Source organism: Oryzias latipes, chromosome 23, assembly GCF_002234675.1.
Source record: "Oryzias latipes chromosome 23, ASM223467v1".
Lineage (NCBI taxonomy): Eukaryota > Metazoa > Chordata > Actinopteri > Beloniformes > Adrianichthyidae > Oryzias > Oryzias latipes.
The window spans coordinates 22,832,178-22,889,788 of NC_019881.2; the positions used below are offsets into that span (position 1 = coordinate 22,832,178).

The 57,611-nt window shown below is 43.0% G+C and overlaps 1 protein-coding gene and 1 long non-coding RNA gene across 2 annotated transcripts; one reads left to right on the forward strand and one right to left on the reverse strand.

Annotated features, from left to right (window-relative positions):
- The first annotated feature begins 231 nt into the window (after nt 1-231).
- On the forward strand, nt 232-3,559 carry LOC110017644. The gene is made up of 3 exons (XR_002293108.2): nt 232-1,600; nt 2,682-2,804; nt 2,898-3,559. It is a non-coding gene; the product is annotated as an uncharacterized LOC110017644 (long non-coding RNA).
- A 22,214-nt stretch (nt 3,560-25,773) lies between these two features.
- Nucleotides 25,774-39,076, reverse strand: LOC101157337 (tetraspanin-8). Its single transcript, XM_004083243.4, has 9 exons — nt 38,887-39,076; nt 38,021-38,077; nt 32,899-33,018; nt 32,701-32,775; nt 30,923-31,006; nt 30,677-30,787; nt 30,556-30,588; nt 30,383-30,466; nt 25,774-27,977 (listed from the first exon to the last, which is right to left on the reverse strand). The coding sequence occupies exons 1-9, from the start codon at nt 39,070-39,072 to the stop codon at nt 27,888-27,890; spliced, it is 840 nt and encodes a 279-aa protein (XP_004083291.1). The 5' UTR covers nt 39,073-39,076; the 3' UTR covers nt 25,774-27,887.
- Nucleotides 39,077-57,611: the final 18,535 nt, after the last annotated feature.

Consider the following 57,611-nt stretch of genomic DNA (forward strand, 5'->3'; position numbering starts at 1 on the left):
GCTTAGCAACCGTGAGTCCCAAACAGTAATGAACCAGGCTTGGACATTCTCCTGACTTATTTGTTCCAACTTTTAATCTTGGAGGTGTAATGACAAAAATGAGTAATTATTTCCAACTCCGGGTCCTGCATCACAGTCCACTGTTGTTGTCAGAAAATATCCGGGTTCAATCGCAATGCATCTTGGGATATGTGTCGTGACAAGCTAGGCGAGCCAGACCCAGACGCTGGAACCTGGAAGGAAAACAGGGGTGGTTATAAGGTTTATTTATGTCCGGTTGAGTTGTGGCGAAGCGGGAGGCTGGATGATGGCTCGTTGCGAGACTGGAGGTTCAACAGTGGCTCGTGGCGTGACAGGATGGATCCGTGAGGAACTGTTATTCAGGAAGGCTGGAGACTCAGGTGACCACTTGTGGTAATGATGTCCTGAGAACGAGGCTTAGAACGGGGTTAAACGAGAGCAAAGATACATGGACTAAGTAAACTTAGCAACCAGGCTATGCACCATCAGGGGCAATGAACTGGAGAAGAATACTGGTTCTGGATCTCTTTAAGAAGGTCTGGAGGCATGATGAGGTGAGTGGACACAGCTGAGTCGAAATCAGGAACCAAGCAGAGAGGGGAGGGGGAAGAGAGCTGCCAGAGGCACCATGACTATATGGACAGCATTGAAGGAAACATCAGACGAAATCAGAAGGAAGAAGACCATATTCGTTGGCCGCGTTTGAAGGAGTAGTTGATTTGGACAGCATTTGTGGTGGCGCTGTGACGTAAGCGGCCTTCAACTGCAGCCCAGGAGGAACGCAGTCCTCCGGTTTGGACACAGCCAATGTCATCTTATTTAAAAGCAGATCAGGAACCTTTCCTGCAGCTTGTCAACCATCATTTTAATCTAAATCTGCCTCGGTTCCTCGTTGTCGTCCAGCGGGCAAATCAGGAGTTTGTTAGTTTGTTATTTTGCAGCAACATTTTGCTCAACTTTTTCATGTTTTTTGCAGAAAAATGTAATCAAAAATCTGTTTCTAAACGTTGACACCCAAAGTTGCTTCTCCGTCAGCTACAGACGACCAAACAAACATCCAACTAATCACCATAAATTATCATAACTGCAGAGGAGGTGGACCTGACAGATCAATTCAGCACAAAAGCTGACCCAGCAACCCCCAGCTTGCAGCATCCAAGCCGTTGCCATAACAACTCGCTACAATAACAGCGCTGATTCAGAGCCCTGGTGGAACCTCTGACCCAAACTTTTCCCAGCAGCAGAAATCCTTCAGCATCCCACCGTGGACACTTTGAGAGCCACGAGGCAGACGGCGAGCGAGGAGCGAGCCTCCAGAAGACGTTCATCCCTGGGAAACGCTCTGCTCTGGCCGCGAGGAGCTGCAGGATTTCTGCTTTAAACCGTCCTCAGAGGGGCTCCGTCACACTCCCAACACTTTCAAATTACCTCTCCTGGAAAAGAAAAAAGAGTGTTTAAAGAAAGAAAAGCCTCACCTTGGAGGCACTAACCGAGTCAGGCTTCATTACTCCCCCCGTCTGCCCCTCTGCTTTTCTTCATTCCGTCTTTCTGTGAAGCGTGAAACCTCGTCACTCTGCAGGTACAGCTCACTCCAGCTTTCCATACAAACATTTCTATTCCTCGCGCTGATGTGCAAATGGAAAACTGCATGAAAGGGGAAAAGCAAAACCTCGAGGACAAACAAAATCAAAACACTGGAGCTACTGTTTGACACAAAAAGATTTATTCAGTGCAGAAAATCTAAACTCAGCGGCAGAGAAACGCAAACACATAAAGAAGGAATCTGCTGTCAACAGAAGGAGCCGTCACATCGCGGCTGACGCACAGGAGAGACGATCCACAGCAGAGGAGAACTGTCAAACATAAATGTTTACTCTACACAAACCATACTCTCCTGCTGCCATGGCAACCAGCTGTCTGTTTACCAGTGAACACATGACAAAGATGGGCAAATTATTTTTAAGCCGTGGAGTTCTCATGATCGCTGCGAGGAGAAGTTCTGATTCTATCTGAGACCAAAAGCAAACAAACAAACCAAAGACTTTTCTTAAATCCTGTTGAAGGAAGAACGAAGAAAACAAACCTTTTGATCTTATTTGGTGCATTTGTCTTTTTGCTCCATGCTGAGGTATTTATTTGTGCCTTAGATTTTCCTTGACTTAAAATGTTTGCAAAAGAGGCAGAGTTAGTTTAAGACCTGACAGACTTAGTGTCTGTTGTTACATTTATTGGTTGGTGTTTTGGTTCAGTCCGTGGTCCCAACTGCCCATAGGGGAGGATACTGGTGGGTAAAAACAATGATCCAACCTGTACAGGTCACACAGATGACCCGCATGATATATCAAAGTGGTAGACTCCATGCTTTTTTACGGGCATGCTGCAGGAGACAGGTCATAGTGAACACTTATACCACAAGTAAGAGGGCAGTAGGTGAGAGGATTCGCATGGATTTTTCATGCTTTCAACCCAAAAAACCTGTGGACTATACAAGGATCCCGTTAACGCTGTGCACGTGATACGTGCGCGCTCCTTGCTGCAGCCTGACTGTTAGCATGGGGGAAATGCTAACAATCAGAGTGCAGTTTGTGTAGACGTGCTATGGGCACTTACAGATCACACGCACGCTAATGGTACGTTCCACTTTCATGACGTCCCATCAGGTTGTCGTATGAGCCTCGAGGGAACTGCAAGACACACCTCCCCTTAAGATGCAACCCCCCCATACAACCCTCCACGGACTAGGACAACCCAAAAACCTGGATGGATGGACACATGTGACTGAGGTTCAGCATGATTGGTTTTTGGTTGAAGCATTTGTCTGTTAACTGTGTTTTTGATGGGGATCATGATTTATCGGGTTGATCTTTGTGTTTCAGTTTTCTGTTGGAGCTTCATCTCAATAAAAGTCAAACCAGCAGAAACCAGCAGTCCTGGTGGTTGAGGAGCCGCCATCATCCGTGAGGAGCAAACAAGGAGGCGTCCTTCAACGGGACAGGCGCGCAAACAAGCGCTCGCCGCCATCTGAAAGGGAAGGGACTTTCATTAAAGTCCTGCACAATAAATAAGAGAAGAAACACGATTGATCACTGAAGCAGCAATTTTTCTTCCTCCTCCTCATTTCTGCAGCTCTTCATCATCACTGATGTGTGTCAGCAGGTTCAATACCCACAAGGCGTCGTCATGGCGCCACCTGACCCGACTAATCCCATTTAAAAGCCATTACACAAATAGATTAAAAAAAGGTCGTTACTAATATATTAGACGTGTCAATGTCGCTCTAAATTCACCACATATCAGAGAAGTCGTTAAGAAATCTGGGTCAGCGCGGACCCACGCCCCCCACCACCCTCACACCCGTTATTAATGTCATTCAGAAGTGAGAGTGACAGTCCAGAATGACTGAAGCTGGATCCGCGTGTGTGTGATGGATGAAGTCAGGTAAGCGTGGAGCCCCGCCCACTCGCTCTGCTAACTGTGATGTGAAACTCCACGGTGGGGGGTTTGGGGGCGTACAACCTGAAGTAGATCCTGATCTGATGTTTCAGTCGCAGCGACGAGGATCAAAGCATCCGTCACTGTGAGCCAGAACACGTATAGAAAAAGTACAGAGAACACAAAGCTTTCCAGGCGTTCAGGTCTCAACCTTAAAGCCGTAAAGATGAAAATGATGTTTTTGGTGTCTTGTAACGTTTTTCTGATGATGGAGGACAGTCTAGTTTTTATCACTCGAGGCTAATCAGCAAAGTGAAGCCATGTCTTCCTCCTCAGGCTCTGGAACAAGTGATCCATCTGTGATCTTCTCCAGTCTGGACTACTGTAACTCTCTGTACAGTGGTATTGTACCGGTCTCTGCTTTGCCGTCTCCAGCTGGTTCAGAATTCAGCGTCCCTCCTGTCAACGTGGACCAGACGGTGTGAGCGTGTCACTCCAATATCACGCTCTCTTCACTGCCTGCCTGTGTCTTTTGGAATCATTTAAAAGATTTTACTCAAGGTTTTTAAATGTTCGAACGGTCTGGCTCCTCAGTCTGTGTCTGAGCTGTTGCATGAGTATCGTCCACGTCGAGCCCTAAGACCTGTAGATCCAATGCTTCCAACGGTTCCCAGGACTCGGCTTGTGACTCGGGGAGACAAAGGCTTTTCAGTTGCAGCTCCTAAACCCTGGAAGGTTCTCCCCTTCTCTGTGAGGTCAGCCAGAACTCTCTGTGATTTTAAGACACATCTTTTTACTCGGGCTTTTAACTCCAGCGAGCAGACCAAGTGGACCAGCTATAAGTACTGAGCAAATAGTAAATTAGCTGATTCATAAAGACGATCAAGCTTAAATTTAAATTTCTAAGTATTTCTTCATTAAAGTCGTTGTGAATCAGGAGCCAATGATGAAATGCTGTTTGAAAAAGATCGTATTGGTGATGTAGAAATTACATGTGTGTGTGTGTGTGTGGGGGGGGGGGGGGGTAAGCTCCCTGCTCTGACCTCTCAGCAAGAAAGCTCTGAGTTTTTTCTCCCATGCCTCCCATTGACTGTATCTGAGTTCTGGACTGAGGGACGCCATCCACAGAAAATGATTTCCTTCTGGCGCCAACCAACTGAAGTCAATTCAGGTGTCATTTTTTGACAGTACATATTGGAGCCAGACATTAAGTCAGTGAGCAGTGAGGTGGTCCGAGTTGGTCCGAGTTTCTATGGCAACCACTCTCACCAATCAGAACTGAGCTTGGTGGAAGGCCACACCCCCAAACACTTGAAAGTGGGCTACACCAGATTTATCAAACCTTTTAAACGTTCATCGTGGGAGTCAGCAAGCTCCGCCTTCGTTTAAATGAGGCATCTGATTGGTCAGTTTATAATTTGGAACAAAAGAAAAAGCATCTAGAGAAAAGATCTAGAATCTTCTGACCAATAGAATGACTGATTAATAGCTGTTTATTTCTCCATAAAAGTCAGCGGGTACTTCCTGTTTGGGATGCCTGGGGGGAGGAGTCACTCAGTCGCAGTCATAGTGAAATGTTTGGACCTTCAGATGGTCCATACTTCAGACGCAGGTGAAGCTCACCGTACTGAATGATCCTGCGATGTGACTGCCGACGCTTCTGTAGAACTCTTCTAAATCTCTCAGCATCATCTGTGTCTTCGATGATTTAGATGTGAGCCTAAACATTTATTACGGTGGCTCCTCCCACATGTGGCGGGAGAGGTAGGTTTCTGAACAGGCGTTGAGCATAAGTTTTGGATTTTTTGCTTCTTTTGGTTAAAAAAAAAAATTCAGGATAGCAACATTGCCATAACGGTCCACAATCGAGGGCCTGACCTCATAGGTGACATCGGCAGCTCTGTGTTCCAAGAACTGTCAGTCATTTTTTTGTCCCGACTTTTGATTTTAGTTTGGAAAAGTTGAGGAAGAAACCAACCTCAGAGCTCGAAAGCTTCAAACTTCAAGACGACCTCAGATAACCTCGAGGGTGCCGCCCCACTTTCTCTCTTTAGAGTCATTAACTTGGACGACCAACCAACAACAGAGAAGCAACAGAGAGACAGCAGCAACAGCAACAAAAAAGCAGCAGCAACAGAGAAGCAACAAAGCTTCAGCAACAAAAAAGCAACAGCAACAAAAAAGCAGCAGCAACAGAGAAGAAACAGCAACAGAAACAGTGAAGCAACACTAACAGAGAAGAAACAGCAACAGCAACAGTGAAGCAACAGCAACAGAGAAGAAACAGCAACAGCAACAGTGAAGCAACAGCAACAGAGAAGAAACAGCAACAGTCAAGCAACAGCAATAGAGAAGAAACAGCAAAAGCAACAGTCAAGCAACAGCAACAGAGAAGCAGCAGCAACAGAGAAGAAACAGCAACAGCAACAGTGAAGCAACAGAGAAGCAACAGCAACAGTGAAGCAACAGCAACAGTGAAGCAACAGCAACAGAGAAGCAACAGTGAAGCAACAGCAACAGCAACAGAGAAGCAACAGTGAAGCAACAGAGAAGCAACAGCAACAGTGAAGCAACAGCAACAGTGAAGCAGCAGAAACAGAGAAGCAACAAAGAAGCAGCAGCAACAGCACCAACAGCGACAGAGAAGAGGCAACAACAGCAAAAAGGTTTATCGCCTCATAAAACTAATCATTAACTTGGACGACCAACCAACAACAGAGAAGCAACAGAAAGACAGCAGCAACAGCAACAAAAAAGCAGCTGCGACAGAGAAGCAACAAAGCTTCAGCAACAAAGAAGCAACAGCAACAAAAAAGCAGCAGCAAAAGAGAAGAAACAGCAACAGCAACAGTGAAGCAACACTAACAGAGAAGAAACAGCAACAGCAACAGTGAAGCAACAGCAACAGAGAAGAAACAGCAACAGCAACAGTGAAGCAACAGCAACAGAGAAGAAACAGCAACAGAGAAGCAGCAGCAACAGAGAAGCAACAGCAACAGTGAAGCAACAGCAACAGTGAAGCAGCAGCAACAGAGAAGCAACAAAGCTTCAGCAACAAAGAAGCAACAGCAACAAAAAAGCAGCAGCAACAGAGAAAAAACAGCAACAGCAACAGTGAATCAACACTAACAGAGAAGAAACAGCAACAGCAACAGTGAAGCAACAGCAACAGAGAAGAAACAGCAACAGCAACAGCAACAGTGAAGCAACAGCAACAGAGAAGAAACAGCAACAGTCAAGCAACAGCAATAGAGAAGAAACAGCAACAGCAACAGTGAAGCAACACTAACAGAGAAGAAACAGCAACAGCAACAGTGAAGCAACAGCAACAGAGAAGAAACAGCAACAGCAACAGTGAAGCAACAGCAACAGAGAAGAAACAGCAACAGTCAAGCAACAGCAATAGAGAAGAAACAGCAACAGCAACAGTGAAGCAACACTAACAGAGAAGAAACAGCAACAGTGAAGCAACAGAGAAGCAACAGCAACAGTGAAGCAACAGCAACAGTGAAGCAACAGCAACAGAGAAGCAACAGTGAAGCAACAGCAACAGCAACAGAGAAGCAACAGTGAAGCAACAGCGAAGCAACAGCAACAGTGAAGCAGCAGCAACAGAGAAGCAACAAAGAAGCAGCAGCAACAGCACCAACAGCAACAGAGAAGAGGCAACAACAGCAAAAAGGTTTATCGCCTCATAAAACTAATCATTAACTTGGACGACCAACCAACAACAGAGAAGCAACAGAGAGACAGCAGCAACAGCAACAAAAAAGCAGCAGCAACAGAGAAGCAACAAAGCTTCAGCAACAAAGAAGCAACAGCAACAAAAAAGCAGCAGCAACAGAGAAGAAACAGCAACAGCAACAGTGAAGCAACACTAACAGAGAAGAAACAGCAACAGCAACAGTGAAGCAGCAGCAACAGAGAAGCAACAAAGATTCAGCAACAAAGAAGCAACAGCAACAAAAAAGCAGCAGCAACAGAGAAGAAACAGCAACAGCAACAGTGAAGCAACACTAACAGAGAAGAAACAGCAACAGCAACAGTGAAGCAACAGCAACAGAGAAGAAACAGCAACAGCAACAGCAACAGTGAAGCAACAGCAACAGAGAAGAAACAGCAACAGTCAAGCAACAGCAATAGAGAAGAAACAGCAACAGCAACAGTGAAGCAACACTAACAGAGAAGAAACAGCAACAGCAACAGTGAAGCAACAGCAACAGAGAAGAAACAGCAACAGCAACAGTGAAGCAACAGCAACAGAGAAGAAACAGCAACAGTCAAGCAACAGCAATAGAGAAGAAACAGCAACAGCAACAGTGAAGCAACACTAACAGAGAAGAAACAGCAGCAGTGAAGCAACAGAGAAGCAACAGCAACAGTGAAGCAACAGCAACAGTGAAGCAACAGCAACAGAGAAGCAACAGTGAAGCAACAGCAACAGCAACAGAGAAGCAACAGTGAAGCAACAGAGAAGCAACAGCAACAGTGAAGCAGCAGCAACAGAGAAGCAACAAAGAAGCAGCAGCAACAGCACCAACAGCAACAGAGAAGAGGCAACAACAGCAAAAAGGTTTATCGCCTCATAAAACTAATCATTAACTTGGACGACCAACCAACAACAGAGAAGCAACAGAGAGCCAGCAGCAACAGCAACAAAAAAGCAGCAGCAACAGAGAAGCAACAAAGCTTCAGCAACAAAGAACCAACAGCAACAAAAAAGCAGCAGCAACAGAGAAGAAACAGCAACAGTGAAGCAACACTAACAGAGAAGAAACAGCAACAGCAACAGTGAAGTAACAGCAACAGAGAAGAAACAGCAACAGAGAAGCAGCAGCAACAGAGAAGCAACAGCAACAGTGAAGCAACAGCAACAGTGAAGCAGCAGCAACAGAGAAGCAACAAAGCTTCAGCAACAAAGAAGCAACAGCAACAAAAAAGCAGCAGCAACAGAGAAGAAACAGCAACAGCAACAGTGAAGCAACACTAACAGAGAAGAAACAGCAACAGCAACAGTGAAGCAACAGCAACAGAGAAGAAACAGCAACAGCAACAACAACAGTGAAGCAACAGCAACAGAGAAGAAACAGCAACAGTCAAGCAACAGCAATAGAGAAGAAACAGCAACAGCAACAGTGAAGCAACACTAACAGAGAAGAAACAGCAACAGCAACAGTGAAGCGACAGCAACAGAGAAGCAACAGCAACAGAGAAGAAACAGCAACAGTTAAGCAACAGCAATAGAGAAGAAACAGCAACAGCAACAGTGAAGCAACACTAACAGAGAAGAAACAGCAACAGTGAAGCAACAGAGAAGCAAAAGCAACAGTGAAGCAACAGCAACAGTGAAGCAACAGCAACAGAGAAGCAACAGTGAAGCAACAGCAACAGCAACAGAGAAGCAACAGTGAAGCAACAGAGAAGCAACAGCAACAGTGAAGCAGCAGCAACAGAGAAGCAACAAAGAAGCAGCAGCAACAGCACCAACAGCAACAGAGAAGAGGCAACAACAGCAAAAAGGTTTATCGCCTCATAAAACTAATCATTAACTTGGACGACCAACCAACAACAGAGAAGCAACAGAGAGACAGCAGCAACAGCAACAAAAAAGCAGCAGCAACAGAGAAGCAACAAAGCTTCAGCAACAAAGAAGCAACAGCAACAAAAAAGCAGCAGCAACAGAGAAGAAACAGCAACAGCAACAGTGAAGCAACACTAACAGAGAAGAAACAGCAACAGCAACAGTGAAGCAACAGCAACAGAGAAGAAACAGCAACAGTGAAGCAACAGCAACAGTGAAGCAACAGCAACAGTGAAGCAGCAGCAACAGAGAAGCAACAGCAACAGTGAAGCAACAGCAACAGTGAAGCAGCAGCAACAGAGAAGCAACAAAGCTTCAGCAACAAAGAAGCAACAGCAACAAAAAAGCAGCAGCAACAGAGAAGAAACAGCAACAGCAACAGTGAAGCAACACTAACAGAGAAGAAACAGCAACAGCAACAGTGAAGCAACAGCAACAGAGAAGAAACAGCAACAGCAACAGCAACAGAGAAGAAACAGCAACAGTCAAGCAACAGCAATAGAGAAGAAACAGCAACAGCAACAGTGAAGCAACACTAACAGAGAAGAAACAGCAACAGCAACAGTGAAGCAACAGCAACAGAGAAGCAACAGCAACAGAGAAGAAACAGCAACAGTTAAGCAACAGCAATAGAGAAGAAACAGCAACAGCAACAGTGAAGCAACACTAACAGAGAAGAAACAGCAACAGTGAAGCAACAGAGAAGCAACAGCAACAGTGAAGCAACAGCAACAGTGAAGCAACAGCAACAGAGAAGCAACAGTGAAGCAACAGCAACAGCAACAGAGAAGCAACAGTGAAGCAACAGAGAAGCAACAGCAACAGTGAAGCAGCAGCAACAGAGAAGCAACAAAGAAGCAGCAGCAACAGCACCAACAGCAACAGAGAAGAGGCAACAACAGCAAAAAGGTTTATCGCCTCATAAAACTAATCATTAACTTGGACGACCAACCAACAACAGAGAAGCAACAGAGAGACAGCAGCAACAGCAACAAAAAAGCAGCAGCAACAGAGAAGCAACAAAGCTTCAGCAACAAAGAAGCAACAGCAACAAAAAAGCAGCAGCAACAGAGAAGAAACAGCAACAGCAACAGTGAAGCAACACTAACAGAGAAGAAACAGCAACAGCAACAGTGAAGCAACAGCAACAGAGAAGAAACAGCAACAGCAACAGTGAAGCAACAGCAACAGTGAAGCAACAGCAACAGTGAAGCAGCAGCAACAGAGAAGCAACAGCAACAGTGAAGCAACAGCAACAGTGAAGCAGCAGCAACAGAGAAGCAACAAAGCTTCAGCAACAAAGAAGCAACAGCAACAAAAAAGCAGCAGCAACAGAGAAGAAACAGCAACAGCAACAGTGAAGCAACACTAACAGAGAAGAAACAGCAACAGCAACAGTGAAGCAACAGCAACAGAGAAGAAACAGCAACAGCAACAGTCAAACAACAGCAATAGAGAAGAAACAGCAACAGCAACAGTCAAGCAACAGCAACAGAGAAGCAGCAGCAACAGAGAAGAAACAGCAACAGCAACAGCAACAGTGAAGCAACAGCAACAGAGAAGAAACAGCAACAGTCAAGCAACAGCAATAGAGAAGAAACAGCAACAGCAACAGTGAAGCAACACTAACAGAGAAGAAACAGCAGCAGTGAAGCAACAGAGAAGCAACAGCAACAGTGAAGCAACAGCAACAGTGAAGCAACAGCAACAGAGAAGCAACAGTGAAGCAACAGCAACAGCAACAGAGAAGCAACAGAGAAGCAACAGCAACAGTGAAGCAGCAGCAACAGAGAAGCAACAAAGAAGCAGCAGCAACAGCACCAACAGCAACAGAGAAGAGGCAACAACAGCAAAAAGGTTTATCGCCTCATAAAACTAATCATTAACTTGGACGACCAACCAACAACAGAGAAGCAACAGAGAGACAGCAGCAACAGCAACAAAAAAGCAGCAGCAACAGAGAAGCAACAAAGCTTCAGCAACAAAGAAGCAACAGCAACAAAAAAGCAGCAGCAACAGAGAAGAAACAGCAACAGTGAAGCAACACTAACAGAGAAGAAACAGCAACAGCAACAGTGAAGTAACAGCAACAGAGAAGAAACAGCAACAGAGAAGCAGCAGCAACAGAGAAGCAACAGCAACAGTGAAGCAAAAGCAACAGTGAAGCAGCAGCAACAGAGAAGCAACAAAGCTTCAGCAACAAAGAAGCAACAGCAACAAAAAAGCAGCAGCAACAGAGAAGAAACAGCAACAGCAACAGTGAAGCAACACTAACAGAGAAGAAACAGCAACAGCAACAGTGAAGCAACAGCAACAGAGAAGAAACAGCAACAGCAACAGCAACAGTGAAGCAACAGCAACAGAGAAGAAACAGCAACAGTCAAGCAACAGCAATAGAGAAGAAACAGCAACAGCAACAGTGAAGCAACACTAACAGAGAAGAAACAGCAACAGCAACAGTGAAGCAACAGCAACAGAGAAGCAACAGCAACAAAGAAGAAACAGCAACAGTTAAGCAACAGCAATAGAGAAGAAACAGCAACAGCAACAGTGAAGCAACACTAACAGAGAATAAACAGCAACAGTGAAGCAACAGAGAAGCAACAGCAACAGTGAAGCAACAGCAACAGAGAAGCAACAGTGAAGCAACAGCAACAGCTACAGAGAAGCAACAGTGAAGCAACAGAGAAGCAACAGCAACAGTGAAGCAGCAGCAACAGAGAAGCAACAAAGAAGCAGCAGCAACAGCACCAACAGCAACAGAGAAGAGGCAACAACAGCAAAAAGGTTTATCGCCTCATAAAACTAATCATTAACTTGGACGACCAACCAACAACAGAGAAGCAACAGAGAGACAGCAGCAACAGCAACAAAAAAGCAGCAGCAACAGAGAAGCAACAAAGCTTCAGCAACAAAGAAGCAACAGCAACAAAAAAGCAGCAGCAACAGAGAAGAAACAGCAACAGCAACAGTGAAGCAACACTAACAGAGAAGAAACAGCAACAGCAACAGTGAAGCAGCAGCAACAGAGAAGCAACAAAGCTTCAGCAACAAAGAAGCAACAGCAACAAAAAAGCAGCAGCAACAGAGAAGAAACAGCAACAGCAACAGTGAAGCAACACTAACAGAGAAGAAACAGCAACAGCAACAGTGAAGCAACAGCAACAGAGAAGAAACAGCAACAGCAACAGTGAAGCAACAGCAACAGATAAGAAACAGCAACAGTCAAGCAACAGCAATAGAGAAGAAACAGCAACAGCAACAGTGAAGCAACACTAACAGAGAAGAAACAGCAACAGCAACAGTGAAGCAACAGCAACAGAGAAGAAACAGCAACAGCAACAGTGAAGCAACAGCAACAGAGAAGAAACAGCAACAGTCAAGCAACAGCAATAGAGAAGAAACAGCAACAGCAACAGTGAAGCAACACTAACAGAGAAGAAACAGCAGCAGTGAAGCAACAGAGAAGCAACAGCAACAGTGAAGCAACAGCAACAGTGAAGCAACAGCAACAGAGAAGCAACAGTGAAGCAACAGCAACAGCAACAGAGAAGCAACAGTGAAGCAACAGAGAAGCAACAGCAACAGTGAAGCAGCAGCAACAGAGAAGCAACAAAGAAGCAGCAGCAACAGCACCAACAGCAACAGAGAAGAGGCAACAACAGCAAAAAGGTTTATCGCCTCATAAAACTAATCATTAACTTGGACGACCAACCAACAACAGAGAAGCAACAGAGAGCCAGCAGCAACAGCAACAAAAAAGCAGCAGCAACAGAGAAGCAACAAAGCTTCAGCAACAAAGAAGCAACAGCAACAAAAAAGCAGCAGCAACAGAGAAGAAACAGCAACAGTGAAGCAACACTAACAGAGAAGAAACAGCAACAGCAACAGTGAAGTAACAGCAACAGAGAAGAAACAGCAACAGAGAAGCAGCAGCAACAGAGAAGCAACAGCAACAGTGAAGCAACAGCAACAGTGAAGCAGCAGCAACAGAGAAGCAACAAAGCTTCAGCAACAAAGAAGCAACAGCAACAAAAAAGCAGCAGCAACAGAGAAGAAACAGCAACAGCAACAGTGAAGCAACACTAACAGAGAAGAAACAGCAACAGCAACAGTGAAGCAACAGCAACAGAGAAGAAACAGCAACAGCAACAGCAACAGTGAAGCAACAGCAACAGAGAAGAAACAGCAACAGTCAAGCAACAGCAATAGAGAAGAAACAGCAACAGCAACAGTGAAGCAACACTAACAGAGAAGAAACAGCAACAGCAACAGTGAAGCAACAGCAACAGAGAAGCAACAGCAACAGAGAAGAAACAGCAACAGTTAAGCAACAGCAATAGAGAAGAAACAGCAACAGCAACAGTGAAGCAACACTAACAGAGAAGAAACAGCAACAGTGAAGCAACAGAGAAGCAACAGCAACAGTGAAGCAACAGCAACAGTGAAGCAACAGCAACAGAGAAGCAACAGTGAAGCAACAGCAACAGAGAAGCAACAGTGAAGCAACAGAGAAGCAACAGCAACAGTGAAGCAGCAGCAACAGAGAAGCAACAAAGAAGCAGCAGCAACAGCACCAACAGCAACAGAGAAGAGGCAACAACAGCAAAAAGGTTTATCGCCTCATAAAACTAATCATTAACTTGGACGACCAACCAACAACAGAGAAGCAACAGAGAGACAGCAGCAACAGCAACAAAAAAGCAGCAGCAACAGAGAAGCAACAAAGCTTCAGCAACAAAGAAGCAACAGCAACAAAAAAGCAGCAGCAACAGAGAAGAAACAGCAACAGCAACAGTGAAGCAACACTAACAGAGAAGAAACAGCAACAGCAACAGTGAAGCAACAGCAACAGAGAAGAAACAGCAACAGCAACAGTGAAGCAACAGCAACAGTGAAGCAACAGCAACAGTGAAGCAGCAGCAACAGAGAAGCAACAGCAACAGTGAAGCAACAGCAACAGTGAAGCAGCAGCAACAGAGAAGCAACAAAGCTTCAGCAACAAAGAAGCAACAGCAACAAAAAAGCAGCAGCAACAGAGAAGAAACAGCAACAGCAACAGTGAAGCAACACTAACAGAGAAGAAACAGCAACAGCAACAGTGAAGCAACAGCAACAGAGAAGAAACAGCAACAGCAACAGTCAAACAACAGCAATAGAGAAGAAACAGCAACAGCAACAGTCAAGCAACAGCAACAGAGAAGCAGCAGCAACAGAGAAGAAACAGCAACAGCAACAGCAACAGTGAAGCAACAGCAACAGAGAAGAAACAGCAACAGTCAAGCAACAGCAATAGAGAAGAAACAGCAACAGCAACAGTGAAGCAACACTAACAGAGAAGAAACAGCAACAGCAACAGTGAAGCAACAGCAACAGAGAAGAAACAGCAACAGCAACAGTGAAGCAACAGCAACAGAAAACAAAAAGCAACAGTCAAGCAACAGCAATAGAGAAGAAACAGCAACAGCAACAGTGAAGCAACACTAACAGAGAAGAAACAGCAACAGTGAAGCAACAGAGAAGCAACAGCAACAGTGAAGCAACAGCAACAGTGAAGCAACAGCAACAGAGAAGCAACAGTGAAGCAACAGCAACAGCAACAGAGAAGCAACAGTGAAGCAACAGAGAAGCAACAGCAACAGTGAAGCAGCAGCAACAGAGAAGCAACAAAGAAGCAGCAGCAACAGCACCAACAGCAACAGAGAAGAGGCAACAACAGCAAAAAGGTTTATCGCCTCATAAAACTAATCATTAACTTGGACGACCAACCAACAACAGAGAAGCAACAGAGAGACAGCAGCAACAGCAACAAAAAAGCAGCAGCAACAGAGAAGCAACAAAGCTTCAGCAACAAAGAAGCAACAGCAACAAAAAAGCAGCAGCAACAGAGAAGAAACAGCAACAGCAACAGTGAAGCAACACTAACAGAGAAGAAACAGCAACAGCAACAGTGAAGCAACAGCAACAGAGAAGAAACAGCAACAGCAACAGTGAAGCAACAGCAACAGAGAAGAAACAGCAACAGTCAAGCAACAGCAATAGAGAAGAAACAGCAACAGCAACAGTGAAGCAACACTAACAGAGAAGAAACAGCAACAGTGAAGCAACAGAGAAGCAACAGCAACAGTGAAGCAACAGCAACAGTGAAGCAACAGCAACAGAGAAGCAACAGTGAAGCAACAGCAACAGCAACAGAGAAACAACAGTGAAGCAACAGAGAAGCAACAGCAACAGTGAAGCAGCAGCAACAGAGAAGCAACAAAGAAGCAGCAGCAACAGCACCAACAGCAACAGAGAAGAGGCAACAACAGCAAAAAGGTTTATCGCCTCATAAAACTAATCATTAACTTGGACGACCAACCAACAACAGAGAAGCAACAGAGAGACAGCAGCAACAGCAACAAAAAAGCAGCAGCAACAGAGAAGCAACAAAGCTTCAGCAACAAAGAAGCAACAGCAACAAAAAAGCAGCAGCAACAGAGAAGAAACAGCAACAGCAACAGTGAAGCAACACTAACAGAGAAGAAACAGCAACAGCAACAGTGAAGCAACAGCAACAGAGAAGAAACAGCAACAGAGAAGCAGCAGCAACAGAGAAGCAACAGCAACAGTGAAGCAACAGCAACAGTGAAGCAGCAGCAACAGAGAAGCAACAAAGCTTCAGCAACAAAGAAGCAACAGCAACAAAAAAGCAGCAGCAACAGAGAAGAAACAGCAACAGCAACAGTGAAGCAACACTAACAGAGAAGAAACAGCAACAGCAACAGTGAAGCAACAGCAACAGAGAAGAAACAGCAACAGCAACAGTGAAGCAACAGCAACAGAGAAGAAACAGCAACAGTCAAGCAACAGCAACAGAGAAGAAACAGCAACAGCAACAGTGAAGCAACAGCAACAGAGAAGAAACAACAACAGTCAAGCAACAGCAATAGAGAAGAAACAGCAACAGCAACAGTGAAGCAACACTAACAGAGAAGAAACAGCAACAGTGAAGCAACAGAGAAGCAACAGCAACAGTGAAGCAACAGCAACAGTGAAGCAACAGCAACAGAGAAGCAACAGTGAAGCAACAGCAACAGCAACAGAGAAGCAACAGTGAAGCAACAGAGAAGCAACAGCAACAGTGAAGCAGCAGCAACAGAGAAGCAACAAAGAAGCAGCAGCAACAGCACCAACAGCAACAGAGAAGAGGCAACAACAGCAAAAAGGTTTATCGCCTCATAAAACTAATCATTAACTTGGACGACCAACCAACAACAGAGAAGCAACAGAGAGACAGCAGCAACAGCAACAAAAAAGCAGGAGCAACAGAGAAGCAACAAAGCTTCAGCAACAAAGAAGCAACAGCAACAAAAAAGCAGCAGCAACAGAGAAGAAACAGCAACAGCAACAGTGAAGCAACACTAACAGAGAAGAAACAGCAACAGCAACAGTGAAGCAACAGCAACAGAGAAGAAACAGCAACAGCAACAGTGAAGCAACAGCAACAGAGAAGAAACAGCAACAGAGAAGCAGCAGCAACAGAGAAGCAACAGCAACAGTGAAGCAACAGCAACAGTGAAGCAGCAGCAACAGAGAAGCAACAAAGCTTCAGCAACAAAGAAGCAACAGCAACAAAAAAGCAGCAGCAACAGAGAAAAAACAGCAACAGCAACAGTGAAGCAACACTAACAGAGAAGAAACAGCAACAGCAACAGTGAAGCAACAGCAACAGAGAAGAAACAGCAACAGCAACAGTGAAGCAACAGCAACAGAGAAGAAACAGCAACAGTCAAGCAACAGCAATAGAGAAGAAACAGCAACAGCGACAGTGAAGCAACACTAACAGAGAAGAAACAGCAACAGCAACAGAGAAGCAACAGCAACAGAGAAGAAACAGCAACAGTCAAGCAACAGCAATAGAGAAGAAACAGCAACAGCAACAGTGAAGCAACACTAACAGAGAAGAAACAGCAACAGTGAAGCAACAGAGAAGCAACAGCAACAGTGAAGCAACAGCAACAGTGAAGCAACAGCAACAGAGAAGCAACAGTGAAGCAACAGCAACAGCAACAGAGAAGCAACAGTGAAGCAACAGAGAAGCAACAGCAACAGTGAAGCAGCAGCAACAGAGAAGCAACAAAGAAGCAGCAGCAACAGCACCAACAGCAACAGAGAAGAGGCAACAACAGCAAAAAGGTTTATCGCCTCATAAAACTAATCATTAACTTGGACGACCAACCAACAACAGAGAAGCAACAGAGAGACAGCAGCAACAGCAACAAAAAAGCAGCAGCAACAGAGAAGCAACAAAGCTTCAGCAACAAAGAAGCAACAGCAACAAAAAAGCAGCAGCAACAGAGAAGAAACAGCAACAGCAACAGTGAAGCAACACTAACAGAGAAGAAACAGCAACAGCAACAGTGAAGCAACAGCAACAGAGAAGAAACAGCAACAGCAACAGTGAAGCAACAGCAACAGTGAAGCAACAGCAACAGTGAAGCAGCAGCAACAGAGAAGCAACAGCAACAGTGAAGCAACAGCAACAGTGAAGCAGCAGCAACAGAGAAGCAACAAAGCTTCAGCAACAAAGAAGCAACAGCAACAAAAAAGCAGCAGCAACAGAGAAGAAACAGCAACAGCAACAGTGAAGCAACACTAACAGAGAAGAAACAGCAACAGCAACAGTGAAGCAACAGCAACAGAGAAGAAACAGCAACAGCAACAGTCAAACAACAGCAATAGAGAAGAAACAGCAACAGCAACAGTCAAGCAACAGCAACAGAGAAGCAGCAGCAACAGAGAAGAAACAGCAACAGCAACAGTGAAGCAACAGCAACAGAGAAGAAACAGCAACAGTCAAGCAACAGCAATAGAGAAGAAACAGCAACAGCAACAGTGAAGCAACACTAACAGAGAAGAAACAGCAACAGCAACAGTGAAGCAACAGCAACAGAGAAGAAACAGCAACAGCAACAGTGAAGCAACAGCAACAGAAAACAAAAAGCAACAGTCAAGCAACAGCAATAGAGAAGAAACAGCAACAGCAACAGTGAAGCAACACTAACAGAGAAGAAACAGCAACAGTGAAGCAACAGAGAAGCAACAGCAACAGTGAAGCAACAGCAACAGTGAAGCAACAGCAACAGAGAAGCAACAGTGAAGCAACAGCAACAGCAACAGAGAAGCAACAGTGAAGCAACAGAGAAGCAACAGCAACAGTGAAGCAGCAGCAACAGAGAAGCAACAAAGAAGCAGCAGCAACAGCACCAACAGCAACAGAGAAGAGGCAACAACAGCAAAAAGGTTTATCGCCTCATAAAACTAATCATTAACTTGGACGACCAACCAACAACAGAGAAGCAACAGAGAGACAGCAGCAACAGCAACAAAAAAGCAGCAGCAACAGAGAAGCAACAAAGCTTCAGCAACAAAGAAGCAACAGCAACAAAAAAGCAGCAGCAACAGAGAAGAAACAGCAACAGCAACAGTGAAGCAACACTAACAGAGAAGAAACAGCAACAGCAACAGTGAAGCAACAGCAACAGAGAAGAAACAGCAACAGCAACAGTGAAGCAACAGCAACAGAGAAGAAACAGCAACAGTCAAGCAACAGCAATAGAGAAGAAACAGCAACAGCAACAGTGAAGCAACACTAACAGAGAAGAAACAGCAACAGTGAAGCAACAGAGAAGCAACAGCAACAGTGAAGCAACAGCAACAGTGAAGCAACAGCAACAGAGAAGCAACAGTGAAGCAACAGCAACAGCAACAGAGAAACAACAGTGAAGCAACAGAGAAGCAACAGCAACAGTGAAGCAGCAGCAACAGAGAAGCAACAAAGAAGCAGCAGCAACAGCACCAACAGCAACAGAGAAGAGGCAACAACAGCAAAAAGGTTTATCGCCTCATAAAACTAATCATTAACTTGGACGACCAACCAACAACAGAGAAGCAACAGAGAGACAGCAGCAACAGCAACAAAAAAGCAGCAGCAACAGAGAAGCAACAAAGCTTCAGCAACAAAGAAGCAACAGCAACAAAAAAGCAGCAGCAACAGAGAAGAAACAGCAACAGCAACAGTGAAGCAACACTAACAGAGAAGAAACAGCAACAGCAACAGTGAAGCAACAGCAACAGAGAAGAAACAGCAACAGAGAAGCAGCAGCAACAGAGAAGCAACAGCAACAGTGAAGCAACAGCAACAGTGAAGCAGCAGCAACAGAGAAGCAACAAAGCTTCAGCAACAAAGAAGCAACAGCAACAAAAAAGCAGCAGCAACAGAGAAGAAACAGCAACAGCAACAGTGAAGCAACACTAACAGAGAAGAAACAGCAACAGCAACAGTGAAGCAACAGCAACAGAGAAGAAACAGCAACAGCAACAGTGAAGCAACAGCAACAGAGAAGAAACAGCAACAGTCAAGCAACAGCAACAGAGAAGAAACAGCAACAGCAACAGTGAAGCAACAGCAACAGAGAAGAAACAACAACAGTCAAGCAACAGCAATAGAGAAGAAACAGCAACAGCAACAGTGAAGCAACACTAACAGAGAAGAAACAGCAACAGTGAAGCAACAGAGAAGCAACAGCAACAGTGAAGCAACAGCAACAGTGAAGCAACAGCAACAGAGAAGCAACAGTGAAGCAACAGCAACAGCAACAGAGAAGCAACAGTGAAGCAACAGAGAAGCAACAGCAACAGTGAAGCAGCAGCAACAGAGAAGCAACAAAGAAGCAGCAGCAACAGCACCAACAGCAACAGAGAAGAGGCAACAACAGCAAAAAGGTTTATCGCCTCATAAAACTAATCATTAACTTGGACGACCAACCAACAACAGAGAAGCAACAGAGAGACAGCAGCAACAGCAACAAAAAAGCAGGAGCAACAGAGAAGCAACAAAGCTTCAGCAACAAAGAAGCAACAGCAACAAAAAAGCAGCAGCAACAGAGAAGAAACAGCAACAGCAACAGTGAAGCAACACTAACAGAGAAGAAACAGCAACAGCAACAGTGAAGCAACAGCAACAGAGAAGAAACAGCAACAGCAACAGTGAAGCAACAGCAACAGAGAAGAAACAGCAACAGAGAAGCAGCAGCAACAGAGAAGCAACAGCAACAGTGAAGCAACAGCAACAGTGAAGCAGCAGCAACAGAGAAGCAACAAAGCTTCAGCAACAAAGAAGCAACAGCAACAAAAAAGCAGCAGCAACAGAGAAAAAACAGCAACAGCAACAGTGAAGCAACACTAACAGAGAAGAAACAGCAACAGCAACAGTGAAGCAACAGCAACAGAGAAGAAACAGCAACAGCAACAGTGAAGCAACAGCAACAGAGAAGAAACAGCAACAGTCAAGCAACAGCAATAGAGAAGAAACAGCAACAGCGACAGTGAAGCAACACTAACAGAGAAGAAACAGCAACAGCAACAGAGAAGCAACAGCAACAGAGAAGAAACAGCAACAGTCAAGCAACAGCAATAGAGAAGAAACAGCAACAGCAACAGTGAAGCAACACTAACAGAGAAGAAACAGCAACAGTGAAGCAACAGAGAAGCAACAGCAACAGTGAAGCAACAGCAACAGTGAAGCAACAGCAACAGAGAAGCAACAGTGAAGCAACAGCAACAGCAACAGAGAAGCAACAGTGAAGCAACAGAGAAGCAACAGCAACAGTGAAGCAGCAGCAACAGAGAAGCAACAAAGAAGCAGCAGCAACAGCACCAACAGCAACAGAGAAGAGGCAACAACAGCAAAAAGGTTTATCGCCTCATAAAACTAATCATTAACTTGGACGACCAACCAACAACAGAGAAGCAACAGAGAGACAGCAGCAACAGCAACAAAAAAGCAGCAGCAACAGAGAAGCAACAAAGCTTCAGCAACAAAGAAGCAACAGCAACAAAAAAGCAGCAGCAACAGAGAAGAAACAGCAACAGTGAAGCAACACTAACAGAGAAGAAACAGCAACAGCAACAGTGAAGTAACAGCAACAGAGAAGAAACAGCAACAGAGAAGCAACAGCAACAGTGAAGCAACAGCAACAGTGAAGCAGCAGCAACAGAGAAGCAACAAAGCTTCAGCAACAAAGAAGCAACAGCAACAAAAAAGCAGCAGCAACAGAGAAGAAACAGCAACAGCAACAGTGAAGCAACACTAACAGAGAAGAAACAGCAACAGCAACAGTGAAGCAACAGCAACAGAGAAGAAACAGCAACAGCAACAGTGAAGCAACAGCAACAGTGAAGCAACAGCAACAGTGAAGCAGCAGCAACAGAGAAGCAACAAAGAAGCAGCAGCAACAGCACCAACAGCAACAGAGAAGAGGCAACAACAGCAAAAAGGTTTATCGCCTCATAAAACTAATCAAAAACGGGTAAATGTGAAAAGACAAAGTTTTTTACGTGGAAAGCCCCCCCCCCAAAAGCACCCACTGACTAACCACACCCACTTCCAGGCTTTGGACCAATCACACGGTTCAGAGCAGACTAAACTCCTGTTCAGGTGAGTAAAAACAGACAACAATGAGACCAAATGATGAACTCAGAATCTCGCTGAGGTGATTTTTTTCCACCAGTTCATGAAAATGTTGAATCCGTTCAGACCTGAGACTTTAGAGGATTTAGAGGAAAATCTGAGCGATTCTGCTGCCTGTCGCAGCTGAACCTTCATCTCTGGGTTCTGAGGCGCAGATGGAGAGAAGGTTTGTGGATTTAGGAGGATTTTCTCCTGACTCCTGCAGATTCCTTTTTTTCCCCTCACAGACAGGACTTTGGGGTTAATGAGGGTTCAGTCTGACTCCAACACAAAAACCCTTCAACAGGCGACACAACCCCGCCTCCTCTGCCGTCAGCTCCAGGAGCGCCGAGAGGAAAGCATCACTGAAGGTGACCCAGCTGAACCGGGCCTGCACCCTCTAGAACCCGTCTGGTCCTGCTGGCAGACAGAAGATCCCTCAGATGAGGAAGAGGAGCTGCTCTTCTGCAGGAATCCAAACATCTGAGGACTTCTGAGAAAGATTCGTCACAGTGGAGACTGATGAGCAAACGAAAAACTTTTTTCAAAATGGAAGCCATCTTTTGGTTTTATCTCCATAGCAACCATTGTGTTTTTTTGTCACCTCGGGGTGACGAACAGGTTGATGTCATTTTTAGAAGAATCTGCAAAAGTACATTATTGGATTTCCTCGGGAACAGAGGTTTTTTGTTAGCCACGCCCAACATCCTTAAATGTTCATATCATGCGTTATGTCATTTCGTTCAGATTGAGCCAACCAGTCTGGTATTACATTTTCACAATTTTTTAGTTAGAAATGGACCTCAGGAAAACGCCACTTTTGCAAGCTCGCCGCGCTAACCTCATTAAATTCCACAGACTTCAAAACCAACAATTTTTCTCACGCAGCTTCTCAGTGATGCTGGACGAGTTAGGAGGCGGTAGATCGAAATCCCTGGGAAGAGTTTCCATTTGTAGAAATAATAATTGAAGAATTTCCCCATAATTGGGGAAAATGTGAAAATCGCCAAATTTCACTTTTTGCCACAAAATAGCCATCAAGTCGTAGGTTTGGTGGCCATCCCATAATAATTTCAAAGCTTCCTTTGGATGTCCCCGACACACGTTTTTGTTTCATTAGTGAATTTTGAAATATTTTTTGAGCCCCGTGAGAGATTTTGACCCCTCTTTCATTGTTGGTGGTTTCTCCCGCTGTGATGTCATCATTTTCTGGGAGGGGGGGGTTCTGTGTACCCGACATTCTTTTTCACCGAGTACTGTGGTTGTGTCCGAATTCCCGCCCTTACCCATAACTACTAAAACTATTTAAACGGCGGACATGACGTCATCGAATTCACAAAGTTCAAATTGAATTCATTTGAACATTTTGCTACAATAATTTATGAGTCCACTGTGTGCTGAAGATGAAAAGATTGATGGTTTATAAAAAAATACATTGAAATACATTTTTTTGGCAAATAATTTTCTGACGCAATGCATTGTGGTCTTTATTCGCCAATCTAGTGAGCATCGATGCACACTGTTTTTTTGCAGAGACAAAAAATTTCTAGGGCTCTGGATTTTGGAACTGGAGATTTGGAGAGCACCAGAAAATGGAGAAGGTGCTATGTAGTGCAGGGTGGGAGGTTCGGACACAACCTAGGTGTTTGCAAATGTCAGAATTTCCACTCAAAGGTGCAGTAAGAAGGAAGGGAAGTCTAGAAAAGCTGAACTTTGACCTTTTGCGCTACTCTTAAGTGAAACATGAAGACCTGAACAGTCCTCAAAAACTGACGTGATAAAGACAGACTGAGTGTCAAGCCCCAGCTGTCCCGGCGTGCGCTGCCCTCTAGCGGCTGCTGGTGGTAAGACCCTCACCCACCCCACACCCCCTCACCGACTCCTGTTGTCGCTGCAGCAGCAGCGCTCTGCCTCTCCCCGATGATCCATTTTTGATGCTCGGAACACGAATTGGCTTTTTGCGCTGCAGCTGCATGAAGATGTCAGACAGCAGCTCCTGGACATCCGGGTCTGCAGATCCAAACATCATCTGGAGTTCTGAACAATCAGCATCCTCGTCTGTCTCCTCCAGCCATCACCTGTCTGCTTCCTTCACACCTGTTCCCAATCGCATCTGCTCGCATCCAGCCTGTGCGGCTGCAGCGCCCCCTGCTGGCGCTCCTGTGATCCCAGAAAACTGGAAACTGCACCAGATTATAAATAAAATAGTTTTTTTGTAGACCACTATGCTTGTCTTTACTGTTTCCTGCGTGGATCTAATCTGTTTTTTGAATAATTGTGCAGCTCTTCACATCAGTTTTCATGTGATCATGATATTTTTCTCCATTTCCAATGTCATACAAGTTTTGAAGCTTCTCTTCAATGTTTGGTTCCCAGAAGATGAAAACTTCCTTGTTCCAGTTCTGACCGCAAATAGGCGAATAAAAACTGTTCTAATGTTTGAAAGTTCCACCCAGCACAGGATCACCTCTTCATGAAGAGACATCCGCCTATATGACTCCATAAAATAATTGTTTCACAGGATGTAAAGCTGCATCTGAGTGGTAAGAAGGGTGGTGCTGCCATCACGTGGTTGAAAAAGATACGAGTCTTTCTTCAAACTTCCAAGAGAACATTTCTAAATGGGAGAACATTTACATCATTGAGGAACAATTCTCAAATAGGAGGCTCTAGATTCCAGAGGGTTGGAGACCTTCTGTGGCATCATTTACATACATTTATTGTAAATAAATGAATGGATCTTTGATCTTCTGCTCCTGAATGCGACATAATCCATGAAAACCATCAACTCAGGTGTTACAAATCAACCTTATTTTGCTAGTTGTGACAACCGTGAGGGGTCTGTGTGTGTGAGGGTCTGAGGGTGGGGACGACACTTGGTCATCTTGGTTTTAATTAGGTAAAAGTTCTCTATCTTTTGATTCTCAGGTGGATTGATCCATAAGTTGAATAGAACTTTTGCCATTTGCCTCTTTTGGTAAATTGTTCTGGTGGGCGGAGCAACCTTGCTTCAGTTTCCTCTTCACAGGTCTGGACGCTCCGAGTGACGTCATAGATGTAATATAAACGGGTCTCTGCTGAAAAAGAGCGGGAACGGCGTGAGCCGCTGCTTCACGGAGCAGAAATCCTCTGCTTTACGGTTCACCCTTCCCAAAAAGGAGTCTGTTTAAATGTACTTAGTCTATACTAAACGTGAGGCAGTATACTACAAGTTTACTTTTTAGATACTATCTATACATCGTAAAACTAAAATGTTCAAGCTTAGTCTGAAGAAGTGTTCGGCTGGTATACTTCCTATACGTACACTCTCTAGTAGAAATGCTACAGTTATACTCAAGTATATTTAATAGAAGAAACTTCAAGTGTACTTTGAATAACATTGTATTTGTGACATCAAAAATATGCTGGGCGGGGCCCCAGTCTCCATGCTCCGCCCCTTTCTGATGCAGACGAACAGATCCATGAACGTCTTTGTTTTCCTGGTCTGAGCTGGAATCTGGACCAGAACTGGACGGATGGATGGATCGGATGCTGCACCGCTAATGTTGGAATGGGGGTGTGAGGGGCTGTAAGCTAGCAGCACCAACTCAGAGGTGAGTGTCTGCCTCTCTGCAGAAACCGTGTCCTAGAAAACGCCCAAGGTTTAAAAAATGTTTCACTAAAAACGGCTTAATCACATTTCAAAGGCTTTGAGACGCCTCCAGACGTGTTGGTTCTCCGTAGAGCCTCTACGGTTTGTTCTCCCCTTCGCCGGCCTCAGGAAGTCATCAAGGTTTCCAAAACATCCACAAATACCAGTGAAAATATGTGAGAGGAAAAAAAGCTCTGCCCCCACAAGGAAGTCTTTCTTTTCCCTTAATGATGCATGATCCCAGTTCTCTGGAGAGCGCCTCCAGCTTTGGGACGAGCCGCCGGGCAGCGCCAGCGTCTGCACACAGCCTTTAAATCAGAGACACGTTTCCTGTCATGTCAGTCTTTGTTTGTTTTTTTTAACAGAATGAGTGTCGGCTGCTGCATCCCAGAAGATGAAGACATTCAAATGTGTGAGTGTTTGTTGGAAACCTTCAGGAGGATTTCTTCACTTGGAGTTTGCAAACACACCTGACTTCCAGCAGCTCCGCGTTCCCTGATCCCCTTCTGCTGTTGTGAAATTGTTTACATACTTCTGAAACTATTTCCTTTCCCGGCCCACCGTTCCAGACAACACGCCTTTGTTTACAGAAAAGTACACGCGTTTAAGCCAGAAGATGTAAGCAGAAGCATTTATTTTAGTTTGACCTCTCTTAAACTCAAAATCCCTAAAACATCAGTGATTCTGAAGAAAATGGACAAACATGGATACATGGGAGAGTTTACACTATGCTGTGAAAATAACATTTGACTCAGGAACTTTTCAAACATTCCCGACACTTTTAAATTAATATTATGCTGACTGACAACGGGCAGAAAAACCTTTTGGACGGTCAGAATCTGTGTCAAAAGGATGCAAACGAACAAAATTTACCAGAGAAAAAACAGTAGAGAAAGAGTCGGACATGGAGGTGGAAGTGTGATGGTCAGGAGGTTCATTTTACCATGAATGTGTGTTTTTTCCCTGTGCAGTATTGTGTCAGTTCTTTAGACCTAAAGTTCCACTCCGATCATCTTCTGGTCTTTTGATTGTCGTGATGCTGTTTTTGAGGACATCGTTTCTGAAGGAACTCTTAAAAATGTTGAGGTGTGGGCGGGACCCCGCCCCCATTCCCATCAAGCAAAACTGAGACCTCTTTGTTCACACTCTCTCCCGCTAGCTTACAGCCCCCCCACACCCCGACCGAACATTAGCGGCATCGTATCCATCCAGCCGTACAGTTCTGATCCGGATTCCAGCTCAGACCAGGAAAACAAAGACATTCATGGATCTATTGGTCTGCGGGTGGATGATCAGAAAGGGGCGGAGCAAGGAGTTTGTGGCCCCGCCCAGCGTATTTTCAATGTCACAAAAACGCTCTTTTTCAAATCAATTTATGCTCTTTTCATTAAAATTGGGAAAAGCAAACATAAAAATGGAAACCTGAAATGTTTTTGCACACGGTTCATTTTTTCATTTGTAAGGAAGCGAAATGATTGAGATATTTCAAAATAAAATCCCATTAAAAATGCAATGGAGATTTTACTTTGAAGAGTTTATTTATGAGGATGCACTCTGGGTGCAGATGTGTTTTCTCAGCAAATCCTTGTACCTTCTTGCGGTGGAGAGCAACAGCTGATCTTTGGTAGAAGCTGGAACAGCGTCCAGTGAGATCCGCCGATACATGACATGCAGCATCCGGGCCGTCCCCCAGCAGCTTTTTACACCAATAAAGTTTTACAAAAGAAAGTTTAGAAAAATATGAATTCACTGCTATATCTGTAGGAAGTAAACAGTTAACATAAGAATATTAACATAAACTGGTCTGAAAAAACAACAGGGTTCACTTTCTTATTTGGTTTTATGTTAAAATAAAAACATAACTTTACTATTTGAAAAAAAAGTTTGATCAAAATAAATCGTTTGTATTTTTCTAGGGGTGCATTTATTTCTCATGAATACATTTACATTTTAGCTGCTAATTTGGATAATCGGTTGTAATGTGACATTATAAAAATAAATATTTTGAAAAGGAATTATACTTTTATAAAAAAGAAAAGAAAAAGAAAGGTTTGGATTATTGGGTACAAAAACAATGATTTCAAGATAGAGGAACTGTTGCTTAGCGAGGTGCATTCATTATAACTTTCTAAACAGCTTAAAATGGAATAGTTAAGTTTCTTTAAAAGGAAAGTTTTTTTTTCAGTTCCGTCAGTTTATTGGTAGAAAAATGTATTTAATATTCTCCTAAAACCCAAATGTGACGTAAATCTAAACCAATAAGCCTTAAAAAATGAAGTGCTGTTGCAGAATGTAGAGCTACTTTTGTATTTTTGTCTAAACTTCAGTTTTAGCCTTCGAAAGGTTTTTAAATTTCAAAGAAAAACTTTTTTTTAAAGTGTCATATTTGATTGAGACTCGCTCACTAATATCCTGAACAGACTGACGCAGACTTAATACTTTCATTTGTTTGAAGCCAGAAAATAAAGATTAGACACCTTTACACATGTTCAGTCATATATCACAAAACAGATGAGTTTCCTTATATGAAACTACATTTAAACATATCAAGCTAAAATAGAATGAACGTTCCCCAAAGTGAAATATTTCCATGTTCATGCTTCTGTTTCTTTGGTTTCCCTGTTAAGTAAAAAGCAGACTTCAGGTTACAGAGAAGCCCAAGGGGGGGGGGGGGGGGGGGGTTTCAACCCGTCAGTGCAGAGGTCTGAGGAAAGGGCGGAGCCTCATTTTCAGTAGCTCTTCATGGCCATGGCCGGTCCGGCGCCCTCGTATTGTTTGACCTGATGGATCATGAGGAAGGAGATCAACAGGCCCATGAGCTGCGGAGGAGACGTGTTTGATCAGGAAGCTGGACAAAAGCTCTCATCAAGCTGCTACAGTCTGACATCAGCATCAATGAAGTCATCTGGGTCAATTCAGGTTTAACTGCATGTGTTCATGTATACATTTCTTTCCAAACATGGAATGTATTTGCTAAAAATGGCCAAAGAAACGTATGTTTCAATTATTCAAAAAACAAATGGTTGTTTTTGCTAAAAGATAATTTAACATGACTTTGGTAAACTTTTACCAATATGTTTTAATGGATGGATGGATGGATGAATGGATGAATGGATGGATGGATGGATGATGGATGGATGGATGGATGGATGAATGGATGGATGGATGGATGATGGATGGATGGATGGATGGATGGATGGATGGATGGATGAATTGATGGATGAATGGATGGATGGATGAATGGACAAATGGATGGATTAATGGATGGATGGATGGATGGATGGATGGATGAATGGATGAATGGATGGATGGATGGATGATGGATGGATGGATGGATGGATGAATGGATGGATGGATGGATGGATGATGGATGGATGGATGGATGGATGGATGAATTGATGGATGAATGGATGGATGGATGAATGGACAAATGGATGGATTAATGGATGGATGGATGAATGGACAAATGGATGGATTAATGGATGGATGGATGGACAAATTGATGGATGGATGGATGGATGAATGGACAAATTGATGGATGGATGGATGGATGGACAGATGGATGGATGGATGGATGGATGGATGGATGGATGGATGATGGATTGATGGATGGATGGATGGATGGAGGGATTGATGGATGGATGATGGATGGATGATGGATGGATGGATGGATGGATGATGGATGGACAGATGGATGGATGGATGATGGATGGATGGATGGATGGATGGATGGATGGATGGACAAATTGATGGATGGACAGATGGATGGATGGACAGATGGATGGATGGGTAGGTCAGCCTCATTTTGTTCACCATCTTTTTTCAAGTTACTCTAGTTATAAACTGACCAATCAGATGCCTCAATGAAAGTAGGTGGAGCCTGCTGGCCCCCACGTCCAACTTTTAAAATGTTTCATTAACACATTGTGCATAGCCCGTTTTCACATGGTGGGGGTGTGGCCTTCAAAAAGTCTCACTCCTGATTGGCCAGAGTGGTTGCCATTGACACTAAACTCAGACCGACTCGGACCAAACACTGCTGACTGACAATGTCTGGCTCCAACATGGTGGCGTCCGTATATCTAACAAATTCCAGTTCACTTTAGAGTGAGTAGAGAGTGTCAAAGATTACGCCATGTTCTCAAGAGTCGGGCATAAATTTAGACGCCAAATGAAGGTGTGAGTTGGAGCGGGACTGTGATAGGACAGAAACCTGTAGTTGTCGTCCATCTGCTTCAGCATATTTAGCATTTGGGAATATTTTAGTATTTTTAGCAACTTCCTTTTCTTCACACATATTCTCATTTTTACTGTTCTAATTTTTCTGATTGCTGTTCTGCTCTTTCCTATACGTATGTCAACCAGTGCTGTATGCGATGGAGATGTCAATTTCCATGCGGGAACCTCCCAAATTGATAAATAAAGTTGTCCGTCTATCTATCTATCTATCTATCTATCTATCTATCTATCTATCTATCTATCTATCTATCTATCTATCTATCTATCTATCTATCTATCTATCTATCTATCTATCTATCTATCTATCTATCTATCTATCTATCTATCTATCTATCTATCTATCTATCTATCTATCTATCTATCTATCTATCTATCTATCTATCTATCTATCTATCTATCTATCTATCTATCTATCTATCTATCTATCTATCTATCTATCTATCTATCTATCTATCATTTAGCATTTTTAATTTTTTTATTAGCTATTTGATTGTTTACACGATTAAACTCTAACAGATTCTTAAGCAGAGAAAAGTGGCTTTGCGCTGGTTTTGTTGCAAAGCCTCTTTTTTCCCCTAGGTAGAATCCATTGGAATTGAAGAGTAAAAGGGTTAAACTATCATCAAAAAATGGAGCACTCCCCACATATAATTGCTTATCTTAATTGCTTGTTAAACATCATTTGACTTGGTAATTTTACTACGAAATACAGCCTTTGTTAGCCTTCCTTTTAGCGTTCCCATCTGACAACTTTAATTAAGTTTTTCCTTTTGTGACGTGTTTGTAAATGGTTTCGCCTTTAAACAAGCAGGATTGCGGCCACTCGAGATTTGCTGGACTCTGTCTGTGTGACCAAATGATGTGTGTCACAACAACTCAGATTTTGTTTTAAAGGTTGTGTTTTACAATCGTAACAGGAACCAAACTGCCTGGTTCGCTCACCGATTTCCTTTAACACAGAAATGTCAAGATTAAAAAATCTTACAGCAATCGCAGCAAAGCCAAAGAAGAAGCCCAAGGCGATCTTGAAGGCCAGGTCTATGTAGTAAGTCACCATGTTAGCGCAGGGCTGTGGAAATGAAAGCAGAGCAAAGGGACTTCGAGTTTTGAATGCTTGAAATGTGTAAGCCATTTGGATTGTGTTGGTACGTGGAATACCTGTTTGTAGATACGGTCGGGTCCACTAGATCCCTGTGAGAAATGAAGCAGGAACAGAGTTTGGAAAGGACCCATTTTTAACCAGTGGTAGTAATTCTTGAAATGATGCCGCTGTACATACGACAGGTCTGCTCTTGCATTCAGAGCTGAGATCATAACTGTCAGGGCATTGACACGAATCAGGAATGGCTCCTTGCCAGTCGTCAGCGCTCAGTATTCCACAGCATTGCAACTGTAACCACATGACAGCACAAACCCCAAGTTCAGTCAGACCTTTGAAGCAAACTGAAGTGCAGAAACTTTTGCTCCTCAAGCATCACCAGCAGCTCTGTTCAAACAGCTCATATCAAAAAACAGATAGCCTTACGTATTCTTGTACTGCATCCATTTGGTCCTGGAAGGCTTTGTCGTTCATCAAAGTCTTGGCACCTTCCTGAATCAAGTCATGTACCTATCAAAGAAGACGGTGTAAAAAAGTCCAAAGGGAGAAAAAACAGAAAAACAAAGTAAAACGGGTTGGAGAAAGAGAAAACACCACCGTACAATCATTTTAGGCAAATGTTTGTTGAAGATTTAAAGCTCAAGTTGTTTTTGTCCTGAAACGTTTAAAGAGCCACTCCAATGAAAATGGTGTGTTTAAACGTGTTCTTGTAGCATTTTCTCATGATGGAGGACATATATAAAATAATTTATGATTAAAACTGCGTTTCTGAGTTTTTTCTTCATTCGACCCATGATGATGGATCAGCACATAAAAACCCGCAGTTTGAAAAAGTCGTGACGCAGCAACTGCGATGGGCGGGCCAAAGTCTCCATGCTCCGCCCTAATTCATATGCATCCACTTGCAGACAAATAGTTTCATTAACGTGTTTATTTTCATCAACTGAGCTGCTCTCTGGCTCTAAACTGTACGAAGACATAGCTCTGGTACTGCTTGCTTTTTTTTTGCTATGCTAATGTTAACTGTGGGTTGTGAGGGTCTGTAAGCTAGTGGGAGAGAGTATAAACAAAGGAATGCTGGGATATCAACGTAGGGTTACCGGTGGAAAATTTCTAACAAACTCCTGCCGGTCTGCAGAATATATATCTTAAAAAACAACGCCAGCTTTTGATTTTCGCAAAAAGAAAACTGCATAATCATAATTAAAAGAGCACTGGGAAAGATTTTACCAGAGATAAATGCATAGTTGGAGGGGAAACGATGGAAAAAGAAGTAGAGTTCATTGAACCAAAATAAAAACTTGGATAAAATTCCAGCAAACGTTAAACTCTGGTTCTGCTTGCCGTGAATGTTGGTGCGTTTCTTCACAACATTGAGAACAGAGATTGTGTGTTGTGACTCTGGATTGTACTAAAAAGTGGAAAACAGCCAAAGACAGAAATACCAGCTGTTTCAATGTATTTTAAGTTGATGAAAATAAAACTGAGTGACCAATCCTTCAATCTGCAGCTGGAAGGTGGTGCAGGTCTGCTTTGAAACCAAAATGAAAAGTCTTTCCCACCCGATCTGGCCAATTGCAGGTCAATTGAACCCAAGTGTGTTAGAGTGACACCTCAACCACAATAAACTGCTTCCACTGCTGCCTAGTGTAAACAACTAATTTTAAGCATTTCACGTCCTCAGTATCTTGATCATACAAAAAGTGGAGGAGTTACTCGTTTCAGCCAAGCAGGCGGATTTATGAATTTCATCGCTGAGATTCTCCATCTTAAACTCTACAGCTCCTTCAAATGACGTCATATTGATCATAAAAGACCAATAAGTGTCTGGTTTGTTAGAATTGTATTTAAAGGATATGTAGTGGGATTCAGACCTTCAACCAGCATTTTAAATTTAGGTTTAACTCCTTAACTCCCTTAAGTTCCTTTGGGTGCAAAATGACAGACTGGGGCATGCGGTAGAGTGGGGGTGTCAAACTCCAGGCCTCAAAGGTCGGCATCCTGCTAGTAAGTACTCCTGAAATTTTAGGAAATCCTGCCGTATGATACCTGTTGGAGAATGGGATTCCTCAACAGGAACCAAGAGTTGGACTTTGAAAACAACAGACACACTTATCGAGGATATAAGGGAGGAATATCACTTTAAATACACGCAAATATAATGATGACACACACCACGCAACCTTCAAATTTAACTAAGGTACCTTGCTTTTCATGACAGCCACATAAATCCCAAAGATGAGCATGATGACCATTCCAGTACCCATGAAGCCAGCAAACTGCACAGAAGAAAACCGGACAAGTAGGGAAACAGTGTTGAAATTAAATAAACAAACATTATGAACAGTAAATATAATGTTTTCTAGATCTATAAGTGTACTTCTTGGGCTTTTTCTACGTACTATTTTAAGGACAAGGACGTTCTCGGAGCAGGCGGCATAAATTCCAAGCGAAGAGATGGCAAAAATTCCAATGGCAAACACCCACGTCCAGCTTGTGCTGGGGGCCCCAAACTGCGATACCTGTTCATTCAAAAAGTGAGAAAGAAGCCAGTCAAACACAAAAAAAGCAAATACGTAACAAAACAAGTCACACAAAAATGAAGCATTGACACGAGGCTGCCTATTTTTTGTGATACAAACACCGGCATGCTGGAGCCTGACGTCACTAGGAGTTCATATACGCCGTATAGTCCAGTTCATATACAGTCAGTGCTGTGAACCCACCTTTACACGCCGTTAGTCTGCGGATATTGAACAGATAGTGACAGATTCAGTTTGAAATTAGAATCAATTTGCAGCTTGATTTAAGCTGAAGAGACGCTGCAACCTTTCTGCTGCAATCACTCCCAGGTGGGTGGAGTCCGGGTGTAGAAGCCACACCCATTTAGCACAAATACAAAATCATGTTCGGATCAACAGCCTTCTTAGCTGGAACAGGATGTACTATGAAGCCAATGAGGAGGAGAGGAAAATGGCCCCAGAAGGGGGCGGAGGTGTGTGTATGGGGGGGGGTTAAAACCTTCACCACAAACAGCGGAGGAGGGAGTGAGGCAGCAGAGCAGTCCTGGAGGGAACATATTGATCGGGTTGTGGCAGCAGCATAAGTGCATCTATAATGTTGATTGTCGTTCAGACCACAACCAAGACAGACCCACCCTAATGAGTCTGATGAGCTCAGCTGCTTCAGCTGCTGAGACAAAGCATGTGGTCTGCAGAGGCTCACACACAAAGAGTTTTGTCGCCCGTCACAATTCTCTGAACTCTGTCAAAGTTGTGTGTCCTCTTCCGTTGTACCTCGTGCCTTCGTCTACCGCAGGCTGGACCACTGTCACAGTCTTCTGTTCGCTTTGCCAACACTGCAGTTCAAACCTGCAGCTTTGTTCAGACCCCCACTCCTCACGCTGCCTGCTTTCACTCCCCGATAGGATGTCTCCGCATCATAAATCGCCAGAGACTCAGGAGAACATGAATCTGTCTTGTGCTTTTAACAACACAAAGAGCTTCACACAATGAAAGCCAAATGCATGTCTGAATAAAACAGGCACATGAATGCATTTTAGAAAGATCCCACTGTTCTTCCTCTGAAACCATTTCCTGCTGCTGAATTCCAGAACATCCACCATGATGTGTTCCTCTGATGGATTCAGTCCTGACTCATCTTGGTCTCTCCCAAACAGAACCTCAACATCTTCCTGTCTGCTTCGTCCTGCCTCTGAACCAACATCACGGCTCCCCTCAGCTCAGTCTGCTGCACCTGCAGTCCTGCCTGTTTGTGGTACAGATGGGCTCTGAGGCCTGCTGTCAGCTGGTAGAGACCTGGGTCAGAACCACAGGTTGTTCAGTCTCCTTAAATGTCCCAACCTCAACTTTTCCATTTCCGTTTTTCAGACTTTTCCATTTTTTATTTGTTTTTTTCGTCTGTTTTTTCGATTGTTTCAGAGCCACCAAACATCTGTGAGCTCATGTTGGATTCCTGCATCTGGACGGTGCTGTCCAAAGAGGACTCGTCTGGGGGAGGTAGAGTCTGTTATGAATTCTAAAAAATGCCCAACGTTTTCACCAAACTGCTCACTACCGCCTCACGTTTCTCTCTTCTGATCCACATGAATCACTCCTGGAGAAACAAATGGCATCAGTTCCAAAATCCCTTCAGCTCTGCCTCCCTTTTTTGGAGGTCAGGGTTAAGATAAATAACTTCAGACAGCGCCTCTAAATGTTTTCAGAAGAGTTGATGGACTTTCCGAAGTTGCTTCACACTCGGGCTTAAAGATGTTTGGAACATCCTGTTAGAGTTTTAGGACAGGAAAGCTGTGGAGAACGAGTCTGTTCTGCAGACAGACTTGGTCTGCAGTAATGTGAATTAACACGACCGTGTCCTGGAATCTTCAGCTAATGGAGAACAAAGTAAACAACAATTAGGACCCGCTGTGGAAATGACAGCAGGACTTCTGCACGTTTAGGTCTGTGCACCACCGTTACCGAGGATCCATCGCGGTGAACCTGTGAGCAGTCAGAGTTCACATTTAAACACCTGGATGGAAGCCGTTGCTAAAGCGACAGTAAAAGACGGTTCAGCTGATTGAGTTTGGGAAGTTCTGCACATCCGTTGGGTAAGGGTAAATACTTTACGGGGGCTCAGGGACTGCGAGGCGGGGGGAAACCTGATGATTTTCCTGGAACACATTTGGCATAAATGGACAGAAAATTTGATTAGAAGAAGGAAATCAGCTCTGAGTCATTTATTAGTGCTCTGCAGTGGTGGGCAGCCCGAGCCCCCGTGTCTGAGCTGAGAAAGAGCAAGCCCCCCCCCCTCCACAAAGATGCATCTGTTCTGCATCAGGAGAAATCTGACTCTGGACATGCGTGGCAGGCCACTTCTCACGAACGCTCCACGTGACTCACCGGATTGTTTAGATCTTTCCCAAACAGGAGTTATGTAATCCAGCATTCCCAGAAGAGCACAATCAGGCTCCTTTTTTCCACAAAATAGCTCCGTTCTAACCCAACTCCAGATGCTGGGACGTCTCTCTCATGAAAACTGAAATTGTTTCTTCAGGGCTTTTACAGAAGATGAGGACGCACCAGCATCCAGCAGTCATGTTACAGGAACTCTGCTCCAGACTCGGTGCTGAGACGTCCTGGATAAAAACTTAAAGAAGAATATGTGGATGGATCACTGAGCAGAGAGCAGAGGGCTTTTATTGCTTTGAGTCCACATTGCTCCATCCTTTGCCATTTTGTTTTATATTTGTCGTGTCTTCTCGTCTGAGACGTCGAGCAGATTTGATCGATGGCGTGAGAACTTTTGTAGGTTTCTCCAGGAAACAAACTAAAGTCAGTGAAACTCATTTTCTTGATCAAAAACAATTAAAAAAAAAAAACGCTCTATCAGTAATTGTGTGTTGACATTTATTCTGCTAGCCCGGTTCCTCAGAATCTGCGTGGATCCGTGCTCAGAAAATGTAAAAACCATCAAAACTGTCTAAATGACCATGTTTTTTCCAGCTGTTCCTTATTCTACGTCTCAGTCAGATAAATACTTGAATGCATAACAGATGGCCAAGAAGCAGGTGATTGGTCAGAGGGGTTGATGGGAAGGTTTTCTAATGAACTTTGTTGTTTTTCATGTTCTCCTTTGCAGACAGAGCAACACGCCAGTTAATAAAACTTTATTTACCATAACGCTCGACATTGTTTAGCTGCACACATTAAACATTAACACATTAAATACTTTTACTTTTCTACTTTATTTTGTTAAAGCATGGTACGCATAACTCCTCCACACTCCTGACTACACTACCCATAATGCTTCAGCAATCCATCGATCAGTCATAGTCCAAGTTGTACTAAAACAAAAAAAGAGTTCCAGATGAATAAACAGAACCAGAATTCCTCTCATTAGGTGGACCATATTATAAACCGCATTGTTAATTTTTGTGCAAAAAAATTTTTTCTAGTGCATCTTATGGTACAAAAAAACTATCTAAATCAAAAGTGAAGACATGGTTTTTTTTGTTGTTAGTCTTTTCCGTAACAGACGTTTTGGACGATTTACTGGAGGGATTAAAAGTCTGGTAAAATGATCTATTATTGTGCATAAAGAAGCCAAGAAAGATGGAAAAATCTTCAAAAGGTGTCAGACTACAGATGAGACGTTCTGTCAAAAACATTTAGTTGTGTGTGACTTTTGTGAGATGCATGAACTTTGTGTCTTTCCACGACTGTTCCACGTATGTCTAACGTACTTTTCACACACAAACCACCGATGTGGAACATTTATATTGCGTATACGGCGCGCAGATCCCATTAAAATTACGTCATTGATGCATGAATCACTAATAAATTGCATTAAATCTTTGGCTTCTGCTTTTTCACAGATGCTGTCAGGTTATTTGCTGAAGTTTGGTTGAATCCCTTCTTTCCTATTATTTCCTGTGTTGCTGCAACACAACCCCAAAGCATGATAGCTCCACCTCCATGCTTAACAGTTGGACAGAGCTTCTTCTCATTAAACTCCGTGCCCTTTCTTCTCCGAATGTACCTTCACACATCCAGAAAGTTGCATCGGAACCTCGCCGCTCCACAGAACTTGTTTCCAAAATGCATCAGACTTATTTCTAGGTTCATTTGCAAACTTCAAACTTTAAATTTTGTGGTGATGATGTGGAGGAGGTTTTCTTATGATGACTCCTCCCTGAAGCCCACATGTGTACAAGCATCTCTTTCAAGTAGAACAGCGTAGCACAACTCCAGAGTCTGCATGTCTTTCTGGAGGGGCCGTGCAGCCAGACTTTGGACTTGATTTTCTCCCAATCCTGGGAGCTGCTCTGTATGAGATTCGTCTTGGTCTTCCAGTACCGCTTCAACTTCCACTCTTCCTGTTGACGCCATTTCTTAATTGCACTCCAAACAGAGGATACCAGCATCTGAAAAGGCGTCGCCGTCTTCTTACAGCGTTCTCCGGTTTTGTGAGCTTCAACTATTTTCAGTTTTCTAGACAACTGCTTGGAAGATGCTGATTGTTGGGGCAAAGGTCAAACGACTCTGGTGAATTCAAATCACTTGGTCTTGGCTTTTCCAGAGAGGGCGGGGCATACTGTAAATTCTGCAGGGTCCCACGCCATTATTTGGTTTTCTGTTATTTTGAAAGGGTAAATGATGGAAATGAAGCCTCCTTTTTATTATTTTTTTTTTACATATTTCTAGAATGTCTGTAATTAGATTCCTTTTGTTTTGTTTTTTTCCAAAGGTTGCTTCACAAATACCAGATTTTCTGGATATTCTAGCTAATTTAACCTTTAATTTAGCAGCACAAAAACCAGATTAATGAGGCTGAGTCGGGTTGCCAGAGATTTTTTCCGTCGCTTGTGGAGTTAGTTAACTTCCTTCACTTTGACTCGTCACAGACTTTAAACCAATGAAAGTACAAATGTTATTCATGTCTAAAATAAACATTTTTTTTTAAATAGTTCTAAATGCTTGACAGTGACTGAAAAAGGTTGAACGTGCAGGTGTGGATTACCTGTGCGGAGACACCCATTGACTTCACGGCTGCGAATATCAGGATACATCCAATGATCTGGGGACAAAATGGCATAATGTCCCGTTTTCACAGCGTCAGAACAGTTTCATGCTTTATGTTGTGTCGGTTCAGAAGAATCAGGACTTCTTTTTCGTCTTGTTTGGTGTGGATGGAGTGTGTGCTTTGAAGGAGACACCAGGGGGAGACAGAGAGCTGAAGTCTGTGCTGTTTGATGCTGCAAACACATCTTTTATTTCTATTACTATCATAAAACACAGAGACATTAAGTCAATAATTCTGTTGCATGCGAGGAAAAGAAAAAGGTTCCTGACTTTCTGTATTATTTCTGAACAGCTGCAGGGAAATGTCATTCAGCGGCTGGCTTTCAAATAAAAACAACAATGGGGCCCCATGAAGCAGAATGAGGTGGGAGGGGGACCTGACTTGTATGGGAGGGGGGGCTGTAATAAGACTCCGACTCTTGTTTTTACCCTGGTTGGTCTCTTTTCCTGGAAATGCTGGCAGGAAATCAGAAACTGAACCAAATGTGTTAAATTATCTAAAAAAATAAACGTTTTGTTTTTTTCTTCAATAATTTCTGTTTGTTCTAATAAGTGTTAAATTGTATTATTTCAGACAAAAAAAAATTTCTTCTCAATCTCAGAAATATATATATTTTTTTCTTTTTTTTTACAATTTTTGGTAAAAAACATTTTTTTTTTCTATTTCAACTTTTTGCTGTCTGGGAATTTCGTTTTAATCTAGTAAAATGTTCTGGTTAGGAGTGAGATTTAAAAAAAAAAAAAAAACGTGCAGAAGAACAAACAGTCTGAAAAAAACCATCAAGCAAAAAGATTTTCACTCACCTCAAAGATGACATTGAAGAAGATAAAAAGGCATTTCAGGCAGCCGTTAATTTTCCCCATCTTTACCCGCGGCAGGAGAAGCAGCAGCAGCGACTTTGAGGAGCTTTCTGCAAAGAATGTCAGAGATGGGGGCACACGGCTCAAGCGCTCACAGCAGAAATGGGGGCCAGCTACCACACAGAACATGTGCAGGAACCACTCGGGCTTTTATGGGAGGGACGGAGGCTGCAGGGAAAGTGTCGACAGAAAAATGGCAGCAAAAGAGCCGCTCCAACACAATCAGGGTCAGAAAACAGGTGAACGAATTTAAAGACGCTTGACTGGGAATCATAAAGGTTAGTTTTAGGAGAACAAACCAAAAAAACTTTAATACATCAAGAAAGAAATGTAGAAATTAATTTAAAAAAACAACCTGAACACAGCTGTGCAGCTTTGATTCACTCTGGGTTTCAGAACATTTTTGTTTATTTCAATCCATCTTATTTAAGGTTTTATTGTATATCTGGACACCGTTTGGTCAATGTTTTTTTAGAGGCACATAAAGTAGGTGAACAAAAGATCTGAGGAAGATCAAACCACAAAACAAATAAATAAAAGTCTAAAATGTTATCTGTGATCCTCCATAAAACAGAGAAAATCCTTTAGTCCCCGTTTGGTCATAAAGTTCAGCCTCTCTCAGCTCTTCCACACATTCCTCCTCATTAAAATGTCGTTACTGATTGTCAACTGACAGTCAACTGTTTTAAAAAGCTGCAGAACTATCAGGGAAATGAAACCATTCAATGTTCTGCCTTTTTTAGTGGGATCACACATTTTCAGGATCCAGTTGGGGAGGAACACATCGTGGATAATTAAAGAAATTCAGTCTTAAAAACACAGTCATGCACAGGCTGAAGACATCTTCCTGTGCTTTGCTTCCCTGCTCACTCGTGCACACAGATGGTCAGTCAAAGACCTCCTGATGATGGTGGAAGCAGCACCTTCCTTTAACTCAGGTTTGAGTTTCTCTTCTGAAGACAAACCAATTTTAGCAAAACTAAAAAATCTGCGAGTGAGAAACCCGGCTGTTCTTTTTGACTCTGAGCTGAACTTGATTCCACGCATTGAAAAAAGGAACTAAAACAGGATTTCTCACTTTAACAACATTAACCTCCATCCATCCATCCATCCTTTTAATTTGGTTTTTCACCCATGTCATCCACTGAAACGATCATTTCCAACTATCAGAAGACGCCACTCTAAATTCTTGAAGCTGCGTTTTGTGCAAAAACAACTTTGATAAAAAGTCTTTAAAAATCTCATAATCCCTATGGGAGGGGCAAACAAGCCTGAACAGGTTCGTAACGAATAGTTTCAAAGCTCTAACAGATCGGATGATTCCCGTCTGGTGAAAGGCAAAGACAAAAAAAACAGTGAATGAACCTGTGGAACAAGGAAGAACCCACATCTTTGAAACATCCCAACCTGGTTCAGACGCCCCAACCTGCAGCAGGTGTGATTGTGTAACACGATAAACACACCAAAGGTTCCACGAGGGGTTCAAACCCCCGGTTGCTTCAGCCTTAAAAGCCCCCATCACCTGTTAGAGGCTTGTACCAGGAGGAAACCCAGAAGCAAAGTGATCCAGGAGACCAACTGGAAGGTTTTTGGGCCAAAGCCTTGGAAACCAAACAACAAACACGACTAAAAAACAATCATTTGAAATCTGCTGGAAAATACAAAACATGGAGAAAACAGATCATTAAACACCAAACAAATGATCTAAAGTGCGGATGTTCGTGACAGCTCCATGGCAACCCGCAGGGAGGGGTTGGAGCCTCCAGGAAAGTCACGGCCAATCTACACAGGAACAAACCAAGAAACAGAATGAGACAAACTAAATTCAAGGACCCTCCCTCCCCAAAAAACCTTCTAGGCCACTTTACTGGTGTGGATGCCATTTCCTGCACTTCATTATCCAAACAGAAGCAGGACTTCCTGCCACAGTTCTGGACTGTAAACAGATCCTGACTCTTAAAATACATCAAATGCACTAAAGTACTAACCAAGACACAGATTTGTTTCCTATTTAGAGCTTGATCATAAATTAACTGAAACCTTAAACTCAGGTAACATATCCCAAAATGCCACCACATACTCATTTTCAGCAAATTCAGTAGGTGGTTTGTGGAGCCGTTGCATTTTTACACACCATGTGCCGACATTTGTAATCAGGAGGCAGCAGCCACAGAGGTTTAAGAAGGACAAATCAACTGGCGGCCAAACAGTTTTTTACATCAGTCAGTGGCACATTTGGAGGTTGTGCGGTGGCTGGACTTCCTGGTAGCCACATTGTCTAAAAATCATAATGTGCGTTCTTTTTATATACCCCCAGGGCTACCAAGTGGCTGGCATCCGGTGGCCCTTGGACAGCGGCTGTGCAGAGACATATACACATCGTCTATTCAGAGCTGCTGCTGGCCGGCGATTTGGCTGCCCCCGCACTGTGGTCGCCCGATTTCCTAATGACGTCATTTCCACCTGACTGTCTGACGCCTGATGGGCGCTAACATTTTTCCACAAAAAAAACAACAACAAATCAGGCGGCAGAATCTAATCTTGTAGATTTGGGCGATACCTCCCCATCGCACGTTTGCAGTCGTATATGTGATCGTAGCATTAGTCACATGCACCCGTATGGACGCTGTGGTTTTTGGGTTGTCCGGGTCCTTAGGAGGGTCATAGAGGGGAGTGGCCGCATCTTAAGGGGAGCGCAAGTGTGTCTCAACATCATGAAATTGGAATTGCGTTGGGTAAATGAATCGTGAAGTATTCTTAAGGATAATGGAAGTCACTACGACCCGTTACCCGCAGAATGACCATAAAAAAATGTATCTGAACATTTTCTCTCTATGGTTTCAATGAGCGGTCTACCACCTTGATATTCTGTGCGGGTCACCTGCGTGGGGCACGGTTTGCTGAAAAAACTGAACTGAAGATGCTGTAACGATCAAAGGGGTGGGGTTGTTTTTTGTGGGGATTTTAAGGTGTCTTTTGGTGATGAGGTCATCATCAAAGCACACCTGGACCTCTTTTTCTCTGTGACCATCGGGTTATGTGGCTCCTGTTTTAAGACAGCAGCCGTCCAACCGAGCTTTGTAAGGTTGATGAACCATACTGATAAAGCAACGGACACTGTTGGAGTCCCAAAAGCCGTGTATTTGTGAGTTCTTTCACCACCTTGCTGAGCTCCCGTGGCCTTGTCTGCACATCAAATGAATGTTCTCTTCAAAGGGAAGCTGCCAGTTCCCTGGGTGAGGAAGAAGAGGAAGCAGCCTTCAACTAACTTAACCACAAACAAGTTTGGGTTCCAGTGAAGGAGCGTCACATCAGAACTCGCTTCTGCTCAGAAACCAACACAATCTTTTAGGACAGTGTTTTTTTGTACATTCAAATCAGACTTTTACTTTGAAGACCATTTTCAAGACGCAGTGAGCTTCACAAGAGGGACTGGAAAATATTTTAAGTAGCTCTTAACATCAGAGATAAGATGCTAGAAGTCTAATTGTTCCCTCCAACCTGGACATTAAAAGGTCTCCGGGACAGCAGGCGCCCTGATAAGCAGAGGGAGGCCAGCGGCCGCATGTCCTCACAGCCTCTGAATAGAAGCAACTGATAATGCAGCTGGTTGATCATATTTCTTCCTCGTTAGAGCAGAAGAAATTTACGGTAGGCGTTTTTGTTGATCATCAAAAAGCGTTTGATACATTAAATCACACTATGTTACTTAGTAGGCTACAGAAATATGGTTTTAGAGGAATAGCATACTCCTGGTTAGAAAGTTATTTACTAACAGATGTCAGTATGTTTATTTCAATAACGAAAAATCTGATATGTGTCCTGTAACATGTGGAGTACCCCAGGGGTCCCTATTGGGTCCTATATTATTTATTTTATACATAAACGACCTTTGTAAAGTTTCTGATTACTTTGTATTAATCAGGAGATAATCTGGAAAAGCTTCTTGCAGAAATAACAAAAGAATTATCCATAATGTAACAATGGTTTGATTCAAACAAACTGTCTTTAAATAAAAATAAAACCAAGTACTTTATATTTGGATATACAAAACTGGAAAATATTTCTGAGTTAAAAATTGAGGATGTTGTTCTTGAAAGAATAAATGAAATAAAATTTTTGGAGTAATTTTGAATCATACATTATCATGGAAATCACACATAACTTATGTTCTCTCTAAATTGTCCGAATCATTAGCCATCCTACATATAGTCAAGTATTTTTTAAACACAGCTACATTGTATATTCTATATTGTTCCCTCATAATTCCTTATTTGACCTATTGTTTAGAAATCTGGGGGCATAGTTACAAGTCAAACACAAAACCTGTTTTTATTCTGCAAAAAAAAAAGCAATTAGAATTGTAAACCACTCTTCATACAATCAATCCACAAAACAAATATTTCCTAAATTAAGGGCAATTAAATTTTTGGATTTAGTTGATCTTACAAATGGAATTTTTATGTTTAAAGTTAAAAAACAATGTGTACCCGCCAAAATACTGAGTTTGTTTGAAATAAAGTTGACAATTGTGATTTTCGGGGTAAAGATATGTTTAAAAAGAAAGTGGTCAGAACTAATGCATTAAGGAATAGTATTTTTGTTCAGGGGGTCAACATGTGGAATTTATTATCCGACAATCTGAAATATGCAAACTCCATATTTCAGTTTAAGAAAATGTATAAATTTAAATCTATCTAAAATACCTTCTGGACTGAGAGACTCTGGTGGTTGTGAGGTAATTTTGAGAAGTGTTTGTGTTTGTTTTTTTGTTTTTCTCCTCTTCCTTTTTTCTTTTCTTATTTAAGGTTCTAACAATTTGTAGGTAGATGTGATGTTTGGATTCAGGGTTGGGGAAATAAGCTTTGGCCTCACCCAACACCTTTTTCGGTTAATTTTGTTCAATGTTTAAGTTGATGTTTTTTTATTGTTTTGTTTTTAAGTTTGATTGTTTGACATAACCGAAATAAATATCTCTAAAAAAAAAAAAAAAGCAAAGCCGCCCTATTCTGACCGGTAGCCCTGCCTCCACCACGGCATTTATTACCCTTTTATCAGTGCGCCTAGTTTTGTTTAGAAGTAAATAAAAAATGAAAATGGCCTTCCTGACTGTTCCTGTTTTCTTTTCAGAAAGAATTTGTCCTCTACCAAACGTTTATTCCTTTAAAAAAGAAAAACAACAAAAAGGTGTTTTGATACCTGTAAAAGAAAACTGGAGTGTTGTCAAACGTAACAGTTTGTGTCATATTTAATAGCAATCACTAGAATATGTGAGGATTTTTGAGGAGTTTGTTTGCTGGCGTCCATGAACTGAAAAGAGCCCCATACCATTATACCACTCCCTCTTTTTTACTCCATGATGTTGAAATGCTTTAAAATTATGAACAAAATAAAGAAGCAAAGCTCATGGATGGAAAGATGAGGTGACACAGTGATGTTGTTTTAACAGCAACAGCTGTTCATTTATATGAAAAATGTTAAAAACTCAAAATTTTGAAAGGGGGAGGGAATCAATTTTTACAGAACTCTGTGCGAAAGGTGAACTCCACACGGTTTCTCTCTCTCCCCAAATTCCCCAACGTAACACGCCATCGCCAGGATCTGAGCCGTCAGACGTTTTGAACGTTGGGGCCAGCAGGCTCCACCTACTTTTATTGAGGCATCTCTTTGGCCAGTTTATGACCTGAACTACAGAAAAAAATGAGGATTGTCGAGAACATGTTAAATGTTTATTTCTGTATAGAAGTCTATGGGATTTTGGCTTCTTGGAGCCACTTCCTGTTTTGCACGTCAGGGGGGAGGAGCCACTCAGTCCAGATTTTACATACAGTCAATGTAACACCATAATCAACCTTTTCTATTTAATAAAATAAAATACAACTGACGACTTGGATTTGAGTCTGGCATTCAAAATATTTAAAGGGCTGCAGATTCAAAATTAAAAAAAGATTTTTCTCCATATATTAAAGACACAAAAACAAGTTTTTGTTCCATATTTGTTCCATAATATGTGTGGTTAACAACAGTGTTTGTACGAAAGTCAAGCTTTTGCTTTGATTTGTAACGTAAAGAATGTTTCGGAGTTTTGTTTATGTTTGTCAGAAGTTCCACTAGTTTTGATTTGTTCCAGTTTTCTGCTCATATTTATGGAGAAAAAAAAGAAAATATAAAAAAAGAAATTTAATGAACAAAAAAAAATCAAATTTACACCTTTTCTGCTCAGAGAGGTGAAAAGTAAACAAATGTAAAAGTATTTCCTAATTTTTTGTTTTATTTATTTCTGTTTTAATACTTTTGTGTATTTCTGTTTTTCAAAACACATTTTTTTGTTTGTTGACGTTTTTTCACATTTCTGTACTTTTACATGACCGCTTTTGTACATTTATTTCATCTGTCTGCAAACGAGGGGGGCGGTATGACACGGAGAGTCTTCTTTATGTCATCATGACCTCCTTCTCCTGTGGTTGGATGGTTAACCGTCGTGTTCTTCAGAATCCATAAGACAGTTTGCAATCCAGGAAACGCTCTTTTAAAGGTTACCTTCAGGACGGCCGTACATGTCATGATATGTATGACGTAGCAGACCCAGATGCTGGAACCCGGAAGTAAACTCATACGATGAATGGATAATGAAGTTTTCATTTTTCCAGCTGGAAAAATCAATAGCCTTTGGAGTTCCAATTCTTTCGGCTGGTGACCAGAACCGATAGCAGTCTTGTTGTAGTAGAAGTTCTCTTTGGTGCTGAGGCCAGAGTCATGGCGTGGCTGGAAGCGAAACTTGACAGCAGCTCATAGGGTAGATTGTTCCAGGTGGACACTTGTGGAAACAGGCCTAAGAGCGAGATGACAAAGCAAAGTAAGTTGCATGGAGACATGAGAACGAGACTAGACTTGGTGACCAGACTAAGCACCCTGAAGGCCAACGAACTGGCGATGAATGCTGGGCTGGATCTCTTTAAGAAGGCGGAGAGCAGATGAGGTGAGTGTCCACAGTTGGCTCCAATCATAAGAGCAGAGGAGAGAGGGGAGGGGGAGGAAATCCTGCCAGAGGCACCATGACAGCATCCCCCCCTCAATGACCGCCGCCGGGTGGTCCAGGACGCCAATCCGGGTGAGCACGGAAGAAGTCTTCAATGAAGGAACGGTCCAAAATAAGGGAACGGGAGATCCAAGACCGTTCCTCGGGACCGTAGCCCTCCCAATCCACCAGAAATTGAAGACCCCGACCCCTGCGTTGAACATCCAACACCCGACTAACAGTGTAAGCCGGGGTGCCGTCGATGAAACGGGCGGTCTCCTGAACAGGCTTAAGTTGTGATACATGGAATGATGGGTGTACCTTGAGTGCCGCCGGAAGCCGTAACCGGACACAGGACAGGTTGACACACTAATTGGCGTGGTGTCCGATGAACCATAGAGCAAGTTTACGTGAGGTAGCCTGGATAGGGATTTTCCGAGCAGAGAACCAAACCCTCTGACCAGGCTGGTACGTGGGTCCCACCACCCTGTGACGATTGGCGATTCGGCAATTGCTCTCCCTTGTGCGTAGGAGAGCAACCCTGGTCTGATGCCAAATGCGCTGGCACTGCTGGAGATGGTGTTGGACCGAGGGCACTGGCAAATCAATTTCCTGAGACAGAAACAGAGGTGGTGAGTACCCGAGGGAGGCCTCAAATGGAGACATCCCCGTGACTGAAGACGGGTGGTTGTTATGGGCGTATTCAATCCAGACCAGGAACTTGGACCAATCGGCGGGATTCTGAGCTGCTAGACAACGAAGAGCAGCTTCTAGCTCCTGGTTGTCCCTTCCCGCCTGGCCGTTAGATTGAGGGTGGTAACCAGACGTTAAGCTAACCATGGCACCCAAGGCAGCACAGAAGGCTTTCCACACCTGGGAGACGAATTGGGGTCCACGGTCAGAAGCAATGTCCTTTGGTATGCCCCGATGTCGGAAAACATTCTGGACCAGGATTTCAGCCATTTCAGTGGCTGTAGGCAACTGGGCAAGAGGAATGAAATGAGTGGCCTTAGAGAAGTGGTCAATAACGGTGAGTATGACGGTGTTACTGTCAGAGAAATGCATCTAGACATTAAAGAAAAACAAAATTGGAAACAACAGGCCACAACAAGAATCAAGTTTCTCATGCACGAGGGAGAAAAACAAATGTGATGAAAGAGGTCCACCACGCTTCTCTTCTCAAAGGACTGCTTCTCCCATGCACCTTTATTATGAGTCGAAGTGTCCTTGGGCAAGACACTGAACCCTACCTTGCCTCTGGTGGTAGGCGGGCGCCTATGTTTGGCAGTGGAGTGGCCATCAGTGTGTGAATGTGTGTGTGGCTGGGTGAATGGGTTGGTGACTATAAAAGCGCTTTGTCCTTGTAGGTAGAAAAGCGCTATACAAGTATACGCCACTGACCACCTTTATTAAAAACACAAGTAGGAGGTGACAATTTCCAGACAAAGAGAAAAGTTCACTCGGGGTGGTCGTATAATGAACCATTTGGTGGATTCTAAGTTCAAACAGTATTCCTTATCAGCTCAGGACAGTGTGTCGTAAAACCCCCTCATCCTAGCTGGGGATGAGAAACAGATGAACAAACACACAACTGTTTTCTAAAAAGGTAAAAAGGTCAATCTGAGTTAACTTTTAAACTTACATTTAACCAAATACATTTAAACAATGATAATAATAAAACAATTCGCTTCACAGTTACCCTGAGAAGGTGGTAGTCCAGTGATGAAGTCCATGGCAATGTGCGACCAGGGACGGCTGGGTATGGGCAGAGGATGCAATAAACCAGCTGGAGGAGAGTTAGAGGATTTTGAGGTGGTACAGGCTGCGATATACGCCCTAACATTTCTCTCCATGCATGGCCAGAAAAACCGTCTGGATTCGCTAACCGATAGAAGTTAGCGAACCCTAAGAACTGCTGTAATTTTTGCCTGATACAAGGGCCTCCTGAATGTTTTTCTCCATGGCCATCTTTTCTGGACCAGATAAATTAAATAACCTGCCTTTAGGTAAAGGAGCACCGTTTAGTAACTCTATTGAACAATCACAAGGTCTGTGAGGGGGGAGAGCCCCGGCTTTACATTTACTAAAAACAGTCTTGAGGTCATGATAAAAAGACGGGATACAGGAAAGATCGAGTTCTTCTGCAACTTTAAGAGCGTTAGGATGAGAGAGTGGTTCAGCAGATCTTAGGCAATTATCCATGAAAAAGAACTCCAGTTACTGATTAACCCAATCGAACTGAGGATTATGAGTGCAAAGCCAGGAAAACCCCAAAATGATGGGAGTCTGTAGGGTTTGAGTAATAAAGAATTGCATGTGTTCCCCATGGTTACCGGAGGTGATGAGTAGAACCGGTTTAGTGCGGTGAGTGATCCTGAAGAGAGGTTGACCCCCTAACCGTTCAGCTTCGACGGGATGTTCCAAGATTTCTGTGGGCAGATGAACTTTGGACACAAGATTACAGTCAATAAAACATTGTTCAGCACCAGAGTCTACGAGAGCCTTGAAGTCATAAATACCATCTTGAGGACATAGCTTGACAGGAACAAACAAAAAACCTTTCTCAGTGAGAGATGTGAATTTACCCGCCCGTGGCCTGTCTTTTAACGGGGGTTTTGGCTTTTAAAACGGAGTTGACACTGCATTGCAATGTGACCCGGGAGCCCGCAATAAAAACAGGCTCCCTCGTTTTTACGTCTTTGACGTTCATCTTGGGTCAACTTGGAATGACCAATTTGCATCGCTTCATCAGAGGTTTTACCGAAGGAATTACCATCAGGAGGTTGCGGTAAATCCGGAGTAGTTTTAAGAGTGCTGGAGTCCTGAGGTACTTTACGATCATGTCTGTGTACATTTATTTCTTCTGTCTGCAAACAAGGGGGGCGGTATGATACGGAGAGTCTTCTTTATATCATCATGACCTCATTCTCCTGTGGTTGGATGGTTAAACGTCGTGTTCTTCAGAATCCATAAGACAGTTTGCAAACGGAACATCCTTGAGGGTTCCTGTTGATGAAATCAGTCAGAGGGGATTTTCAATCGGGGTCAACACTTCAATCCAGGAAACACTCCTTTAAAGGTTACCAGGACGGCCGTACAGAGCAATCAGAACACAAACAAACAGACAAAAAAACGTTTCTATCCAAAAACCATCACCACATTCAACAAACACACACCGGAGTGTAGCGGAAATAGAAAATGTGCGAAAACCGTACGTCGTATGAGGTTAGCATTTCTTTTTGTGTTTAGATAAACTTGCTGTAAATTGATTATTGATTGAATAATTTGAGTTATGTGGTTTACTTTTCTGAAAGACAGTCCCTGGAATGTTGTTGTGCATGAACCATGTCACAATGACAATAATGTCTATTCCAGGGGGGTCAAACTCATTTTCACTGAGGGCCACATCAGCATAGTGTCTGTCCTCAAAGGGCCAGATGTAATTTATACATGTAACTAAATGTAAGGAAAAATAAATGTAACTACTCCTTAATATTAAATAACTCATTGTTTATTTATTATAACTTTATAAAGTGACAATTACAGTTGCATAGAAACACATGTTAGCTTGTTACTTTAGCATAAATCCTTTTATATTTGATTCTGTCAGGTTAGGTTATATGGACAGTGTTTAAGTCCTAATGTGCAGTTGTCCAATCCGAAATTTCAAGTCTAATTCCCCCTAGATATGAAGAAATACACAACAATTTTTATTTTAAGAAATTAAAAACTTTTATACTCTCGCGGGTGGAGCTGTGACGTGTCGGATTTTTTATCACCGCGGTGATGAACCACCAGGGGGCGCGGTGTCGCGGTTAACCGCAGACACCCCCCCCCAAATAAAAAATATAAATATAAAAAATAAAATACACGAAATACCCCGGCGGACGCATCAGAAATAAATATAATTACAACGTAGTATTCTTTATTAACAAATAACAGTAACAACTAACTACTACCTATCTAACTAATGAACTAACTATGTAGGTGTTGTAGATTGACTGACTGTGTGTGAGTGCGCTGCGTCGGGTGTAGGACTCGGAGGAGGGAGCGCGCACACGTGTGCTGGGGGTCCGTGTTGATTCTTCTGCAGTGGACCACTCTCTAGCTGCACGCGGGTTTCACCTGTGCTCTTTGGTACAGACATCTTCTCAGAATATTATATATTATCCAGTAATAAACAGACTGCAGACACTTTGTCACCTTTCTGGTAGCCATGAAGCCTGACACCCATGAAGAACGCGGGGCAGGAGGCTCCGCCTTTGTTCATACAGACACGTAACTTTACGCTGCACAAAATAGTTCCCAAACGAAACATGTAGTGATATTCATGGAAATCTAACAATGAATGTTCATGTTTGGTGTTACAGAGTGACTGAGAACAGTAATAAACCCCCCCAACACAAAATCCTCCGGCGGGCGGCTGTGTCGCGCACTTAAGAACGCACGCAGCTTATGGGTATCCTGTCGGCTGCGGGAAGGATCGGGCATACGGCGCTGCGGGTCGGCCGGCTGGGGGGGGGGGGGGGGTTACTGCGTGGCGGCGGGGGTAGGGAGGGTAACCAGATGATTGTGAGTATGTGTGTGTGAGTGCATGGGTAGGACGGACCTGGGGGCTGCCTCGCTGGGACCTTCTGGGGCTTTCCCTCCCCATCACAGAGAGGGGAGGGCACTGAGAGGGTTGGGGAGGGGGGCTTAGATATTATGGCGGGGGGGGGTTGTAGTGCGTAGGGTTTTAGGGTTATGGGGGGTGGCTGTGGGTGCGTGGCGATCCCTGGGTTGCTAAGGTCGCGTGCCTGGGCTGGCTTGCGGAGACGGGGCGCCGGTCGGGTGGTGGCCGGCTCATGGGTTCCAGGGGCCCTGGCTTCGTCCCTGGCCTTTGTCTCGGTGTCCGGCGCCCAGTGGCCCCCATGGCTGCCGCCTGGTACGGCTAAGCGCTCCTGTCTCGTGGCCTGGGGGCCGGACACTGGGTTCGCTTGTGCCTCTGGGCATTGGGGGGGCCCCTGTAGGGGGGCTCTCTCTGTGCCTGGCTGGTGGGGTGGGCGGTCCCCTCCTCCTCCCCTCCCGGGCTGCCTGGGTCCGGATGCTGGGGGGGCTTCTGGCCTGGGGGGCTCTCCTCCCCTCTCCTGGTCTGGCTGGTCTGGCTGGGAGGATCTGGCTCCCTTTATGAACACACGGTTCACTTCGGCAGCATGCATGTATCTCCACCCCCACGTGCACGTGCACACTCTCACACTGCTCCCTGTCTGCTTCATCCCTCCTCCTTACCTACAGTGTATTGATGGACAGTTTTTTTTTCACTCATCTTAGTGTCAGAATTTCACTGTTGGATGTAATATTCGTCTTTCCAGCAGATCTGGTATAATTGTTACAGCTTAAAATAATAACTTATTCAAATCAGTGCTTGTATCCCCCACCTTTTCACCTTTCTTCCTTTTACTCTCTTCCACCCCCCCCCTCACATTCTTCCCCTCTCCCTCCCCACACACACTAAATGTAACAAATAAATAAAAAATAATACGACAAAAAGGGGTTTATACAAATCTACACTCTAGTTTCTTGAAGCTATATAACCTCTTTTTGTGATAGTAAAACCTGTCCAACACAAAAAGCCTTCAGCTCTAATCTGTTTGCTCAGCTGTTGGACAGAACAAGTTAAAAAAAAAAGAACGCACGCAGCTTGTAACGGAAATGAATACAAATGGAAATTAATAATTAGAATGCAGTAAATTTGTTGTATTTACTCACCAGACGGAAAATTCTGTTGTAGAATGAGGATGTGTGCTTCTTGCGTGCAGCAGAGGCAGTGAGAGGCGCGGTGGGAGAGAAGGAGAGAACAGTCTGAAAGAAAGAAGGAAAGTCTGAACACAGGACTAGCAGAAAAAGTAAATTATCAGCAAAGATGAATGTGTTTATTATAGTTCCATCACGCACCATATGCTGAACTTTCAACAAAAAAACCTTAAAAAATTAAAAAATAAAGTGCGGTGATGCGGTCATCATCACAGGCCTACTCTCGGGTCACATAAAATAACATGGCGGGCCACATTTGGCCCGCGGGCCTTGAGTTTGACACATGTGGTCTATTCTATTCTATTCTATTCTATTCTATTCTATTCTATTCTATTCTATTATACAAGTCGTGATCTTTCTTTGTGGTCGGCTTCAGGTTTGTCAGTTTTTAATGGAGTCACTTCTTAGGTGGTGGAGTACTGGTTCTTGGTGCTCCAGAGTTCGGTGCACTTCCTTCTGGTTTGTTTGCACACAAACGTTGTAAAGGTTTGAACACCTAATGGGTTTTTGTTGTCTAAAGTATCTGTAGACAAGTTTTTGGGTTTCTGAACGCTAACCCCGCTCTGGAAGCGATTCACAAGAAAGCATCTAAAGTTTGCATCAAACACTCACAACTTTCTCATCGTAAAAAAAAGAATTTGGGACTGGATTCAACGATGAATTTATTCACTTTTCATACAGCCAAAGGTTTTTGAAGTCCAACCTTTCCAGTTCCTTTCTCTGCCATAACTGACGTGACACACGAGAGCTCCTGAAAATAAAACGAAACAAAATAAAATAAAAGTTTAAATTTGGAAACAAGGACTGCATTGCCAGCAGAAGGCCACGCCAATTACAGCATGGAGACAATGAAGGGAAGTAACCGCTTTTTCTAAATGCTGATTCCTTGGGTCCATTTTCAAACCTCTTTTACTACAAAGTAAAACAAAGAAAAAAACTTTAAGGCTGTGCAGATGTGGAGCTAAAACCAGGAAAAAACTGAGCTTTGAATTTAACTAACGTTTGGCATTTCTGGAGATAATACGGTTACTGATGCAAAAAGAAAAACATTTTCAAATCTGTCAAACATATTAAAATAAATAAAATCAAGTCACATTGGACGAAATTTGCCGTTTTAATTTAATCCATTGCTTTTTAATGAGCCTGAAAAATCATCAACCTTTTTACTGAGAGGAAGTTACTTATCTACACACACACTCACACACACCTACACACACACACACACACAACTACACGCACACAACACACACGCACGCACGCGCACACACACACAAACACACAAACGCACACACACAATATAGTGCATGCACACACCAACACACACCACGTGCATGCACACACCAATTAGAAAGGATCCTGTCAAATTGGATGAGACACTGCATGTGACTAATAAAAAAATATTCATACAGTCACTCACCTGACTTTCCAAATCAAAACCTAAGAATCAAAGGGCTCTGGAAGATAAAAGCTATTCAGTCGTTTCCAAAACCCAAAGAAACATATAAAGAGGAAGAGTCATCTCATCATTGATGCAATACATGACTGTTGTAACGCTTTCCCTGGTCAGGAGGTCTGCTGCTGAATTCTGCACGACCTGCAGCCGTTTGATTGAGACCAGACAAGACAATCACATTCACTCCTTCAGAATATAACTAAAGCACCAGTTGACATCTGCACTGACTCCAAAGAGAGGATCTCTGACCCTCCCATGACTCTAAGAGGATGACATGCAGTCTTTTTTGTGTTACCCATGTGCTTGAAAGCTGAGAACATTCCTTAGGAAGCCCCCCGAGGTACTGAGTTTGTAACTTATGTTTTTACTAGGCAGGTTTAACCTGAACCCCTCTCTCTCCAGACTGAACAATTTGTCATTTTTGAGCTGCAGGAATTTCTCCTCTGTTAACATTTAACCCTTGTTCTATCTTAGATGACCCCCCCTTCCATTGATGTGTTCCCCCTACCATGACAAAGGTGGATAAAGGTGGAAAGATTTCATGTAATCCATGGACACCAGTGAAGATCACAAATCATTGAAGAAAAAAGGTTCAGTTCACTATCTAGTGGGTCTAGATCAGTGTTTTTCAAACAGTGTGCCGCGGCACACCGGTGTGCCGTGGGAAATTCCCCTCATTCACTGATCTAAAAACATTTCCCATCTCCAGGATTTCAGCTCTCTGTTCATCCAAACAGGCCCTGATAAAACACTGAGTATTTAAGAATATAAAAGATCTTAAAATACTTTTTCTTTGCGTTTATTTATTTTATTAAAGACATTTTGATAAGAATAACGGTACAATACCGCGATTCAGCTGCAGCTCCGGCTGTATTTTGGAAAAGTCCTGTCGCTTTTAACTGTCTCCACCAATCATTGTAGGGGGGCTTAATCACATTTCATCAGTCTGACCAATCAGAAGTGGTTAAAGTCTTCACTTCCTTGTCCCGATTTAGCTCATAAAGTCGCTCAATTCTAACAAAAATACCAGCTAAAGCTCGTCTTTAGCGGTGTAGCTTTCCACAGAATCCGGTATCAGACCGTGGAACAAGTGAACAAAACAATGAAGCTCAGAGACGCGATCTCCGCCGGCCGTTTTATGCACTACATCTCCCATGATGCATTGGGTTGTGAGAGTGACAGCGCACAAGGAGATCTGTTGTTAAACGTCTTCAAACCAACGAACACACATCAAACTGTTTTTAGATACTCTAACTTAACTTTTATTGCATCTTTTAGAAACAGCTGCAGTTTCCAGCTTTTTCTGCAACAATTTTCTCAAAAATGCATGTGAGATTGTGGAGGGGCTGTAGATCAATACAGACTATGAGTTTCTCCTTGTTTTTTTTTTAATTTTTGGATGCTGGTGTGCCGCGGGATTTTTTTTAAGGTTAAAGTGTGCCGTGGCTCAGAAAAGGTTGAAAAACACTGGTCTAGATGACCCAACTCCCAATGGTAAAGTGCCTAGGATAGAACAAGGGTTAAACATCTAAAGTCATGAGGGTCATCAATGTTATCAGTACACACAGCCACAAAAAATAAAGTGTTATCTGCAAAGAAGTTAACACTTCTGCCTTCAAGAATCTCAAGTGAGAAAATCCATTCTTTAGCACCTTTTGATGTGACCTGATGGATTCAGGACGACCTTTGAACCCTTTTTCAAACTGTGATTCTACAATCAATTATTGCAAGAAAGAACCTTTAGGTTCACCCATACAGAAAACCATCAAAACCCCAAATAGGTCCAGTGTGCAACAGTTACGCGTCAGTGTTGCATTGAATTTTTTTTGAAGCTTGAAATTCTCATTTAAAGGACAATCCTCTACAGATTCCACCTTTACTGGCTCATGGCTGTGACACAAAAACAGAGTTATTGACAAAAGAAAAAAAGTGATGGCATGGAGGAGAAAATTATTAACAACCCATAAACACTCTTTAAGAGGTCAGAATATCTGAAAAAAACTTCCAACATGTCAAGAAACACCTCAGTTAACAGATTAACCACTGCCATCAAAGCAACATATTATAGAAAAAAAGTCCCAATACCATGGAAACATCAAATCGAGCCAAAAACTGGGGCAGTATTCTTTTGTCTGAGCTCACTGTTTGTCACGGGGGGAAAGGGAAGTACCCAGGCGCAGAGAAGGAGAGGAGGCAGGAGGTTGCAGGAGAACGGGGTTTAATAACAAAACTAAAGACAAAACCAAAACCACTGCATACGGCAGGCTAGAAACTCGAAACACTAAAAATGCACTAAGCTCGAAAACCGGGGAAGAATACAATATGGACCAGCACAGGAGGAAGGGAAAGACAGCACTTAAATACATACAAGGCAACAAGACACAGGTGGAAACACTCAGGACTGATGGGGCAAGGTAAAACTCAAAACAACAACAAAACAGGAAATACTACAAAATAAAACAGGAAACCCAGGAACAAAACACAAAGGAACTGAAACCGTTACACTCTGTATTCAAAAGCACCCAAAAAACTGGTTCATATCACAACAATTGAAATATTTTAATGCCGGCCCCTCCTTGTCTGATCTGTCACCTTTTATATTTGTATTTATGTTTCTCACTGTGTGCATGTTGTATGTATTTTAAATGATTGTTCATTGTAAGTTTATATTTTCTATTGATGTATTTAATTCATGCTTTGAAGTTTTTAGGTTGACCATTTTAACACCTCCGGGGACGACGTCTTTGGGCTAATTCTGGCGCATTGCAGTCATGCTTTTACTGTGCACTGTCCCTGTTAAATAAACGAATAAATAAAGTTAAGTTCATTCAGTGGCGAGGTACAGAGATGCAAAGTAACCCCCCCCCCCCCACACACACACACACACACACCCACACACATACAGTCTGTTTCTCCAGGGTTAGCTTTTGATTTACCAGAAGTGAAGCAAGTCTGGTAAGCGTGTTTGTGGGGGTTTGCAAGTGTTTGTGTTTTGTTTGTGTGTATTTGTGGTTTTCTATGAGTGTGTTTGTGTTTTTGTTTGTGTTTTTGTTTGTGTGCACCCCCTAAAAAAAAGGAAGAGACATCCAGGAACTAAAGCCGATTTTTGACATTTTTCTTTTTTTCTTTTGACATTTAACTTTCTTTTTACTAAAATCTTTTCTTCTTTTTTTCTATTTCTTTTGAATTTCACATGAAGATTTTCGTTTTATTTATGGCTAAAAAAAATGACTAGAAAAGACCCAAAAGAAATGTGGGGCTGCACCCACCTCCGTGCTTTACTGCACCACTTTCCCGCCTGGTGAGAACAAAAAACCCCAAATACCTGGCTGTCATCTTTGTGTAAACACTGAAGTCTGGTCTAAAGCCCTTAAAGCTGCATTTTACCGTTGGTTTGTAACGCCTCCATGCGCGCGTGCACTTCTGGTTGGCTTCCTGCCTTCTCTGTGCACAAACACTCTCACACCGGCTTTAGGTTTCATCACAAAAGGCGTGTGTTTTCCCCTGCTCCCATCAGGGTGACTCACTGAATCTGCTCCTGTTTTTAGAAAATCTTATTTGTCAAAGAAGATGTTCAAACATTTGATGGGAACCAGCTGCAGCTTCAGCCGCATCCAGCTGCTGTTTCTGTCATTCATTCATGTTCAGGAAGTCCGTGTAACCTCAGGTGTTCTTTACATTCAGACATAAATGAAAATGTTGTTATAAAAAAAAGTTTACATTTTTATAAGTAAATCTAAAACTGACATTAAAGAAAACAAATTAATGTTGGAACCACTTTTATCCCCCAAAAAGTCCTGGATGATTTCAAATACTTACTTTCAGGCCAAAAAAAATAAAATAAAAAACCATTAGGGACATGCTACCATATGAAACGGTGGGGGGGGGTTCTGCTGGTTGTCCGGGTTTGTGGAGGGTCAGCCACATCCTATGACGAGTGCAGGAGTGTCTTGCAGTTCTCTTGAGGCTCGTTCGGCCACCTGAAGGAACATCCTGATAGTGGAAGGTACCATTGATGTGTATGTGAAGTGTATCGTGAAATATTCATAAGGCAAAAGGCAGATGCAGTGGGGCGAAAGAAGTATTCAGTCAGCCACCAGTTGTGTAAGTTCTCCCACTTTAAAAGATGAGAGAGGCCTGTAATTTTGATCATAGGTAAACCTCAACCATGAGAGACAATTGAGAAAAAATAATCCAGAAAATCACATTGTCTCATTTTTAAAGAATTTATTTGTAAATTATGGTGCAAAATAAGTATTTGGCCACCTACAAACAAGCAAGACCTCTGGACCTGTAACTTCTTCTGTAGAGGATCCTCTGTCCTCCACTGGTTACCTGTATTAATGTCACCTGTTTGAACTGGTTATCTATAGAAATACACCTGTCCACAACCTCAAACAGTCA

Excerpts from the sequence above, each read along its gene's own strand:
- LOC101157337 (XM_004083243.4), bottom strand. The coding sequence starts at position 39,072 with ATGTTCTGTGTGGTAGCTGGCCCCCATTTCTGCTGTGAGCGCTTGAGC. Across the intron at positions 33,019-38,020 it reads CAATGGGTGTCTCCGCACAG|GTATCGCAGTTTGGGGCCCC; the intron begins GTAATCCACACC and ends TTGAATGAACAG. Across the intron at positions 32,776-32,898 it reads ACGTCCTTGTCCTTAAAATA|TTTGCTGGCTTCATGGGTAC; the intron begins GTACGTAGAAAA and ends TCTTCTGTGCAG.